Source organism: Peromyscus eremicus, chromosome 6 (genome assembly GCF_949786415.1).
Source record: "Peromyscus eremicus chromosome 6, PerEre_H2_v1, whole genome shotgun sequence".
Classification (NCBI taxonomy): Eukaryota; Metazoa; Chordata; class Mammalia; order Rodentia; family Cricetidae; genus Peromyscus; species Peromyscus eremicus.
Genome location: NC_081421.1, coordinates 62,144,013 through 62,204,960, shown reverse-complemented (window position 1 = coordinate 62,204,960; position 60,948 = coordinate 62,144,013). Strand labels below are relative to the sequence as shown.

Genomic DNA, 60,948 nt, shown 5'->3' with positions numbered 1-60,948 from the left:
ACTAGCAGCTGGCTCAGAGCCAGAGATGTCCTAGGGCCAGGGTTCACAGGGACACCTTGATACCTACTCTGCCAGCTAGCCTGGTACAGGGCAGCCAGGCTGGATTCTCTGGGTGTGGGCTCCAGTTCCCCGCCCCAGCAGCCAGATCATGGCATTCCTGCCTTCTGCCTCTTTTGAGTTACGATCTGGTGCCTCTATTTACAAATAAGTAACCAACTGTCCAGGCTAATTTTATGGCAACTTGACACAGGCTGGAGTCATCCGAGAGGAGAGAGCCCCAATTGAGAAAATGCCTCTATAAGACTGAGCTGTAGGCTAGCCCTTAGAGCATTTTCTTAATTAGTGATTGATAGGGGAGGGCCCAGCCCATTGTTAGTGGGGCCAGGTCTGGGCTGGTGGCCCTGGGTTCTATTAAAAAGCAGGCTGTGGCCAGGCAGTGGTGGCGAATGCCTTTGATCCAAGCACTTGGAAGGCAGAAGCAGGCAGATTTCCAAGTTCAAGGCCAGTATAGTCTACAGAGGGAGTTTCAGGACAGTCAGGGCTACAGAGAAATCCTGTCTTGAAAAACAGAACAAAACAAAATAAGCAGCCTGAGCAAGCCATGGAGAGAGCAAGCCAGTAAGCAGCACCCCTCCATGGCCTCTGCATCAGCTCCTGTTTCCAGGTTCCTGTCCTGTTTGAGTTCCTGTCCTGACTTCCTTCGGTGACGGACTATGGACATAGAAGTGTAAGCCAAATAAACCCTTTTCTCCCCAATTTGATTTTGGCCATGGAGTTTCATCATAGCAGTAATAAACTGAGACACCAACTGAGCAGAATTCTGTTGTGGAATATTTGTTTAACTAGGCAAAGACGTGCTATATTTGTTTATGCTGCATTTGTTTAACTATGTAAAGATGTGTTGCACTGCGTTAATTACATAAAATTAACCTGGGCTCAGAGAGGCAGGGTTAACTAGTTGACAGGAAGTAGCAGAGAAGAACACAGGTGAGTTTATTAGTTGGGGTGGTTTTGAAGGAGGGGCTTCCGGGGACAGCAGCAGCAGAGAGAGAAAGTTAGCCAGGTGCTACTCCAACTCTCTGAGCTCACAGGTTTACCCAGTCTTTGAATCTCGAGTTTTATTAGAACCATAGAGATTTAGGTAAAGCTACCATTGGTGGCAGCAACAGAGCCATTGTCTGGGGGAACAGAGTTCCCTCTAGACTACGGCCACGGTAGTTTAAAGTGCATCACTGAGATGAAGGTAAAACAGCATTTTGGTGCTCCAACGTTGGCACAACCACACAGATGGAGGGGTCAAGCCCAGCTGGCTCTGGCAGGCACAGGCAGTCTGGGCCTGTCTGTAAGAGCATTCACAGCAGGTGGCTACCACTTGCCAGGACTCTGAGGGATATCAGCAGATTTGGTGAGATACCTGGGAAATCCTTTAGGACAGATCTTTCCCAAGTTAAGAATGGGGAACATTCATAATAATAATAATAATAAAAAAGGGCTGGAGAGATGGCTCAGAGGTTAAGAGCAGTGACTGCTCTTCCAGAGGTCCTGAGTTCAATCCCAGCACCCACATGGTGGCTCACAACCATCTATGGTGCCCTCTTCTGGCCTGTAGACATACATGCAGGCAGAACACTGTATACATAAAAAAAAAAAAAAAAAAGAATGGGGAACATCACAATGCAGGGTGCTAGGACCCTGTATAGTGCTACTATGGATGGTGTGGTGGAAAGTGTGAACAAGGGGATAAATGACTTAGCTGGGATTGACATGTCTACTGTAATTACTATCAGTTTGGTAATTAATATTTTCTCCTTAAAAAAGTAGTTTGATAACTGCCAAATATGATAATTTGATAAGAAACAAGCCTTAGGGCTGCAGAGGTGGCTCAGCAGCTAAGAGCACTGGCTGTTCTTGCAGAGGACCTGTGTTTGATTCCCAGCATCCACATGACAACTCACAACTATCTGTAAACCCAGTTCCAGAGGATCTGATACACTCTAATGGCCTCCATGGGCACCAGGCACATAAGTAGTGCACAAACATACATGTAGGCAAAACACACATACACATAAACAACTAACCAAAAACCCCCATCCAGCTTAAGAGTGACATGGTGTACCTCAAGGGCTCAGTATAGTCCATGGCACAGTGAAGCTCTCATTGAAAACTACAGTCTTGGGCTGGAGAGCTGGCTCAGAGGTTAAGAGCACTGACTGCTCTTCCAGAGGTCCTGAGTTCAGTTCCCAGCAACCACATGGCTCACAACCATCTGTAATGAGATCTGGTGCCCTCTTCTGGCCTGTAGGCATACATGCAGGCAGAACACTGTAATAAATAAATAAATCTTTAAAAAAAGATACAAGCCTTAGAAAGACCTACTAATGAAAATCAGAAAAATATCCACACACAGACAGAGGAATTTAGAATAGAACCTACTGCAACATTACATTATGAAATTGAAGAGTAGTGGCCTAAGGTTATTAGAACACCAACCTTGGAGGGCTGGAGAGATGGCTCAGAGGTTAGAACACCAACCTTAATATATCCAGTTATCATACAAGAACCACCACCAGATGATAGGAACCCTCAAGATTATGTAAAAGTTAATTGGAATCCTGTAAAAATGTTAGATTTGAGGAGATTTAAGGAAGCAGTTGTTTCATATGGAATGCAAAATGAAATTCAGAAAATGTATTGCATTGGGGGAGAGATTACTTTTTTTTGTTTCCACAGGAAATGAAAGGCTGTCTTTCTTCAAGGTTAGAGATCAGGTCTGACTGATGGGGGAGACCTCCTGAAAATCTTGGCTACAGACATGAAGAAATAAAGCAAGAAAAACTACAGGACAGGTGACGTATACTGATCCCTCTGCATGGGAACAGCTCTGAGACTGGATGGGGTTGACAATGTCTCTAATAAGACGGGATGTCATATATAAAAAGAAAAAGAGAAAACCGGGAAGGCCCAGCATGGCTAAGCGATAGGAGGGTAAGAGGTGGGGTTACCCTAACCCGTGCAGTTCTTCAGGCCTGGGTCACTATGACAGTGAGTCTGGATCCGCAGCACCCATGTAAATGCTCAGCTTTTCCTAGCAGTGCCACTAGATCTCACTAGCCCATTTGTTCTCTGCCCTGATGACTGCCCAGAGTGTCTGTAGTCAGCCTCTAACCTTGACCATACCTGCTTGGGTCCACCACTCTCTGGGCAGAGGCACTCAGTGTTCACTGGCAGAACAGGAACAGGGGCCTGAAGAGGGTTGAAAAGCCAGAGATGTAAGCCTCGAATTCAACAGTTGCTCACCATCCAGCACACTGAAGTTCAACACTTGCCTGAAGTTGAACTTACCCAAATTTGGTCACCTCTCAGCAACTCCACTGCCATGGGACCAGATGTCTCTCCTAGTTATAGCAAAAGCTTCTACACCGGTTCTGTTCTCACCCTCTCCCTCACAGCAGCTACGGTAATACTACACTAATTTGTATCCTTCTTCTGCTCTAGATCCTACCATGGTTTCCCATTTGATGCGGTGTAAAACTTCAAATCCTTCTAATGTATAGCAAGGCCCTGCTATCTGCTTATGACCTCCCCCCTTCGGACCACCTATCCTTTCCTTCCTAGCCGATTCTGCTCCAGGATGCAAGTTCCCTAGACTGCTCCTTAAACACTCAAGCACTCATCTGCTCCAAGGCCTCCACACCTATCACTTACCTGGCAGTCTTCCTTTGGATCTACATAACTGGCTCCCTCTTACTTTTCAGGTCTGAATAAATGCCACCATCTCCAAAAGCTCTTCCTACGACAAGTGCATGTAGCATTGTGTGTGGTGCACACATCCATACCCTCGTCTTCATACCATTTATCCCTTCGACTACAAGTACTTCAGGATCTTCTGACTCACAAACAGGATTCTCACGTGCTCACCTTGGCTGGAGTCTGGATTTCTCTTCCTCTCTCCTCTCTAGCTCATTCTCTGTAGCCAGGCAGACCTTGGAATAGTTGTGACTACAGGTCTGTGTTAAAACGGTACAGTTCAGCATCTGCCATTCTCAGTCTGAATACCAGAGTGCTCAGAACTGAGGTAACCAAAGTGCTACAAATGACAGATGCTTCCCTGCCCCCAGGCGTTTATGTGTGCATCTGTATGTGTACATGCATGTGTGTGCAGGTGCTTAAAGAGGGTGCTGGATTCCCTGCACTAGTTACTGAAGGCTGAGCTGCCAGATATGGGTGCTAGGAACCGAACTTGAATCTTCTGTAAGAGCAGCAAGTACCTGTAACTGCCAAGTCATCTCACACGTCACCCCAAATACACACACACACAGAAATTATATATTTGTTTTTAAAGATGGGGTCTATGTAACCCTGGGCTAGCCTGGAACTATGTAGACCACGCTGGTCTTGAACTCACAGGGACCTGCCTGCATCTGCCTCTCAAGTGCTGAGATTGTATGTGCATGTGTATTATGTACATACAAGTTCTATATAGATCCAAAGGAAGACTGCCAGATAAGTGGTCAGTGCAGAGGCCTTGGAGCTGATGTGTTTGTGCTTAAGAAGCAAGCAAGGCATGTGCCACCACACCTGGCTTTTTGTTTTGTTTTTTTTTGGTTTTTTAGATTTCCTTTTGGGAGGCCAGGAGCCTTTAATCCCAGCAGAGGCATCCTCCTAAGAGTTTTAAGCCAGCTAAGTCTACTGAGTTCCAGTCAAGCCAGGACTACACAGTGAGACCTGTCTCAAAACCTCCAATCTTGCGATCTTCCCATCTCTGCCTCCTGAGTGCTGGGATTACAGATAGGAGCCGCCAAAACAGTTTTGCAAAGTTGGCTCCAAACTTTAGTTTTTAGCTGCAGCTCTCTAATCTCCTGAACCTCTGTCTGATCTAACCACCTGCCTCTTTAAGCCGCTCAGGGAGCCAGGGAATGCGCACCTCATTTCCCTCAAGCCTACTTCCTCACATCCTCCACTGGTCACGGCACCTTGGTTCATCTGTCCCCCTCCTGGCCCAGTCGCCTGGCCCTGTTGCTGTCACCTACTGTGGCATTCCCATGCTCCTCCCTCCAGACACTCCCCTCTTGGCCCTTCCCCAACCCGGCTTCCATACACAGCCAGTGCTGTCATCCAGAACCACAGACCTTTCTTATTACCAACCTGCACTCAGTCTTGGCTCTGGACAGCAAGTGTGTGGTGCACTGAGACTTCCTGGCTCTTTTCAGCCAAAGACAATACCATTTCCAGTGTCTAGCACACTGCCTGGGACAGAACAGACCCTGGGCAAGGATCTGAGTGGTAGAACTTATGTCCTGCCAGATACCACTCAGATGCTAATGCAGGGCAGAGCCTTAAGGCCTAGTCAGCAAATCTGGGTGCCAATGCTGCCAACCTTTAACACTTGGCCAAAGAAAGATTTCTTACCTTCTTGGTTAACCTCATTCTCCTCAACTGTTAGAATACCACCTTGAAGGGCTGGAGCAATGACCCAGCAGTTAAGAGCACTGGCTGTTCTTGCAGAGGACCTGTGTTTGATTCCCAGCATCCACATGACAACTCACAACTATCTGTAAACCCAGTTCCAGAGGATCTGATACACTCTAATGGCCTCCATGGGCACCAGGCACACAAGTAGTGCACAAACATACATGTAGGCAAAACACACATACACATAAACAACTAACCAAAAACCCCCATCCAGCTTAAGAGTGACATGGTGTACCTCAAGGGCTCAGTATAGTCCATGGCACAGTGAAGCTCTCATTGAAAACTACAGTCTTGGGCTGGAGAGCTGGCTCAGAGGTTAAGAGCACTGACTGCTCTTCCAGAGGTCCTGAGTTCAGTTCCCAGCAACCACATGGCTCACAACCATCTGTAATGAGATCTGGTGCCCTCTTCTGGCCTGCAGTCATACATGCTGTATACATAATAAATAAATCTTTAAAAAGAAAAGAAAACTACAGTCTTACTGTATCTACAAATACCACCCCTTTAAAAAAAAAAAATCAAGATTAGAACTCAAGATTTGGGGCAAAAACTGTTAAAACTCTAAGAATCAAAGTAATTTCACTGCCACAAATAATTCAATGGCAAAATGAACTGACGGCTCTGCAGAGTGGGGACAGTGAAGGACAGACCCACGACTCACCTTTTGGAGAAGAGGGTGTGTACCACTAAGAGCTGTCGGCAGCTGCCAGGGCAGCGTCACCGAGCACCTTCCTCCCCAACTCTGTCCCTCCCTTATGCCCACAGACTCACTCCACCTCACTCCCCTGGTCACACACCTTCTATCTGAGGGTGCACGCATGGCTGAGGGTGTCACTTCAGATGTGATTGTTGAACTGTGATAGGAAAGACAAAATGCTGTTTGTGTCACAAAGGCTTACCAAAGCTTCAGATCATCCAACAAATAAGGTCTCCAGTGAGAGCCATCCAGAGAGCCTGGAAATCCTCTACAGCCCTTGTGCAGTTAACACCCTATGATGTTATTTAATATAAAGCCAAAAAGAATCCGAGCTGGAAAGATGGCTCTTTCTACAGGATCCCAGCTTGATTTCCAGCAGCCATTTTCCAGAAACTTACAATGCTTATAACTTCAGTTCCAGAGGATCTGTTTGTTTGTTTTTGAGACAGGTCTCACTATGTAGCTCTGACACCCTCTCCCAGCCCCAGAAAGCAGGAACATACATCTTGTGGAATAGAGTATTTGTTTAGCTAAGTAAAGATGTGTTACATTTGTTAGTGTTGCAGAGTAATTAACTATGTAAAGATGTGTTACATTTGTTTATGCTGCAATTGTTTAACTATGTAAAGATGTGTTGTTGTTTTACCTTGCCTGCCCTAGGCACCTGATTGGTCTAATAAAAAGCTAAATGGCCAATAGCTAGGCAGAGGAGGAAAGGCATGGCTGGTGGGCAGAGAGAGAAAGAGAGAATGAGGGAGAAAGAGAGGGTGATGTCCAGGCCAGCCAGGCAGCCACCAGCAAGCCAGACATGGAGGAAGCAGGAAAGCAGGACATACAGAATGAAAGGTTAAAAAAAAGCCCTGAGGCACCAGGCAGTGGTGGCATATGCCTTTAATCCCAGAACTCAGGAGGCAGAGACAGGCGGATCTCTGTGAGTTCGAGGCCAGCCTGGGCTACAGAGCGAGATCCAGGACAGGCACCAAAACTACACAGAGAAACACTGTCTCAAAAAAAAAAAAAGCAAAACAAAGACAAATAGAAACAGGTTAAATTAAGTTATAAGAGCTACTGGGACAAGCACAAACTAAGGCTGACCATTGATAATCTAATAAGTCTCTGTGTCTTGATTTGGGAGCTGGTTGGCAGTCCAAGAAAGCCTGTAACACATATACATAAATAAAATAAAAATAATCTTTATGGAAAAAAAACACTAGTTTTCAATTATAAAAATTCATAAAAAGAATCATTTGAATTTTTAAAAGGCTTCATTTGCAAGGTAAAAGATTGAAAGACTATTAAAACAATGTAAATTCTTTGTAAACTAAACAGAACGTAAATGAAGTAAACTCTTATTCTGTGCTATATAATGTGGCTATACAATTCAGCAACCAGCCACACAATCCGTCCCTTCTCTTTTCTACTTCTATGAGCCAGAGACTCACTATATATTCAGACTGGCCTTGAACTTTTGATTTCCCTGCCCTGAACTCCAGAGTCCTGGATTTACAGTTCACCATGCCTACCTCCAATCAGGACACTTCTGAAAGTGAAAGGATACTATTAATTACTTTATAATAAAGAACATAAAATTCAAAGAACCAGGCACAGTGGTGAACACACACCGGTAGTCCCAGTTACTCATGGGGCTGAGGAAGAAGTCATTTGAGCACAAGTGTTTTGAGGCCAACCTTGGCAATACAACAACTCCTTTACCCCAAGCCCCACCAAAGGGAGACACATCTATGTTATGTGTCCCACTGATAAGGTAATGTGGGACTCTGTATTTCCTGGTGTGCCTTGCTTCCTCAAAGTCTAGAAAGCTGACTGGCACAAGCACCCTGGGACATGTGGTTAGCACTATTAAAAAGTAAACAGTCTCTAATTCATGTTGTGTTCCATTCTTTCCATCCCCCCCCACCCCACTTCTGGACACTGAACCTAAGGGCTTGTGCATGCTAGGTAAGTGCTTTAGCACTGAGCTCTACTCCTGGCCCTCTTTTTATGTTAGGACAGGGTCTCACTGGCCTTGAACTAATTCTGTAGCCCAGGCCAACCTTAAATTTGTAACCTGTCTCAACCTCCCAAGTATGTGGGAGTACAGACCTGGGCCACCTGCCTGGCCTAGAGGTGGGGTTTTAACATAAGGCTTTCTTCCCCTTCCATGGGACACTTAACCACACAGCGACCACAAGAGCTGAGATGAAAATTCAATGGGTATTGAGTCTCTGGTCAAGCCCCTCTCCAACAATGCCAGCCTCTACAGGTGTGCAGCTGGCAGAGTTGTGCAATGGTCTACTGCAGTGTCTCCCTGGGACAGCTAATTTTCTGGAGGATTCTGGGCCAGGTGCTGTTCCCATTCAACTTCAACCAACTTGTACAGCTCCATGGTGGCCTGGGCATCTTCCACCGAGGAATGTCCACTTTGTCCAGCCTAAAGGGGAAAAGAACATGAAGAAAACAAGAACTATTTCTTCTTTTCCCAGCCAACTCCGGAACCCCATAACCTGCTGGCTACCCCATATTTTCTTCTATAGTTTGAGCTGTAGTTAGAACTCTGCTGGGCCCTACTGCTTATCACATCTGAGGTCCAACTCTCAGCCAGCCTGCTACTGTCCAATACACTCATTTCTTTCTTTTTGTTCTGTTTTGTTTTGTTGAGACAGGGTTTCTCTGTGTAACAGTCCTGGCTGTCCTGGAACTCACTTTGGAGACCAGGCTGGCTTCGAACAGAGATCCGCCTGCCTCTGCCTCCATAACGCTGGGATCAAATGTGTGCGCCACCACCACCCTGCTAATACACTCACTTCTGAGGCAATGTATATGTATCATATATTAAGTTCTGCAGAGGCAGGAATTTCAGGTCAAAGACAGGCCTTTTGAGTCTTGGTTCTTAAATGTTCTCTATGTGACATGTATTCTGTATTCTGCGGCCACTGTCCTTGACTGCTGAAATGTGAAATGCTTGAGTGGTCTTTCTTTTCCCACTGTACCATCTGGTACAGTCTATGAAGTACACAGGAATTATTTCTCCTTACAGACAGACTATTGGGTCCTGAACTGTGTGTGTGGTGGGGGCGCTTGGAGAGAAGTTACCTGGATGTCCCGACTCAGCAGCTTCTTGGTGAGATGCTTCAGTGACAGAGTGACATTCTCTGGGCAGTCAGCCTTCCGGTTGAGGAGCGGTATTTGGGAAGTGTCTCGGGTGAGAGACTTGGGATGAAAGTACTGTAGGGCTTTGTAGTCATTGTGGATGGCATGCCCTACCACTATCTTCCCTGAGAGTATCTTCAAGATCTGGAATGAGCACAGAAGGGGGTGACAAGAGGGACATTTAAAGGTGGAGCTCCTTATACCCTGAAGGCCCAACATGGCCATCATCAACATACCACCCCACCCCCACCCCAGCCCCATTCTTGAAATGCCCTCTTCCGCAAGTGCTCCTCCTTCAGAAATCTACCTCCTTTCCCTAGAGAACTGCTCTGTGTAATCATGTTTGGATCTACATCACCAGAGGTTCCTTACATGTTTATTAATTTCCATCCCAACAGTGGTCTTTAGTATCCCCCCCCCAACCTGAGGATTTGTATACGCCAGGCAAATGCTCTACCACTGACTTATATCCCTAGTTGCTTCCTTCAGCCTTCGATGGCACACACATTAAAGATGCTGTCATAGGCTGAAGAGATGACCAAGCAGGTAAAAGTGTGTACTGGTCCAAAAGGACCAGTGTTTGGTTCCTGGTACCCATGTAGGGTGACTCACAGCGGCCTGTGATCCCAGTTTCAGAAGACTTGACACCCTCTTCTGGTCTCTGAAGGCACTGCACTCACGTATAAAATCATATACACATAATTACAAATAAAAAATTAATCACTAGGCAAGGTTGCATAAACCTACAATCCCAACACACAGAAAGCTGAGGCAGGTGAACTACAAGTTACAAAGTCACAGCATAGCCTGAGCTACGTGAGATCCCTTCTCAAAAAAAAGGGTTGGATCTGGGGATGTGGCTCAGAGTGCTTGCCTAGCATATGTGCAAGCCTGGGTTGGAACCCCAGCACTACGTTAACTGGGCATGTTGGCACAGGCCTGTAATCCCTATACTTAGAAGGTGAAGGTAGGAAGAACTGAAGCTTAAAGGTCATCCTTGGCTCTGTAGTGAGCTTGAGGCTAGCCTGGGACATATGAGACCCTGCCTCAAGGGGGGAGAAAGGCCAATGAGATGGCTCAGAGGGTAAAGGTTCTTGTCACCGAGCTTGATCTGAGTTTGATCCCTGAAACCTACATGGGAGTGAGAACCCAACTTCCACAAGTTACCCTCTGACCCCTACATGCACGTCATGACACACCTCTATCTTCACAGCCTGGCCTACAAAGCAAGTTCCAGGACAGCCAAGGTTATTATAAAGAGAAATCCTGTCTCAAAAAACCCACAAAAACAAAGTAACAAAAACCTCAAAAGTATGAGGGCATGGGTTCTGAAGGCCACACTCAAAATGAGATCGTGAAAACAGCGACAGTCCTGCTGTGGTTTGCAGGGGAACCCACTCAGTGATCCATCTAGACTCATCCTGGACTCCGATAGTCCTGTGGTTTGCAAGGGGAACCCACTCAGCGATCCATCTAGACTCATCCTGGACTCCGATAGTCCTGTGGTTTGCAAGGGGAACCCACTCAGCGATCCATCTAGACTCATCCTGGACTCCGACAGTCCTGCTGTGGTTTGCAAGGGGAACCCACTCAGAGATCCATCTAGACTCATCTTAGATTCCTAACCCCAGCTTAGGCAAGTGAAATGCTTTATGATGAAAACCATAGTATGTCTTCACCCTGGTGCTGTTTGTGACTATACCCACAGCCTACTACCCTTCATCCTGTCCACTCCTCATCTGCCCTTAGTGAAACTGGGACCATTTGCAGTCAGACCCACCCAAACATCTCCCACATGTCTGCCCAACTGTAGACAGGATGTGTATCAGCTTTTCTTATTTTCTTTCATTTTTGAGAAAGGTTCTCAACTGTGTAGACCAGGCTGGCCTCAAGTTTAGAGATCTACCTGCCCTTGCCTTCTGAGTGCTGGGATTTGCCTGGCACTTCCTGCCTTTTTAAAAACACCTAGCTACTTCATCTTTGATAAACTTCCTTCAGTGCACTGTCTGGCATTATAAAGAATCACTGGAGGGGTTGGGGATAGGGTTCAGCTGGTAGAGTGCTTGCCTAGCATGTATATAGCCTTGCGTTCTATTCCCAACACTGTGTAAACCAGGTGTGGTAGCACGTGCCCATCATCATAGCACTCAAGAGGTAGACGCAGGAGGATCAGAAGATCAAGGTTATCCTTGACTATAAAGCCAGTTTGAGGCCAGCCTGGGCTACATGAAACCCTGTCCAAAAAAGAATCATTAGAACTGTGTCTAGAGAAAGGAAAGAAGAGTAAAGCTTTCAAATTGCAAAGCGGATCAAGAGTGCCCTCTGGTGGCCGCCCAGGACCAGCTGGCTCCTCTCACTTTCTCCATTTATTTCTGACACCCTACCCTCCACTCCTGTTCATTATTGGTTGTGCTCTAGCTCAAGCTAGAGAGAGAGGTCTGCTAAGGGAGGGATGGGACCCGGGACCCCCTCTTACAAGTCTTTTATGTCTTTTACTGCAGGCCACCTGGATGCCCCTCAACCAATACAATTATGCTCTAGTTCAGCTTTTAAAAAGTTTTTTTTTTTTTTTTTTTTTTTTGGTTTTTCGAGACAGGGTTTCTCTGTGTAGCTTTGTGCCTTTCCTGGAACTCACTTGGTAGCCCAGGCTGGCCTCGAACTCACAGAGATCCGCCTGGATCTGCCTCCCCAGTGCTGGGATTAAAGGCGTGCGCCACCACCACCCGGCTTGTTTTTGTTTTTAATTTGTATGTATGTGCACCATGTGTGTGCTTGATGCCCAAGGAGGCCAGAAGAGCATCCCTGGAACTGGAGGTACACTTAAAGATGAATGGCCACAGAGGTACTGGAAATGGAACCCAGGTCCTCTGCAAGAGCAGCAAGTGCTCTGAACTTCAGAGCCAGCTCTCCAGCCCATTTTTATTTTGTTTTTGTAAAAGTTCTGCTCCTGCTACCTACACTTTGAGCACTTGCTCCAAGCAACTCTCACACCTGCTGTCTGCCCACTTCTATTACCCGGTGGCTGTTCATTCTTGAGGTCAACTCCACCACACACTTAAAGTGGATCTCAACTAGTAAAATGACTTCTACCACCTACTTGTAACTTCCTGACTTCAGCATTCCTATGACGGTTAATCTAGACAAGATCTAGAATCATGGAGAGACACACTTCTGGGCGTGTCTGTGAGGGAGGGGGTTTCTAGACTGAGTTAATGGAGGTAGAACCCACCCGAAAGGTAGTAACTAGCTGCCTCACACTCCTCTGCCATGATGTACTGAACCTTCAAACTATTAGCCAGAATAAACCCTTTCTTCCTTAAACTGATTGTCACAGCAATAAGTAACTACTATAGAAGAATCGCTGTGGGCTGTCTTTCTGGACACTGTGAATATATGTTGTTCCCAATGGTTAATAAATAAGCTGTTTGGTCTATGGCAAGGAAGCTCAGAGGCAGGCAGGAAATCCGAGAGACAGGAAAAAGAAAGGCGGAGTCTGGTGAACTCTTCTGGCTAGTACTTCCCCAAGGTCCGCACACAGAAGCTGTGTTCCAGAGTGGGCCAAGGCTGCATCTCATGTGGGCAGTCAAACCTGCTAGTAAGAGTCACCCATGTGGCACTGCTTCTGAAGTCACGATGGGATCAGGGAGAGGCACTGTCGAAGGTGCAGCCTGAGCTGCAGTACAAGGCCCAAGATTGAAGGGATCATGGGCAGAAGTTGTGGCCTGGCATCACCATGTGGCAGGTCACAGTCTCTGAAGAAAGCCCACAAGAGGTTATTGGTGAAGGTGCTCAGTTGAAGTGGAGACTCCGGCATTTTGGAGATGCTAGTACCATGGGATGACCACCAAGGAGAGCAGCAATGATGGAGTACCAGCCTGAGCTAGGAGAAAAGCTGTGTGTGTGCTGTGGCAAACCTTTTTGCTGTGAATTATGCTCATTGTTAAAAAAAACAAAAAAATAAAAAAAAAAAAAAACTGATTGGCCAATACCAGGGCAAGAAGAGGTTGGGTGAGAGAACCTGACACAGGATGATGGGAAGAAGGGTGGAGTCAGTAGAGTCAAAAGAGATGCCAGCCAGCCAGCTGCGCAGGAAGCTAGAGGACAGGTAAAGCCACAAGTCACATGGCAATACATAGGTTAATAGAAATGGGTCAATTTTAATGTAACAGTTAGCTAGTAACAAACCTGAGCTATCAGCCGAGCATTTATAATCCATATTCAGCCTCTGAGTCGGTTATTTGGGACCAGGTGGTCAGGACAGGAAACGTCTGTTTACACCTTTTGGAGCCTAGAAGACTGTGAGTCTCACAATAGACACTTAAGCTTTATATCACTGGATTTCAGCTTTGTTTTCCTTTGATTGTGACTGTCATGGCTCTCTCCTCTTGAAATAAAGTAAACTTGTTTTTTATTTTTCAGGAACCCATAGTTATGAGACCTTAGAGAAACTTCGAAATTCTAAAGAGACTTTAAATATTTTAAAGAGACTGAAGTTTGTTTTTTTAGTTTTTGGAGACAGGGTTTCTCTGTATAGCTTTGGAGCCTGTCCTGGATCTCACTCTGTAGACCAGGCTGGCCTCGAACTCAGAGATCCACCTGCCTCTGCCTCCCAAGTGCTGGGATTAAAGGCATGCGCCGGGGCTGGAGAGATGGCTCAGAGGTTAAGAGCACTGGCTGCTCTTCCAGAGGTCCTGAGTTCAATTCCCAGCACTCACATGGTGGCTCATAACCATCTGTAATGAGATCTGGCGCCCTCTTCTGTATACATAATAAATAAATAAATCTAAAAAAAAAAAAAAAAAAAAAAGGCATGCGCCACCACTGCCCAGCAAGAGATTGAACTTTTAAAGTTTGCGGCTTTTAAAGTTTGAGATATGTTTTATATTGTGACGTTGATATTAATATGACATCTTGGGGACAACAATAAAGGAAAGGTTTTGATTTAACAATGATGTGTTTGTGTGTCAAGTTGACAAGGTCGATTGTGCCAACTAGTTTTATGTCAACTTGTATCTGGGAAGAGGGAATCTTTTTTTTTTTTTTTTCTAAAGATTTATTTATTTATCATGTATACAGTGTTCTGCCTGCATGTATGCCTGCAGGAAGAGGGTGCCAGATCTCATTACAGATCGTTGTGAGCTACCATGTGGGCGCTGGGAATTGAACTCAGGACCTCTGGAAGAACAGCCAGTGCTCTTAACCTGAGCCATCTCTCCAGCCCGGAAGAGGGAATCTTATTTGAGAAAATGCCTCCACAAGATGTAGGCAAGTCTGTGGTGCGTTTCCTTTATGGTGACTGCTGGGGGTGGTGCTACCCCAGGCAGGTGACCCTGGATGTTATAAGAAAGCAGGCTGAGCAAACCAGGCGGGGGTAAGCTAGTAAGTAGCATTCCTCTACGGAATCTGCTTCAGTTCCTGCCTTGAGTTCCAGCTCTAACTTTCCTCATGACAGACTCTAACTTTAAGATGAAATCTTCAAGTTCCTTTGGTCATGGTGTTTTATCACAAGAAACCCTAAGATGGGTAGGTTCTAGGAAATCTACACTCAGTCCTTATGCCTGTGCAGCAAGCACTGTACACAACAAGCTGTCTCTCCAGCTCTAAATTTGTTTTTGAGACAGGGTCTCACCATGTAACTAGCTGGTCCGGCGGAACATACTAAGATCCACCTATCTCTGTCTCCTAAGTGTTGGGAATAAAGGTGTGCTCCGTCATGCTCAGCCTTTGTTTTTGGATGTGATGGGGCTCACAGTTAAGAGCCTGCCTAAGTTTCAGAGAGACTCTGTCCTTCTATTTTTGAATAGTGTTTGGACAGTTACAAACTATCTAGACTTTGAAGTTGAACTAAATCCATTTTGTATTATGAGATGGCTATGAGCCTATGAGGCCTGAGGATGGGAGGTTATGGCTAATAAGGGTCATGTTTGGACACCAAATTGACAAGGGGTGAACTCATGATAGAACTGTCTACTTGAAAGGACCTAGAATTATCTAGAAGACAGCTTTTCTGAGTGTGTCTGTGAGCTTTTAGGTTGGGTTAACTGACATGGGAAGACCCATAGTAAAGCAAAACAAAACAAAAATAACCTATTCATTCCTTTAGCCAGAGTCCTAGGCTGAATAAAAAAAATCGGAGAACTAGCATTCATTTCTCTCTACTTCCTGACTGCTCAGTAGCCACATCCCGCTCTTGCTGCCTCGATTTCTGTACATGATGGAATATATCCTTAAACTGGCAAACACATCTACCTGTTAAATTCCTCTGGTCACAACAACCAGAAAAACAATTCCTTACTCCAGTAGGTACCCTTCTTACTCATGTGACATTATTCTCCCTCCCTTCACAATCCTTGACACCTCCCCAGAATATCCCTTGCTGAAAGTCCTCTCCCGACCCCTCTCTACCGTCTTGTACCATGCTCTCACCTGACTCCGAGCAATCTTAAAGGGTGTAGCATTCACCATGTGGCTCTTTCGGATGCCACTCCATCTGGTCCGGTAGTCCACGATATGGCAGGGGGGGCGGACATACTCATCGTAAAGCACATCTCCATTGTAGTTCACAATGCTGCATCGAGCCAAGGAACTAACACGCCCCTTGGGTCCTGTGCCCACCATTTCACAGTCCAGGGCCACCATCTTCCCCGGCAAGTTCTGGGAGACTTTAAGGCACTTGTCCTCTGAACGAGCTTGGGTGGAGCTTTGTGCAGCATTTTTCTTCAAGGACTTCTTGGAGCCTTTATTCTCGGAATGAGCTTGAGTGGCGTTCTGCACAGCACTCTTCTGTGAGGGCTTCTTGGAGTCCTTACTCTCCGAATGAGCTTGGGTGGAGTTCTCTGTAGCATCTTTCTTCAAGGGCTTCTTCTTGGAGCTCTTGTTCTGGGTGTAAGATGGGTGGCTCTTAATCTTTGGAAGGGCACTCTGAAACTCCCCTAGCAAATCTATTTTAGCCACAACAGAATCAGTCTTCTTTGAAGGAGCAGGGGTCAGCCAAGACAACGATGCTTTCTTGTCTGTGGACTGCTCTGACTCCCTCTTGGAGGCAGCTGCTTCCTTCTTCTTTGGGCATGGAAGGATCTTCAAAATGCCATCTACTCTTGAAGAAGTTTCCCCTTTCTTTGGAGGTTCTGAGTGCAACTTAGACACCTTGCTAGGAGGTTGGTTCTTTTTATTCAGAAATCCTCTCTGCTCTAAGAACCGTCGCTTCTTGACAAAACGTTGGTGCTTGGCATTTCCTCCAAATGCCTTTTTTGGAGGTTCCCCAAAATCCAAATTCAGGAGTATGGTGGACATGAGGACAGTGGATGGTGGGAGAGCAGCTGGGAAGACTGGCTTACTAATGGAAGAAGGATGAGAAGCTCATTCTCTGTGGAATCCCATAGTCCAACATGTGGAGGTCTGCAATTAGCCCTGGGGACAAAAGTAATCCTGATACCTGTACCATAGGCCTGGTGGGGGTTGGGGGAGGGAATAAGATAAGGCCAATTCTGGAAAGCGTAAGTTATATACTGCAAGCACCAAGCCCAGATACTAATGAAGCCCTACAATTCAACTTAAGAGGGATATTTCCACTCTCCAGAGGCCCAGGGTTCAGTTCCCAGCATGCTCACAACATCCGTAACTCCAGCTTCAGGGGGATCAGGTGCCTTCTGATCTCTGCAGATCCCAGGCCCTTACATGGTGCATATATACACATGCAGGCAAAGCACTCACACAAATAATAAATCTAGTAACATAAAGTGAAGATGCTGAGGCTGGGGTAAAAAGGGGTTGTGGAGCCCACGGAGTTCGAACTCTGCCAAGTCTATGAAGTCAAAACAAGGGTGTTGTGAAAACAGCAGAGAAGTAAAACTAAGCATGTTGGCCATCGGTGACAGGATTACCCAGGCATCCTCAGAAATGAAGAGCAAATCCAGGCACTGCCCTTCTTCGGCTCCACGTGGGGGCGATCTTCTCACGCACCTCATTTGTGTCGTCCCCTTCCCGCCTCCCCGCGACCCCCATAGCAAGGACCTGTGACACCACACATCACCCAAGGATCTGAGGGGAGGAGACTCAAGAATCTAGGCGGACCACCTTGTCCCGCACACTCTGACGGTGCAGGCCATCCCCGAACACCCCACACACCTACCTCCAGGTTGGGTCCCACTAGGATCGCAAGCGTCCGGAGCCGGATGCGGACGCAGGCGCGCGCCGACGTACACCGGGACGGCAGGAGCGCGGGTGGCAGCGCGAAGGCGGCCGGCGCACACGCGCCCGCAGCGCCCCCGCCTCAGGCAGCGAGGCCAGCGACTCGGAGTGCGTGAGCAGCGGCAGCGGCGGCGGCGGCGGCGGCGGCGGCGTGGGTGGGGGCGGGGGCGGGATGCGCTCCCCGGCCCCTCGGGCCCCGTGGAGGAACAACTCGAAGGTGGTGGGCCGCGGAAAGCGGAACAGCGCGCGCCGGCACCGTGGCCCCACTTCCGGGGAGGAGGGCGGGACCTGCCGCCGGGCGCCCGGCAGGAAGCGCGTGCTGGGCGCGCCTCTGTGACGTCACCGGGACGCCTGGCGTCTCCAGCGCGAATGGCCTTACCCCGTGGAGGCCGTGACATTTGACAAGTGAGCCTTACGCTTTCAGCCTGGACGCGAGTGCGGGAAGAGGTGTTGTCGGGCGAGCTCGGAGTACTTGCTTCGCGTTGGGCCTGCCCAGTCCAGCCCGGGTCTCACGCCCTCGTGGTACCGGCCGTGGACCTTCTCACCTCCTCCCTCCTTGCACCGCCAATCGGCCCCCAAGATGCCGGGCGTTTCGGCCCGTGGCCTCTCGCATGAGGAGAGAAGGCAACTGGCTGTGAACCTCACCCGCGTCCTAGCGCTCTACCGTTCCATCCTGGACGCCTACATCATTGTGAGGCCACTGGGCTGAGGACCGGGTGCTTCTGGTGGTGGGGGTGGTTAGAAGGCTACTACAGAGGAAAGCTGAAGACTAGATAATTCCTCCCCCAGCCTTCTCTCTAATAATCAAGTTGTTGGGCCGTGCTGCAATTGCATGGACCTTAACTAGAAACATACGAGATGTTCCAGAGCATACATGTTCTGGCTTTGAGTACATTTCTGGTTTTGTGGTATAGCGAGCAATTGAGCTTTGATATTAGACGGAGTTGAACTAGAGTGTTGTCTGTACTGTTAACATTGAATTTTTTCTTTCCCCTTTCATTCCTATCCCGGTTTTCTAGACTATAAAATTGATCTCTATCTGGAGGATATTGTGGGGGGAAATGAGATAATATGTCCATGTCACCATCTTCAGATTAGAATTTCTCAAGCTACCATTCATTCATTGATTCCTAGTCTTGCCTCTACCTTCCCAGTGCATCCGAAATTCATCCCCTTTTTCCTCCCTCTCTTTTATTTTGGAGACAGGGTTTCGCTCTATTTCAGGCTAGCCTGAACCTCTAAGTGATCCTCCTGCTTCAGCCTCCTAACTACTGAGATTACAAGAATGAGGCACCACACCTGGCCAAAGAGAACTTCTCATTATGAAACTTGTTTTTTTGGGGGGATCGGGTGGAGTTTGAGCTGTGTGTGTGTGTGTGTGTTTATTTAACTGTATTTTATGAGCATTGGTATGAAGGTGTCAGATCCCCTGGAACTGGAGTTACAGACAGTTGTGAGCTGTCATGTGGATGCTGGGAATTGAACCTGGGTCCTGTGGAATAGCAGCCAGTGTGTGCCACCACCGCAAGTCACAACCTTGCTTTTTAAATTTATTTTTTGTTTTGTTTGTTTGTTTGTTTGTTTCGAGACAGGGTTTCTCAGTGTGGCTTTGGTGCCTTTCCTGGATCTCACTCTGTAGACCAGGCTGGCCTCAAACTCACAGAGATCCACCTGGCTTTGCCTTCCGAGTGCCAGGATTACAGGCGTGCGCCACCACTGCCTGGCGCTTTTTAAATTTTTTTAATTTTATTTTTATTGATGTGCACATATGTGTGGGTGCCCAGTGAGGCCAGAATAGGATGTTGGGTCTGGAGCTTGGGTTATAAGCCCTGGTCCTCAGCAAGAGCAGCAAGTGCTCTTAATTCCTAAGCTATTTCTCCAGCCCCTCTTGAACTAACTATTAGCTACATGGTCTAGTGTCTGCTGCCCTTCTGTCTCCATCGGATTTTGTTGTCGTCCCACTTCGATTACTCTGCAGTCATTGGGCTGTCTGGAATGTCCCTCCACTAAATGACAATAAGTAGTGTATTGATGAAAAGAAGTGCTTGGCCAGATGTGGTACCCACTTGTAATCCTAGCATCTGAGAACTAGATTCAGGAGAATCAGGAGTCCAGGTTCACTTGGGCTACAAAACTGTTGTTCGAATCTTAGATGGTCTTTTAATAAAAAACCTAGAGCCAGATATCAGGGTGAAAGCTGAAAGATCAGAGAAGCAGAACAGCCAGCCACTAGTTCTTACCCCTACAAAATCCCCAGCCTAAAGAGAGTGAGTTCCTGTTTCCTCATGCCTTATATACCTTTCTCTCCCCTGGGATTAAAGGCATGTGTGCTTCCCAAGGAAAGGCATGAGATCTCAAGTGCTGGGATTAAAGGTGTGTGCCACCACTGCCTGGCTCTGTTTCTCTTCAATACTGGATCAATCTCATGAAGCCCAGTGTGGCCTTGAATTCACAGTGATCCAGATGGATCTCTGCCTCGGGAGTAATAGGATTAAAGGTGTGTGCCACCACTGCCTGACTTCTATGTCTAATCTAGTGGCTGGCTCTTTTCCTCTGGCAAGTTTATTAGGGTACACAATATATCACCACACAAAAGAAGTACCAGACCAGCCTGGACTGGACTATATTACTTTAAAAAAAAAAAAAAAAAGGCAGGCCAGGCCTTCGTGATGGTACCTGCCTGTAATCCTACCCCTCAAAAGACAGAGGCAGGTGAATTGCCTTGATTTGCAGCCAGCTGAAACTAGTGTTAAGACTCCTCTCATTCCGCCCCACACTTACGTCCATACATACACACAGAGAAAAACACCTACAAGGCTTGTTGGTGGGGAGCTGTAACTTTAGAACAGCGGTTCTCAGCCTTCCTAATGCTGCGACCCTTTCATACAGTTCCTCATGGTGTGGTGACCCCCAACCATGAAATTATTTTATTGCTACTTTATAACTAATTTTGCTACTGTTAGGAATCGTAATGTAAACACCTGATATGCAAGATATCTAATATGCCACCCCCAAAGAGGTCTCAGCCCACAGGTTGAGAACCGATGCTTTTGAGTAAATGCTTGTCTAGGGCTAGAGAAATGGCAGTGTGGTTAAAATCATGTACTGTGCTGATCCGCGAGCCTTTAATCCCAGCACTTGGGAGGCAGAGGTCAGCCTGGTCTACAAAGTGAGTTCCAGGACAGCCAGGACTGCTACACAGAGAAGCTCTGTCTTGAAACTCCCCACCCAAAAAAAAAAAGAAAAAGAAAAAAAGACATGTACTGCTTTTTCAGAGGACCAGTTCTATACCCAGCACCCACACAAACTGGTGGCTCACAGGCATCTTTAACCCCACTTCTAGGGGATTTGATAACTCTGGTTTCCATGGACACCTGCATTTATCAATAAAAATTGAGAGTCAAATATTGGGGTAAGAACCTGAAAGATCAGAGACACAAGAAGCGGCTGCCAGTCCCCTCCTGCCTCTTCCGTCCAAGATCCTCTGGGCCCTGCCTTACCACTTACTGTCTCCTGTCTGCAGTCCTCCAAACCTCTATGACCAGCTAGTGGCTAGCTCTGCCCTCTTACTCCAAGCAAGCTTTATTAGTCAGAACACAATGAAAATATCACACAAAACACATAATTAATAATAAAAGTACTTTTGAAATTGAAGAGGGTTGTGGTGGTGCATCACTTTGAGCCCCAGGCTAGTGAGGTCTACGTAGTAAAACCTGTTTCAAAAAATCCTCTGAACTAAATAAAGTAAATAAATACTTGCTTAAGTGTTTTCAGAATAGTGAAAATACATGTGTGAGTGTTTACTTTTGCTTGTATTTTCTTTACTTGACAACTCTGAACTGAAGTGTTAGCGCACACATTTATTTTTTCTCTATGGCGTTTACAGTAGTTGTCCATTAAGCTCTCTGTTAAAGTTTACATGAATGTTTTGTCGAATGTAGTATTTATGCTAGCTGAAATCATCATTTGCATTAGTTTGCAATTCTGGAGATGGAACCCAAGATCCCATGCATGCTCATCAAGCACTCTTTGTTGTTGTTTGGTTTATTTTTTGTTCGTTCGTTCGTCTTTTCTCTCTTTTTTTGGTTTGGTTTGGTTTTTCAAGACAGGATTTCTCTCTTTAACAGCCCTAGCTGTCCTGGAACTAACCTTGTAGATCAGGCTGGCCTGATCTGGCTGTCCCAGAACACTATATAGACTAGGCTGAGCTTGAGCTCACAGAGATCTTCTGCCTCCTGCGTGCTGGGAAAAGGTGTGTGCCATTATGCCAGGCTGCAGACCATTTTCTGGAGGCTGTTTGCCAGAAGACAGGGTAGGTGTTCTTGCCATCAGGTTGTGGAGACCAGAGTCTGATTCACTGGCAGGTAACTTCTCTAACAACTAAGGCTTTTTAAATTGTTTTTTAATTAGTTGATTATTTTCAGAAGGAGTCTCGCTATGTAGAACAGGATGACCTTAAACTCACAGAGGTATTCCTGCCTCAGCCACCTGGGTGCTGGGGTTCTTTGGTGTTCACTACTACGCCTGGTCCCCAAAGCCCCAGAGTTTAAAAAGAACAAATGAATGAGTTAAAATACACAGCTGTCTGTATCATAAAATAGCAGGTTACTTAATGGTTATTTGTTAATGCTGTGTTGTCAGTCACTGATCATGCTAGGGATACAGATGTGAAAAAAATTGGTCAAGCCAGGCATTGTGGTATATGCCTTGGGGCAGAGGCAGATGTTGGATTCTAGGCCAGCCTTCTACACAGTTCAGTTTCAGGACAGCCAGGGCTACATAGAAAGACCCTGTCAAAAAAAAAAAAAGTTAGGTATGGTGGCATACACCTTTAATCCCAAGGAGGCAGAGGCGTAGGCCAACCTGGTCTATAGAACAAGTTCCAGGACACCCATGGCTACACAGAGAAACCCTGTCTCAAAAAAAAAGAACCAACAAACCAAAAAAGAAACTGAATGGAGAAAGCAGACACAAATAAATGGGGACATTAAGAGAATGAGAAGTGTGTTCAGAATGCAGTCTCTCTACCACAGGGGCACTAGTGGAGGCTGGGGGCAGATGTAGATGAACAGGACAGACCTGGTGGCATCTGGCTGTCTTGGGCACTAGTGCCAGAGAAAGAAGGTGATGGGGCGGAGAGTTGAGATGGGCTGAGAAAATGTGAACGATAGTAGAATTGTTCTGACTGCTTGGCTCCTCCTGCAGGAATTTTTCACCAACAGCCTGTGGAACACACTCCCCAGCTCATGGCAAGAAGCGCTGGATGGACTAAACCCGCCACAGCTGGCCACCCTGCTGCTGGGGATGCCCAGGGAAGGGGAAGAGATCAGGTATGTGCAAGCAGAGGAGCCTTGTGCTGGGGAAGGAGAGCACTGAGCCGTGTATTGAGCCCTGTGTAGACAGTCTCATTGGATCTTCCTGGGCTGCCAGGTCATAAGCTTGTACACTCACAATGTGATTGTGGGCTATTCACCGGCAGCCTGGGCTGGACTATCTCAGGTACAGGTCCGTGTGGCCACTCACCCTGCTGGCCCTGAAGTCCACAGCCTGTGCCCTTGCCTTTACCCGGACACCTGGCTTTCAGACCCCATCAGAGTTCCTGGAGAACCCCAGCCAAAGCTCTCGACTAACAGCGCCTTTTCGGAAACATGTCAAGCCCAAGAAGCAGCATGAGATCCGGAGGCTGGGAGAGGTGAGGAGACTGCTAGAGGCTAGACTGTCTGAGAACCTCTGGGTGAGGAAGGCTTGTGGCTCTTACTGCATGTGCAGGAACCAGCAACTGCAGAAGCCCCCCTCCTTCCAGACATGCTAGGATCCTATCTTGTTGGTGCTGGGAGGCTTTCCTATCTGTTTTCTGAGTTGGTTGGCAGCTGTGGGGGTGGTGGTTTTACCCCGTTCACTGCAGTCAGTTTTCGGTTTCACAGCCCACAGGGTTCTTGCTCTTGAGTCACTGACTTAAGGAGCAAGCAGACTAGGCTAGACACTTACCCTCATCCTCAATTCTGGTTTGACATCTCGTGTCTCTGTGGTACCCTCAGTGTTTCCTTCTGTCACCTTGGCTCATCTACTATCCTTATAGCTTCAGGAGTCAGGAGCCAGTACCAAGAAGAGACTTTTGTTTCCTCTTCTTTCAGTTGGTGAAGAAGCTGAGTGATCTCACTGGCTGCACCCAGGTTGTGGATGTGGGCTCGGGCCAGGTGAGCCAGACTCTGAACATATTGTCTATTTGAGGAGGCAGATTAGCAGGCCGAATGCCCATGGAAGCAGGTGCTGAGAAGTGGTGGGGACAGGAAGCCTTTGGTGGGGCCTGGGACCCAGTTGTCTACACCACTGCTAGGGTGACAGTCCACAGGGCACTGGACAATGCGCTCTCCCTCGTGACTCCAGGGCCATCTCTCCCGTTTCATGTCTCTCGGGCTGGGGCTGATGGTTAAGAGCCTTGAAGGAAATCAGAGGCTGGTCAAGAGAGCCCAGCACCTAGACCAGGAGCTTCTGCAGGCTCTAGACAAAATGGAGAAGCAGCACCCACAGGTAAGCTGCCCTTCTTGCAACCTGCACTCCAGGAGCCCTGTGCTTGGGGGAACGGCACATTAAAACTCATTGTCTGCTTCCAAGTTTCTCAGTTCGAGATGGTCGTTATTTATCTCTGCTACTTTTTGTCCTTCCCCAAAGCATCCACATAGCTCCAAGGCATTTCCAGTTTGTATAAGTGATTTCCACACCAGTATGTTCTCATGGTAAACTATGATGTGGCCAGATGGGTATTGTTAGTTGCTGTGCTGGGGATGGAACCCAGTGCCACTAGCTGTATCACTAACCCACACGTAGGTATTAGACTCATTACCAACAAGGAATAGAAGAGCTGGGATACAGCTCAGTGGTAGGACAGTTGCCTAAGCATTCATCCGGCCCCGAGTTCCATTCTCAGCACCACCAAAAGAAAAAGGGAAGCTGAGCTAGGTATGGTGGTACATGCCTGTAATCCCAGCACTGGGAAGGCAGGGACAGGATCCATGCAGATTTGCTGGCTTGTTCAACATAATGAGCTCCAGGTCAGAAAGAGCTACAAAGACCTTGTATCACCCCTACCCTACCCAAAAGAAAAAGAAAAATGATAGGCGAAATGAAAAGGTCTTCAGTCTGAAATGGTGGTCTCAAGTGGTTCACAGTCTAGCGCTCTAGTGCCCAGCTACTCTCCCATATAACTCAGAAGACAGGCTCACTCCTGTGGCCTAAGGATAGCCACCCAACTTTGCATCTGCCTTTTTTTTCCTCTCCCCACAGGTGGTGCAAAGAGGCCCCCGCCACTCCCCCCGCCACGTGGTTCAGTGGGTCAGCTCCACAGCCCTGTGTGAGGAGCTTCTGCTTCCTCTGGAGACACCAGGCCAGGGTAGTACCCGCCTGCTACTCACGGGCCTCCATGCTTGTGGGGATCTGAGTGTTGCCTTGCTGAGACACTTCTGCTGCTGTTCTGAAGTGGTGGCCCTGGCCTCAGTGGGCTGCTGCTACATGAAACTCAGTGACCCTAGCAGCTACCCGCTGAGTCAGTGGGTGGCTGGGCTGCCTGGCCATGAACTCCCCTACAGGCTCCGGGAGGGGGCCTGCCATGCCCTGGAGGACTATGCGGAGAGGCTACAGAAAGCAGGCCCTGGGCTGCAAACACACTGCTTCCGTGCGGCACTAGAGACGGTCATCCGACATGTCTGCCCTGAGCTTCGGAGGCCTGGCGTGCAAGGAATCCCCAGGGCCCACGAACTCAAGATTGAAGAGTGAGGTCTGGGGAGGCTCCCCACTTATCCCCACTTGTTAGCACAGCCAAAGAAAATGTGTGAGCCCAGAGGAATGGCATGAACTTCTCTAACCAGGGACACTGCTCCAAATTCCTCTGAAAGAAATTGTCCTCCTAGGACTAGGAATGCAACTCAGTTGGTAGAATACTTGTCTAGCATGCATGAGCCTAGGTTCAGTTCCCAGCACTGTATAAATTGAGGGTGATGACGTCCACCTGTAACCCTAGCACTGGGGACATGGCAGGAGAATCAGAAGGTCAAGGTTATCACAAGTTCTTTTCTTTGTTTTGTTTTTTGAGACAGGGTTTCACGGTAACATCCTTGGCTGTCCTGGAAACTAACTCTGTAGCCCAGGCTGGCCTCTAACTGACAGAGATCCACCTGCCTCTGCCTCCCGAGTGCTGGGATTAAAGGTGTGCGCTCTTTTTTTTTTAAGCTCTGGAAATCATCAAATCCAGGACTTTGTACATGCTAGGTAATCAAGTACTTCTACCACTAAGCTAACTATTACATCAGCCCAACAGTTTATAACTACTAAAAATATGGCTAACTTGTAAAAGACTAGATGAAAATAAATTTTGGGACTGTTTGCTATTGAACAGGTAACTCACAGCCTGAGAAACATTATTTAAGTGAGTATAGTGGCATATGTCTGTGACCACAGCACTCTGGCTCTCGAGTCAAGGATGAGGACTGCTTCCATTTTATTTTGAAGGCAGCCTGGACTACAGAGTGAGACTATGTCTAAAAAACACAAAACAGGCAGGCATAGTAGCTCATGCCTTTAATTCCAGCACTTGGGAAGCAGAGGCAGGTTCCAGGACAGCTAGACTACACAGAGAAACCCTGTCTGGAAAAACCAAAAATAAAAATAAATAAAATGCCTATTTAAGCAAATCAAAGTAGGAATCAGCTTCAAGACAAAAGTTTGAGTGGGGGATGGAAGTTTCTAGAGCTAACTGTATTATGGCTGGTCCCACAGATACGTGCAACAAGGGTTACAGCGAGTAGGTCTGGACCCTCAGCTGCCACTGGATCTGGCTGCCCTTCGGGCCCAGCAGGCCCAAGAGAATCGTGTGGTAGCCTTCTTCAGCCTGGCCCTCCTGCTGGCCCCACTAGTGGAGACACTGATTCTACTAGACCGGCTGCTCTATCTCCAAGAGCAAGGTGAGTCCTTATCCAGTTTTCTGGGCCTGGACACCACCTAATGAGGGGGGCATTTGTTAACAAATGAAGATTCCCAGCAGCACCTTCCTCCTAGACTGTCTTGTGTTGTTCGAATCTTAGATGGTCCTTTATTAAAAAACCCAGAGCCAGATATCAGGGTGAGAGCTGAAAGATCAGAGAAGCAGAACAGCCAGCCACTAGTTCTCACCTCTACAGAATCCTCAGCCTAAAGAGAGTGAGTTCCTGTTTCCTCATGCCTTATATACCTTTCTCTGCCCTGCCATATTACTTGCTGGGATTAAAGGCATGTGTGCTTCCCAAGGAAAGGCATGAGATCTCAAGTGCTGGGATTAAAGGTGTGTGCCACCACTGCCTGGCTCTGTTTCTCTCCTATAATGGATCAATCTCATATAGCCCAGTGTGGCCTTGAACTCACAGAGATCCAATCACTTCCTTCCTGAGTGATTGGATTAAAGGTGTGTGCCACCACTGCCTGACTTCTATGTCTAATCTAGTGGCTGGCTCTTTTCCTCTGATCCTCAGGCAAGTGTTTTGGTTTTAAGATTTGTGTGTGTGTACACACACCTCATGCTTTGGGGTGTTCAATCCCCTGGACTGGAGTAGCAAGCAGTTGTGAGCCATCCAATGTGGGTATTAGGAACCAAACTCAAGTATAGTGGAAGAGCAGCAAGCATTCTTAACCACTGAACCCCGTCCAGCACCAGTGAGGTGGACTTTAAGCAAGTGTCCCAGGCATTGAGAAAGCACATGAGCTACCTTTCTTTGGAATAAGGAGCTGTGCTATTGGACAGACAGGAAGGGTCTGGGTTGACTTGTTTCCCTTCTAATTAACTCTCACTTTCTCCTAGGCTTCTATGCTGAGCTCTTGCCCATCTTCAGCCCTGAACTCTCACCCAGAAATCTGGTTCTGGTGGCTACCAAGACACCCCTAGGTCAGGCCTTCTCTGTTCTTGAGACGGAAGACAGCTAGCTGACAGTCCAATACCACAGAGTGCCAATGTGGTCAATACATCTTACTGTTTAGAGTGCCTTCGTCTTGCGGGATTCTGGCTCTCTGCAAACTTCAAGCTTATACCCTTTCTCCCTTAATATGTAATGTACTGTGTAATTTTTATTTATTAAAACTTTTAAAGCCAGGCAGTGGTGGCATATGCCTTTAATTCCAGCACTTGGGAGGCAGAGACAGGCAGATCTCTGAGTTCGAGGCCAGCCTGGTCTACAGAGTGAATTCCAGGACAGCCAGGGCTGTTATACAGAGAAACCTTGTCTCGAAAAACCAAAACAAGGGGCTGGAGAGATGGCTCAGAGGTTAAGAGCACTGGCTGCTCTTCCAGAGGTCCTGAGTTCAATTCCTAGCAACCACATGGTGGCTCACAACCATCTGTAATTAGATCTGGTGCCCTCTTCTGGCCTGCAGGCGTACATGCAGACAGAACACTGTATACATAATAAATAAATAATTAAAAAAAAAAAAACAAAAAAAACCCCACAACTTTTAAGATCTAATTCCTGGCTCTGTAAATATGGAAAAGGACAAGGGGTCTCCCTGTTTCTACCCCCAAACATTGCAGGACCTGTCCTGGGAAGGCTACCGTCTACCCAGTCTGTCCTGACAAGAAAAACTGCACCATGCCTGGGCTCCCCAAAATGCGAGCACTTGGCGAAGGAAGGGGCAGGACAGCAGCTGCACTCAGGGCTCTTTATTGGTGTTGGAGGAGGAGTCCCCACCCTCAAGGTGAAGACTGAGTAGGCAGAAGCAGTACTCTCGGGCTCAATACCAATAAACCTTCTTGTGTCTTCGAGTCTCCTGGATCCCCATTGCCTCCATCACCTCTTCTTCTAATGTCTTTAGCCGGGGCACATAAGTTCTTTCTAGAGCATCTTCCACTGAAGTGTCCTTGGGGCCATCTGTCCAGTCAGAAGGAAATGATGAGTTTGCCAACTGTTTATTTCCTGCAGTGTTGGGGATAGAACCCATGACCTTGCACACTGCTAAGCAAGCGCTCTACCACCAAGCTACATTCCTAGCCCCACCAACTTCCCTTTTCCTCTCACACCTCACATCCCTGTCTTCTTCCTGCCCATCCTCAGCTTACCAGTCCATGTTTCTGGGACAATGCCATCTGCTCTAGGAAATTCAGGTTTGGGGATAATTCTCCCAGATCTTGTAGAGACTCGAACCCGCTCTCCTTCCTCAGTAAATCTCCACTGGATCTCAGTGGGTTTCCTGGTAAGTAGAAAAAATGAGTCTAACTTAGAGCCAGATCCCTGTACCACCCTCCAACCCAAAACTGAAGGCAGTGGCTGAGAACACTGGATTACCACCTTTGTTTCTGTCAGAGTTACTGACAGAATTGTGTGCAAGAAACAGACCTCACTGAGCAGTGCTGGTGCACACTTTAATCCCAGCACTCAGGAGGCAGACAAATCTCTGAGTTCCAGGACAGCCAGACCTACACAGAGAAACCCTGCCTCAAAATCCCCACATACTGCCCAAAAAAGGAAACAGACCCCTGAGCTCCAGCATATCCAACACACCATTCTCATGTGATAAATGGGTCTGCCCAACACCTGTGTGGACTCGAGTTAGAAGCCCCTTGACCAGAGGCCTCTGTGCTTGCCTGTCCACAGGGTCCACTAGCTTGACCTGGTTATGAAGCAAGGGAGCTTCACTGGGGATCATGGTCCCTCGGTGATCCTTGGTTCTGCCAATATAGCGGAAATGCTGTCCAAGAGAAGGCAGTGTCAGAAAACAAAATGTGAGAAGGGAATTTACCTACTACTGCTAAGCATACTCAGCCAGTTTCCTGTCTCTGCATGCTGCTCTTAGGGGGACAGATGGGGAAGACATCTCAGTTCTCCATCATCCTTCCACTCACCGTGTTCAGCCCCTCCAGGACAACACAGTTCTGCTCTCGAATGACCTGAACCACTTTGCCCTGCTTCCCAGCATCCTTGCCTTCTAAGATCTCCACCTGTAGGAAGACGAGAGGACAAGGGCAGGACACTGTTGCCACACACCTTCCTGTCACTCTGTCCTGAGGGTCTCACCATGTCTCCACAGAATAGGTGCCAGTCTTCCTCAGAGATGGGCTCTACCACCATTGGGCGCCGCCTGCTCCTCTTGTCTGATAGGGAGCCTGGTCGGCTCATCCCATAGCGGTGGTTGAGACCGGGAGTGGCTTTGGATGCCAAGGCCAGCAGGGCCGAAAGACGCATGGTTAGATGTAAGAAATCTCAGCAGTGAAAGACTCAAAAACTCCGTCAGCTATGAGTCAAGAGAAACAGAATGAAGATTTTAACTAAGGGAGAAACTTTTATTATTTTTTATTTATTTTTATGTGCATTGGTGTTTTGACTGCATGTATTTCTGTGTGAATATGTCGGGTTCCTTGGAACTGGAGTTACAGTTGTAAGTCACCACGTGGGTGCTGAGGAATGAACCCAGGTCCTCTGGAAGAGCAATCAATGCTCTTAACCACTGAGCCACCTCTTCAGTCCCTCGTTTGTTTTTTGGGAGAGGGTCTCACGAGGTAGCTCTGGCTGACCTAGAACTCACTATGTAGACCAGGCTGGTCTTGAACTCTCAAATCCATCTGCTTCTGTCTCCTTTCCTAGTACCAGGACTAAAAGTATATCCCACCACACACAACCCAGGAATGTTACTAAAGTATCGACTGTCTTGCGCAGTGGACTTCATCTCGTTGACTCTTCTCACAAGTTATCTTTACAAATGAGAAAACAATGAGTTCATGTATTATCCATGGTGACAAAGCTACTATGGGGTGAGGGGTCTATATTCAAACCCCATATATCTGACTTCACTGAGGCCACCGGGCAGTGGTGGTGCACGCCTTTAATCCCAGCACTTGGAAGGCAGAGGCGGATCTCTGAGTTCGAGGCCAGCCTGGTCTACAGAGCGAGTTCCAGGACAGCCAGGGCTATACAGAGAAACTTGTTTTAAAAAAAAAGAAAAACTGCCGGGCAGTGGTGGCGCACGCCTTTAATCCCAGCACTCGGGAGGCAGAGCCAGGCGGATCTCTGTGAGTTCGAGGCCAGCCTGGGCTACCACGTGAGTTCCAGGAAAGGCGCAAAGCTACACAGAGAAACCCTGTCTCGAAAAACCAAAAAAAAAAAAAAAAAAAAAGAAAAAAGAAAAAAAAAAAATCCACTGAGGCCAAGGGCCACACTATCTATCTAGCTCCTTGAATTGCTATCTCAGGAGAGCTTGGCACTTAAGACACTTAAGACAGTTATTAAATGAATGCATGAACAGCAGGGCAGGAGGAAAAATGGGCAATGGAGGAGAGCACCAGGACAGCCTGAAGGCAAGCAGCCACGAGGCAAGGCGAACAGAGTGGTAGCAGGGATAAGAACAGCTTACAGTGGGCCTATGTAACAGGCCCCAGACCTTCACACAATTGACTCCATGATGGAAGTACCATTCAGGCCATAAAACTCAGCACACAGACAGCACCTCCAGCTGTCTGAAATGAAAACCAAGACCTAATCTATCAAAGTCCATAGTTCTGGGAAAGTCTCTAAATGTACTAACCTTGCTTTTTGGTTTTGTAGTTCTGCTTTTGGCTAATTGTTATTATTAACTGAAGAATGTCAACCCAGGATATGTTTTTTGTGCTTAAAAACTAACCTTGAGAAATGCTTGGGGCTACACTGGGATCCCAAACACTCAGTGTAGTCAGCAGCCAGCTAGTAAAGACCATTTGCTTGAACCTGTGTCCAAACAGTCTTTTCTGGTGGTTTCCCCCAACACCTATCCCACTTATACCCTCACACAAGACTCACTCTTCCCTAAGACAGCTTTTTCTCTAAGACTGAAGTCTTTAAAGACCCCAAGGCTATACTCTGAGGTTGTTGATTCCTAAGTTTCCTATCTAAGTAAGTGCTAACGGACTCCCCAATTTGGGCAGTGGACTAAATTAACAGATGACTGAGATAACTGGTAAAAAGTGCTTTAAGCCAAGCCTTCCAGCTACTTGATGTAAAGGATCACAAGCTCAAGACCCCCTTGAATAATTTGGTGAGACCCTGTCTCAAAAAGTAAAAAAGGGAGCTAAAGAGATGGCTCAGCATTTAAGAACACTTGTTCCTGCTGTGGAATAATCCTTCTGTACACTGTGAATATGTATTACTCTCATTGGTTAATAAAGAAGCTGATTGGCCTATAGCAAGGCAGGATAAAGTTAGGACAATCAAACTGAGGATGCTGGGATGAAGGGTGGAGTCAGAGGAGATGCCACTCAGCTGCTGAGGAAGCAGGACATGTAGAAAATGAGGTAACAAGCCATGAGCCACAAGACAAAGCATAGATAAGAAATATGGGTTAATTTAAATGTAAGAGTTGGCTAATAACATGCCTGAGCTATCAGCCACGCATTTATAATGTCTATTAAGCCTCTGAGTGATTATCTGACAGCAGCTGTGGGACAGGAAAATTCCACCTACATGTTCCTCTTCCAGAGGACCTGCATTTGATTCCCAGCAACCCACATGGTGTTTCATGACCACATATGACTCTAGTTCCAGAGGATCCAATGCCCTCTTCAGGCCTTTATAGGCATCAGGCATGCATGTAATGCATATACATACATGTAGGCAAAGCACGCATTTAAAAGAATGAATAAATCCAATTTTAAAAAATGGTAAAACGGGCCTGGAGAGATGGCTCAGAGGTTAAGAGCACTGGCTGCTCTTCTAGAGGTCCTGAGTTCAATTCCCAGCAACCACATGGTGGCTCACAACCATCTGTAATGAGTCCTGGTGCCCTCTTCTGGCCTGCAGACATACATTCAGACAGGACATTGTATACATAATAAATAAATCTTTAAAAAAAAAAAAAAAAAAAAACCAGGTGGTGGTGGTGCATGCCTTTAATCCCAGCACTTGGGAGGCAGACCCAGGCAGATCTCTCTGAGTTCAAGGCCAGCCTGGTCCACAGAGCAAGATCCAGGACAGGCACCAAAACTACATGGAGAAACCCTGTCTCAAAAAAACAAAACAAAAAACAAAACAAAACAAACAAACAAAAAAGGTAAAAAGAGCCAGATGTGGTAGTGCACACCTGTAATGGCAACACGTAGTAAGTAAGAACAAAAAGACCGTAAGTTTGAGGCTTGAGGCTAGGCTGGGCTACATAGAAAAACCTTGACTTTTAAATATTTTTAAAATTTTTTTTAAAGATTTATGTTATGTATCTGCATGTACACCTTTATGCCAGAAGAGGGCATCAAATCCCACTATACATGGTTGTGAGCCACCATGTGGTTGCTGTGAATTGAACTCAGGACCTCTGAAAGAGTAGCCAGTGCTCTTAACCTCTGAGCCATCTCTCCAGCCCCCAACTTTTAAATATTTTATTAGAATGGAGTGTTGTTGTTGTTGTTGTTGTTGTTTTTTAACTCTTCTTTCTTGGGCTGTTTGGGGGCCCCACCACCCGGCTCTCAAATAAATCACACGGAGGCCTATTCTTTCTTATGAATGCCCGGCCTTATCTTGGCTTATTTCTAGCCAGCTTTCCTTAAATTATTTCATCTCCCTTTTGCCTCTGGGATTTTTCCTTTTCTTACTTCTGTAAGTCCTACTTTCACTCCTACTCCACGGCTGGCTGGGTGGCTGTGTGGCTGTGTGGCTGGCCCCTACTCCTCTCCTTCTCTTGCTCCTTCCATTCTCCCAGATTTCTCCTCCTCTTTTATCCTCTACCCTCCAGCCCTGCCTATCCTTTCTCCTGCCTTGCTATTGGCTGTTCAGCTCTGTATTAGACCAATCAGGTGTTTCAGACAGACAAAGGAACACAGCTTCACAGAGTTAAAAGAATGCAACATGCCAGGCAATGGTGGCACACTCCTTTAATGCCAGCACTCGGGAGGCAGAGGCAGGTGGACCTCATGTGAGTTTGAGGCCAGCCTGGGCTACAGAGTGAGTTCCAGGACAGCCAAGGTTATACAAAGAAACCCTGTCTCGAAAAACAAAAAAATAAATTAGTTAAAAATAAAGAATCAATGAGTGCATTAGGACATACCTTTTATCCCAGCACTTGGGTAGCAGATCTTAGTGAGTTCAAGGCCAACCTGGTCTATATAATGAGTTCTGAGCCAGCCAAGACTACATAATGAGACCCTGTCTCAACAAACAAAAATAAAATAAAATGCTAAGTGTGATGACTCATGCGTTGGGAGTCAGAAGCATAAGGATTACTATGCGTTCAAGGCCAGCCTGCCCTATACAGTACCTACAGACTAGTCTGAGCTACAAGGTGAGACCTATCTGAGTCAAAAAAACGAAGTAAAAAGCCTCAATGTAGAATGCTAACCTAGCACGCAGTGAGCTTTATAAATAGCTGCTGCTGCTTGCCTGGTACCATGCTAAGCAGCATCTCACAGAAGCCTAAGGGCAGCGATGAAATTGCTCTTGAGCTTGTCACTGGGTTTTCTGTTTTTGGGTGCTGTGGTGTGTGTGTGTGTGTGTGTGTGTGTGTGTGGTCATCAAACTTGGGGATTCACATATGATGGACAAGTAATTTTTGTGTAAGTGGGCTACTCCCTTCTTTATACATCCCAGGATAGGAGATGGGGGAAACCCTGTGTTATCCATGATGCTAGAGGAGCAGGGGCTTAAGTATTTCTATTCAGATCCAACACACTGAATCTAAGGACCTGACGAGTCCAAAACTGACTGAGAATTTCAACGTATTTGGTCTTCACAAGTACTCAGGAAGTGATACAAGTATCAAGATCCTGTTCACTAACACGAAAAACAGGCCTAAGGCAGCTTCACAGGAGTGTGTGTGTCTCTCAAAAAATCCTTAATAGCCGGGCGGTGGTGGCGCACGCCTTTAATCCCAGCACTCGGGAGGCAGAGCCAGGCGGATTTCTGTGAGTTCGAGGCCAGCCTGGTCTCCAAAGCGAGTTCCAGGAAAGGCGCAAAGCTACACAGAGAGACCCTGTCTCGAAAAACCAAAAAAAAAATAAAAATAAAAAAAAAATAAAAAATAAATAAAAAAAAAAATCCTTAATACTGGTTCAGTCACTCTAGGCCTGAGGCTCTGGGAGGAGAAGGCAGGCCCGGGCACGCCCCCCTCCATATTTCCCTTCGGTTCCCTACACCACCGGATGCTAGTGCCACTTCCGCGGTGGAGCTTTCTTCTCCATGCAAGCACTCGGGGCAGGGCCTCAAGGACTTCCCCTGTCAGACTCACCCAGATCCAGGGATAGCTCCAACCTCCTAGTAAACAGAAACCCAAGGAGGAGGACTGCGCCCCAATTTAAGGCTAGGAAAAGGAAGTCCCTTCGAGTATCCGCCTTCTGAGGACCGCCGGCGCCGAGCGGGCTCACCTTTCCCAATCTTTCTTAGCACGTGGGTGCTGCTCTGGCAGTCTCCGCCCACTGGATTTCTGGGAGATGTAGTCTAATAGCAGAGCGGAAGCTCAATAACGCAGCGAGCCTCTCGGCTTGCTGGGAACTGTATTCCGTCGCTACAAAATGACCTAAAAACAGGAAATTTGGCCCAAACTAGGAAATCTCGAGGGTGAGAGGCATGTCGGGAATTGAAGGCGAAAGATAGGCGGATTCGCTGGGTACTTTCCTTTTAAGTGCTCTGCGTGGTGGCCACTGGGAGTTGTAGTTCACAGAGACCATGACTCCATTTTCTAGGTGGTTAGGGCTTCCTAGTCAAAGCAAAGGGATCCATTTCTAGGTGGGATTACAGCCATTATGTCCTGGCTCTTCTCAGCTTGAGGGACCAGGGCAGATTAAAAAACTGCCCCACCTTTATAGAGGAAGGGATAATCGTGGGTCCTTCCGATACTAGATGAGCGAATCATTTTACGTAAAGTAGAGCATACCGGGAGGTTACCACCGTGTCCACCTCCCACCTACCTGCCCTCCCACCATCAGTGAGCGGACTGAGCAAAGCCTAGCACTGAGACCAGATGTCCTGATCAGCTCGCTCTTTGACCACTCACCTGCCTGCCCTGATCAGATCAAGTATGTTTTTCATTACTGTGAGTCTGATGGTGATTGAGAGCTTTTGGATGGGCTATCCCCCTAACCTGTCCAGTTTGTAATGTCAGGAACTTCGTAGTGAACTAATCAGTGACTAGAAGAGCCTGAAGAAATGGCCTTTGTTCTTAGGATGTGTATAACTAGGAAAGGATTCCTGAGGCCATCAGCATCAGGTGTGTGTCATTAACCTCACACCTCCACCTCATCTCTGAGAAGGCACCCCTACTATCATTTTGTGCCCGAGACTTATGAAGGCAGGCTGGCCTGTCCTATCCATAAAAAAGCCTCTCAGCAAGATGGAGTTGGAGTCTTGTCTTCTCAACTGTTGTTTCTGAGATAGTGTCTCATGTAGCCCAGGCTCACTTCAAACTTGCTAGTTTCTGCCCTCTCTTCTCAGCTGCTGGAGTTAGCATCAAGCCTGGTTTATATGGTGCTCCAGACTAAATCCACCCCTAGGGCTTACTGCATATTCAGTAAGTATTCTTATCAGCTACATCTCCACCCCCACTCCCCAGTTATTCTTTCTTCTAAATATTTGTTTTTTATGCATATGTGCCTTCTTTTTTTTTTTTTTTTTTTTAAGACGGGGTTTTTCTGTGTATCCTTGGAACCCACCAGGCGTTCCCCACCACCAAATGTGTGCTGGTAGTGCGTATGAAGGCCAGAAGATGAAGGTATGGGGAGCCCTGAAACTGGAAATCCAGGTGGTTGTGAGCTGCCTGATGTGAGTGCTGGGAATCCTCTGCAACTGCCATCTGCAGACCTTCAAGTGAACTTTGAAATCAAGTCATGGGCTAGAGAACAGGCTCAGCCGTTAAGAGCACTGGCTGCCCTTCCAGAGGTCCTGAGTTCAATTCCCAGCAACCACATGGTGGCTCACAACCATCTCTAATGGGATCTGATACCCTCTTCTGGCATAAAGTCAATGGAGCACTCTTACACATAAAATAAATATTTTTTAAAGCCATAATTATTGCCTTGTCTTATTATTTATTGCGACAGTCTTACTATGTAGCTCTGGCTGTCCTGGGACTAAATACATAGTGACATGTAGGCTGGCCTTGAGCTCAGAGATCACATGTGCTCCAGTGCTGTGTACTACCATGCCTTGGCTAAAACAAGCTGACATGTGGCTAGCAACCTAACTAGCATTAAATGTTTCACTTCCCCCTAAACTTTGACATGCTCTTTAAGGTCCAAGATATTTCTAGAACCACACCAAACAGTTCTTCCCAGCACTAAATTTAGAGACTAAGGCAAAAGGACCATGAGTTTGAGACCAATAGGGAGACCCTATATCAAAAGCAAAAACAAGGGATGGCTATGCAGACCTAAAATCTCAACACTTGGGAGATCAGTTTAAGGTCATCCTCAGCTGTATAGTTAGTATGTATCCTGGGTTACATGAGACTGTCTCAGACAAGTCACACACCTTCCATGACCACTTGTGAAACGTCCTCACACTCCATCTCTTTTTTTTTTTTTTTTTTTGAAGTACTGGGAAGGTATTGAACCTAGGTCCTCAAGCATCTGTATACATCTGATCTCATGTATTATACCCCAGGCTGGTTTAGAGCTTGCTGCACACCTGCAGGTGACTTTATTGGGCTGGTCAGATAGCTCAATGGGTAAAGGCACCTACCTGCCTAATGATCTGGGCTCAATCCTGGGTCCCACATGGTGGAAAGAAAAACTGATTCCTGCAAATTGTCCCTTGATCTTCACAGAGGCACACAAAGTAAAATGTAATAAAAACTTAGATGTATGTTATGAATATTTTGCCTCCATGTATATGTGCCTGGTACCCAGGGAGGTCAGCAAAGGGTGTAGGATCCCTTGGAGCTCAAGTTATGGATGGTTCTGAGCCAGTGTAGGTGCTGGGAACTGAACCCAGGTCCTCTGCAAGAACCTAAGTGCTCTGTAACTGCTAAACCAGCTCTCCAATTACCATATACTGTGCTTTCTCACAAACTGTCTTTTAAACATTTATTTACTTAGTGGGATTAGGAATTAACTCAGTAAAGGCCCTGGTTTTTAGTCCTCAGCTCTGAAAGAAAAATAATTTGTATAGGCATGAGTGCAGGCACTTCGGCCACCACATACCTACGGAAGTTAGAAGATATCTTCCAGAAATCAGTTCTCTCCTTCCACATTGTCAGGCAGGTGATAGACGAACAGAAGAGTCTACTCTCTGCCCAGGAGTACATCCAGCTTTTTGGGTCTCTGGCAGAAAATTCACATCATCTGGCTTGTGTGGCAAGTATAAACTGATCCTCCTGCCTCCATCTCCAGTGTATTAGGAATTACAGGCATGTATCCATCACACCTTTTTGCTTGGGGACCAAATCCAGGGCTTCTGATTTATGCACATTAAGCAATCAGTCTACCAAATGAGGTGTGTGTGTCTTTAGCCACTTAAACCCCATTTCTTTTTCCTTTGGTTTTTCGAGACAGGGTTCCTCTGTAGCTTTGGAGCCTGTCCTGGAACTCACTCTGTAGACCTGGCTGGTCTGGAACTCAGAGATCTGCCTGCCTCCCCAGTGCTGGGATTAAAGGTGTGTTCCACCACCACCTGGCTTTAAAACCTATTTCTTTCTTCTTCTTTTTTTTTTTAATATTTATTATGTACACAGAAAAGGGCACCATATCTCATTACAGATGGTTGTGAGCCACCATGTGGGTGCTGAGAATTGAACTCAGAACCTCTGGAAGAGCAGTCGGTGCTCTTAACCTCTGAGCCATCTCTCCAGCCCAAAAACCTATTTCTTATGTCAGTTTTTTTTTTTGGTGTGTGTGTACATGGCTGGGGGGCAGGGTGGGGTGGGGTGTCAGACACAGTCTTTTTCATAAAGCCCAGGCTGGCACTGAACGTGTGATCCTCCTGCCTTCCTACTGCTGAGAATACAGATTTGTGCTACCACACCTGGCTCAAAAATAAAATGTTAGACCAGTTGCTGAAGAAAAGGCTCAAGCTGTTGCTGTTCTTGCTCTTGCACAGGACTTGGGTTTGGTTGCCAGAAGAACCCACAGAGTGACTCACAACCACCCTTAACTCCAGCTCCAGAGACCCAATGGCCTTTTCTGACCTCCTCAGGTACCAGGCTTGCAGGTGGTGCACATATATGTGGGCAAAACATTCATAAAATATACCTAACAAAACTAATGAAAATGTTTTGGACCCTCCCAGATGCTTGCAAGGGTAGACTGGATGGTATGGTTTCTGTAGCCTTATGTGGGAATGGAGATGAGGTCCCTCCTTTAACCCAAGGAGGAGAAGATAGAGGTCACTTGTTTCCCTTCCCTCTTCAGTTACCCAGACACTCCAAAGAATCAGTCGGAATCCAGGATAGTAATCAACGGCTTTATTTTCCTAGAACTCAAATTGTCTATGGTTCTCAGAGCTACACTTCCAAAGCTACAGTCAGCAATTTTTCTTCAGAGCCCAAGGGAGGGATAGGAGTAAAGACAAGAGAAGGAGGGGGGCATAAGCCCTGAAGAGGCTGGGAGAGCACTTTTCCCTGTATTCAGTGGGCTACAAACTGGACGTGTGACACCACCAGAGGACCAACTCTGGAAGAACAGCAAGCCCCAGCTCCAAAGAGTCATCAACTCCAACACAAGGGGAACCTCCCAGTGCACCTCGGAACCGGGTCAGTAGTGGGGGGCACACAAAGGGTTGGGATTAACAGGTTGTTTGTTTTGTTTTTTTTTTCCTTTTTTGTAATTTTCTTTTATTAAAAACATTTCCTAAAAAATGTGTCTTTTCCTTTATGTCTGGGTGATATATCTGACTAGAGGCTGGCCTTGAGCATTGTGGGAAGAGGGAAGAAGGCAGCAGGGTCTCCCCACGTTACCCCATCCTCTGACCTGAGATCTAAAGAGAGACATTTACTCAATGCAAATGATGAGTCAACCCTTCAGATTATCAGCTCTCTCCAGGTCCTTGGCCCTAACAACTTAGAAACTCCAAAGTCTTGATGTTAAACTACAATTCCTTGAACCCTGGGGTCAGGGGGAAAAAATGCTCTCAAAATCACCAAGGATTTATGGATGGGAGCCTCTCCCACACAGTGTCCCCTTAGCTTGAATTTAGGCAGATGGGAAAATAGGTGTGGGAGCAAGAGACAGGATCTCAGGAGACACCCCCCAGGAACCCACACTCAAGTTCATAGTCCATCAGCCCACTCCTGCCCCAACCCAGCCCAAAGGTCTAGAATGCCTGCAGGAGGGCAGAGGCGTCAAGAGGTGGAAGTAGCAGCCCAGGCCCCAACACAAGCCCGAGGAGACAAGTCTAAGGAGATAGAATGGCCCCATCTCATCCCAGGGCCCAGACTCAGGTCCTAGGGTACAGGGACCTGGAGGAGAGGGCCAAGCCAATCTCCAGAGGTGGGCTTAAAAACGAGAAAGTGAGTGAAGGAGGAGAGTGGGGTGGGTGGGAAAAGTGTTCCCAGTTTGCAGGCCATGGCCAGTTTCCCCAGTAGCACCCAGACAGCAGCAGGAACGGGGCAGGGGCTCCTCTTGAAACATTGGTGGCTACAGGCTGCAGGGGAGGGTTGGAGGGAGAAGGGTTAATGGTGTGGCCTTGGCCTGGTCTTACCCCAGCCAGTGCAGGTCTTCAGGGAGAGCCCACCCAGCCTCCAGAAAGGCTGACTACTGCAGGCCCTTCTCTGCATCCTCCTCCTCTCCATCAGTGGCTGAGCCCTCCCAGCCCACTGCCAAGGCAGCTCACTCACCTCTCATCATCTCTGACGCCCTGGGCTTCGGCCTCTTCCTTGGCAGCCTCCTCCTCCTCCTCCTCCTCTTCCTCCTCCTCCTCCTCTTCCTCTGGAGGAGGCCCCCGGCCAGAGTCTGGCTCAGAGGGGGTGCTGTTCTTCTCCATCTCTACTGGTAGGGGCCTCTCACCCTCCAAGGTAGCCATCTCCTTCTCCTCCTCTTCATGGTCTCCTGACTCCTTGGGACGTTTAGGGGAGTCCTGGGCAGATGATCAGAGGATATCACTGAGGCTAGTAACAGGAGGTCAACAGCTAACCTCCCTGTGCCTACATGCCTCTCTCCAGGGTGATACTGTCCCGCTACTCTCTGCTACCCAGAAGGCCTGTGTCCCATTCTCAGTTGGATTCCCAGAAACTGCGGACTGGATTTATACCTCAGACTCAGGGAAATGCCGCGGGCACGTGCTGCTGGCAGTTACCTCGAGCATGTCCCCCGCTCTCCGCTTCAGCATCCCCTTCTCATTCTTCTCCTTGGTTGGCTCGTCGATGACCAGTTTCCCCTCCTCGTCACTGCTACCCTCGGCATTGCCCTTCTTATCACCATCGCCCTCGGGGACTTCCGGCTCCAACTCAGGCTCTTCCACACAACTCTTTTTCTGGGAGGACTGTGGCGGAGACATCAGAGGCTGAGTGGCACCAGAGACTAGTCCCCCCCAACCACCCCCTTAGACACTCGCTCCTTCTTTGCCCGCCTCTCCCCCACCCCCACCCAGGTGCCCAGTCTCACAGGTGTTTTGAGACCCACCTCTGTTGGATTAGCCCTGGGGTTAACCCACAGGCCGGGCAGGCAGGGCTCTGTGCAGGAGGGGGGAGGGCTGGAGCAGGAGGCAAAACCTCGGGTCAGCTTCTCCCAAGGGATCTGGGACCCGTTCCCACGACCCCCGCTCCCCTGCCCTCCCGCCTTGTCCTGCCCGGCTCACGAGCACCTCCTCTGGGAAGGAAGGAAGGAAGGCTATGTCCTCTTACTGACGAGGGCCCAACAAAGGCTCACCCTACTTACCGCCTCCATCCTACTCTTGCCCCAGTCACCCCGCACCCCCAGGTCCCTCTGGCAAGAAGTCCCGTCTCCACCACCCCAAAGGCCCTGAGATTCTCAAGACTAGGCGTTGCCTGTGGGCAAGGCTCCTGAAGCCCACAAGACACCTGCTTTCCAGGGCTTGGAGGGGCAACTAACTGCTCACCTGGTAGCCAGAGGCCTTGACTGTAGGGTTGTTCTCGATCTCCCACAGTCCCTCGCTGAACCCTTTCCTCTTGTTGGGCTTGCCAAACTTCTCCTTGGACTCCTCGTAAGGGAAGAGGTCTTTGGGGCCCAGGAATGCCCTGGTGAGAGATAGGAGACTGTGCTCTCAAGCCCCAAGCTGTTCCCAAGCTAAACGCCAGACACGGACAAGTACCCCCCTTCCCCAAAATGGTGTTCCCAGTGTTCCACCTGCCCCCACTGGCCCCTCACTCACGTCTCGTGGGTCCCAAAGAAAAAGACTTGGTATTTGTTGGCTGTTGATTTCACGGCAGCCTCAGGCATCTCATCAATCTAGGGCAAGGAAGGGAGAGAAAATGTGAACTGGAGTCCCAAGGCCTTCATTCTGGGGCAAGGTGACATCTGTATAAAGTCAAGCACACCAGGACTCCAGAGATTACCCAATTTGCAAAACATTCTTAGTAGTACAACTTGTCCAAATGAAATTAGACAGGAAAGCCTAACCCAGGACGACTTCACTCCCCTTCACCAAAGAACATCTTCTCCAGTGTCCAATCCTGGCCAAAGTGCCATTACCTCTGCCACCCTCAAGCCCAATACTGTCACTTTTTATATTTTGACACAGTGCCTTGCTATGTAGCCCAGGCTGGCCTCCAACTCAAGATCCTCCTACCTCGCCTCCTAACATGCCAGCATACCCACCTCCAACTATGAAACATCAATCAAAGCATCTCAGCTCTTCCAATGCTTTCTCATGATCACAGCCCACCTCTCTCAAGGACAGAGTCGGAACCCCACCCTCCTCCAGGGCCGTTACATAACTGACTCTGTAGACCAGGCTGGCCTTGAAAGCCAGCTAAAATAAGTCTGAAAACTTTGAAAGCTAGTAAAATAAGTCAAACCTTTTTCACAGATAAGGAGACTGAGTGCAGAAAAGAATGCCCTTCCCAAGAAAAACATGGCACATTATAATAAGGACCAGAATTCAAGCCCAATTACTTTCCTTTTTTTGGTTTTTTTTTTTTGTTTTTGAGACAGTTTCTTTGTGTAGCCAGGCTGTCCTGGAACTAGCTCTGTAGATCAGGCTGGCCTCGAACTAACAGAGATCCACCTGCCTCTGCCTCCAGAGTGCTGGGATTAAAAGTCTGGGCCACCACCATTCAGCTCTAATTTTCTTAAAAAAAAAAAAAAAATCATTTATTGCCTAGCAGTGGTGGCACATGCCTTTAATGCCAGCACTTGGGAGATGGAGGCAGGCAGATCTCAGTGAGTTTGAGGCCAACCTGGTCCACAAAGTTGAGTTCCAGGACAGAAAAACCCGTCTCAAAAAACCAATATGTGTGTGTGTGTATGTATATCATATATATGTATTTATTTTTTTGTGTATAGATGTTTTCTCCAAATGTTATTTCTGTGTACCTCCTGAATGCCAAGGATGCCAGAAGAGGGTGTCAGATCCCCTGAGACTGGAGCACAGGTTTTTGTGAGCTGCCATGTGGATGGGAATAGAAGCCCGGGTCCTTATAGAAGAGCAGCCAGTGCTCTTAATCAGCAAGACATCTTTTCAATCTCGGCCTAATTTCTTGAGGAGATCCCTTGCCCTATGACCCTGGAGGCATTCTGCAGTAAAGGCAGTAAGTGCTGAGGTCTAAGGTCAAGTCTGAAATCAAGCGAGGACAGTTGGCCACTCTCAGGTTAAGTCTTGGAAGCCCAAGCCAAGCCAAGCTGTTGGCACAGGGGACTACAACTCCCAGCAATCCTTGCAACAACCCCAGATGCCCGCCCTCCTCCCAGAGGCCAGGTGGCCATGTTGACTGGGGCTGCAGACCCAAACCCAAGAGACAGGACAAGGCAGTGATTAGAGAAGAGGGTGCAACTCGGAGACTAGGGAGACAGGGAGGCTGAGTGACTAGAATGAGCTAAGTGGGCATGACTCGGAAGAGCGTCTTGCCCCAGACTTGGAAGTCTTTAGGCCGGTAGGCCCCTCCCCCTTGCCCCGTGGCCTCTGGGGACTTCGGTCCAGCCCCTCCCCCTAGGAAGGCACAACTCAAACTAGGCCCAGCCCAACAATCAGGAGATGCTGGGGTGTGGGAACCTGGTGGAAAGGCATGCAGTTCCCCCACAACCGTGATCCTCATCACTATGACAACTCAACCCCTCCCCCCGGGGCCACTCAGCAACCAGGAATGTGACCACCCCTCCCCCCAGGCCTTCCATCCAGGACTGGGGAGGAGGGGATACTAAACACGCACCCCACCCCCCAGGCCCGTAATCTGGCACGCAGGTTTTAGGCTGTATGTGAAACCAAACTAGGACTGGGGGGATGGAGGGGAAGGCAGGGCGGGGCGCATGCTCTAAGGGGTGGGGACAGGGGAGGAGCTGGACAGGATACCTGCCTCTGGATATCAGTCCCCCTCCCTCTTCTCAGAGGGGGTTAGCAACAACAAAAAAGAGAGACAGAGAGACAGGGAGACAGAGACAGAGACTGCCTCCAGGGCTTAAGAGATCCCAGGAGACTAGCAAAGGATGACGGTAGCAAAGGCTCTCTCAAAGGCCTGACACCTATGCCCGGAAGAGGGCCGGGTGTCCAAGCTCAAGTGCGGGAAAAGCGCCTATACCCAAGCCAGGGCATTACTGTGCTTCCAGTCTGGTAACTCACGTTTAGTGAAAGGGAAGGGAGGAGACTCCAAAAGAAAGAGGGGTAGAGGAAGGGTTAGGAGCCTCGGGGCTCTCTCCAAGAACGGACTGAAACTGGACACCCCAGCTTCCCAAGGAGAGCAAACAACAGGCAGAATCTAAACCGTGTGGCAGGGGACCCAGCCTCTAGCTGCCCAGTCCCAGAAACAAGACTGGATGGAATGAGACATACCAGCTCCACCAGTCCTGCCAACTCCCAGCTACATAAAGGTTGGGTGTGGAAGAATAAGAACAGATGGGCCTCTTCCTTAAGAGGTTCATTCCCCAACCTTAACCCTAACCATTTTATGTAGGTCTAACAGGTAGGGTTGGGGGATGGGAGTGCTTTCTGCTCAACAGCATTTCCAGCCCCTCCCCCCACAAAAGAGGAGGAATCACTTGAGTGGCAGCACCCCCACCCCTCCAGCTACAAAGGAACTCTTTCCTGGAACTTGGATGTGATGGGCGGTTCTTCCACAGTGAGTGAGGCTATTGAGTCTGTCCTGAATCTGTCTCCCAGGTGGTGACTTTATATCCACACTGTGACTAAAGTCAGTGAGTCAAAGGAAAGTCAGTCAGGGTGGGGCCAGACATGTTGGGGACCCTACCACACTTCCTCCTCTAGCCAACGGGAAGGATTCTGAAACTTCTGAATCATTCCGGCCCACTCCTCTGCATTTGCCCGCCTCCATCAGACAGGCCCTAAGCATCAGAAATCCCCTTCAGTCCAGGCCAGAGGCCTTTGAAGCCATTTGCAGGGTTCAGAGGAGCAGAGAGAACTGAACACCGTGCCCACGGCACTCAGAGCACAAGCAGGTCCAAGATCCTCGGGCATTTAGGAAGGCTGAGCATAGCTAAGAACATACTAGCTGACCACCACACACCACACCCAGGACCTGGCTGACTTGACCTAGGGGAACCAGAATGTCCACGACAGCAGGCATCTCAGACAACTGGGTTGGGAAGTGAGGCAAGCCCAAGTCAGAAAAGGGAAAAGAGACAGGAGAAATGGAGGGAGACTCTAGGCTACTCAGGAGCTTCTTCTCCAGGACTGGGAGAGAGGAGAAAGGCACCCAGGGTGAGGGTGGGGGATCTCAGGACTTGGGTGGTTCCTTGTTAAGTGCCTGCAGATCCTCCAGGAAGTTAGGCAGGAAGAGGGAAGAAGGGAAGATGGGATCATAACACATTCTTCCAGCCAGGCCCTGCTACCATGTGGCCCCTATGACTTCAACCTCAAACTCGGGGCCCTTTCAGTCTTTTCTCAGTCACCCATGTCCCCAGAAGCAGCAACTGAGGGAGCAAGGTGCACGTGGTGGCCTGCATCGTGACCGAAGATTCTGGTTACACCCTGGAGCAGACAGCCATCAGGCTTCAGACTCCATCTCAGGAAAAGCTAAGACAGGTTCTATGGGGTTGGGGGTGGGGAGGACAAAGACTCAGTTCTGTCCTTTGGGAGCCAAGGGGAATGTCTTGGAGAGGTGATAGCCCTGGGTGTACCCCTCCCCTAAGTGTCACAACCAAGCCAGGCCAAGTGTTGGGGTGCATATCTCTTTGAGACCCATTCACAACTGTATCTCAAAGATCCAGGCCTCAATAGAGAAAGAAAATGCCCCTCTGTGCTCCCCTTCTGTCCTGGAAGTTCATAATGAAAAGAAATGGATGGTATCCCTGCTCCAAGGTGTCTTCTATCCAAAGGCCACCAGAAATCAGAGGGGCTCTCTCATGGGGCAATAGGTCTCAGGGAATAAGATACCAGAAGATCCCAAAATCCCCGTTTCATAACTATTTCTCCTTCTTCAGACATAGCTTACCATTGAACTTTGTCTCATCCCCACCAAGGAGAAGCAGTAGAGATCTGGGTTCAATACTTGCCCTGACCACTAATGCCTCGGCATCTGGGCCAAGAACCCAGTGGATCCGAGGGTGCAGGGTAAAGTACATGAGCGTTCACATGACACACACACTGCCTAGCTTCAGTCAGGCCCTTGAGGCCCTTCTAAGGCTCTGGAGAGTCTGGCTTCTCTCTGCACTCCACTCCCAAGCCAGAGGCCAGGCCTCATTTGACCCAATTGAAAGCTTCAGAGAGCAAGGAGCTGGGGCAAGTGGGATTGGACACACTCCTTGGGAGGGGGAGACAGTATGGAGGGCTACTCGGGTTTTCTCAATGATCCATTTGGCCCGAAACCCTGAATAGCAACCAAGAGAGCATGGAGGAACTTCCCAGGCTCAGAGTAGTACTGAGCCAGATGAACAGTCAGCCATACTGGAAAAGCCAAAGCCTTAAGGCAATCCTGCTCGGGACCCCTCCTTCAGGTCTTTCTGCCCTAGATTTCACTTTACACAAGTCCCACACCCTAAGGGGCTGAGTCATGCCCTCACCCAGTACCAAGGGCCCCTCTACACTCACTGTGTAAAGTTGCCAGAAGCACCCACACACTCACTTAACCTTTTCCTTGGAGGAAAGATGATCAACACATCAGGCTTTCGGCCCCACCCTCCCACCTGGCCAGGTGCTGGAATGGGAAGGCCCTTCTGTTGGCGGGTTAAAACAACCACGTGGCTGACACGGGCCCTCTTAGCCGAAGAGGCTCACTGGTGGGGTGCCGAGGCAACTCCGTCTCCCAACAATCCCCCGCCTCACTAAGGTGATCTGTACTGCATTTCCCAAGCACACGGGGCCCTGCTGCCTACAGTTCCAAATCTGAGCTGGCGGCATATGGAGGGATGTCCTCGTAGAGCTGGGGGCTAACGGGTTGTGACAGAGTTACCCCAGCCAGGCAGACCATCTTAAGTCTCCCTCCCCCCCCCCCAATCCCTCCACGACCCTCCCAACTTCAGACTTCCTACAAAATACTCTCCCAAGAAAGTTTGCTAGACGCCAGCTCTACCCCCCACTTAACCCTCTGTGGACTGAGACCCTTCACAACCGTTTGTCCAGCCAGAGGAGTCTGAACTGGAGGCAACTATCAATGGAGACTCGGTGCTCAAACGGGGCTCCCGGAAGGGGTTGGGAGTCGCGGCAGCAGCAGCGACCCATCACCGGGCCGCTCCCCGACCGTGCGCCCAAAGCCTCGGCCGGTAGGGAGGGTTGCGGGCCGACTGAGCACGCGGCGCCGCCCGCCGGGTGCCGGCCCCCGCCGCCTCCGTTATGTAAGCGGCGGTGGGCTCCGACAAGGCGAGCAGGCCCGATGCCCCGGCCGCTGCGCCCGCTCCGCGCTCGGCGACCGTGCTCTCCCGAGCGTTATGCAACCGCACCAGGGCCCGCGATGGCCCGACTGCTCACCCGGGCCGGCCAGTGTGGGTACCCCTTCATCTTCGCGAACACCAGGTCCCCGCATTTGTACTCCTTCTGCCGGTTGGATCGCGACATGGCGGGGCCGCGGGCGCCCCGGGCTCCGCGCCGAGCCGGGAAGCGCGAGCCCAAGTTTGCGCGTGCGGCGGTTGTGGCGCCGCTGCGCTCCGGCCCTCGCGCGGCCCCCGCCTCGATGGTGGCCCCCGGCGCGAGCTCCGGAGCCGCCACGGCGTCTGCGCCCGCTCGCCGCTCGGACGGGGCGGGCGCGGTGGGCAACGCTCGGCTCGGGGCGCGCTCGTGCGGTTGTTTGTGTTTGAAATTCAATTGCTCCCTCCTCGGCGCGAGGCCGCTTCCTCCACCCCCCGCGGCCCACTCCTCCCCTTGCGCTCCCGCCCGCGGCGGTTCGATGCGCTCCGCCGCTCGACGCCTGCTGCCTGCCCCGGCCCGGCGCCCAACCTGGAAGCCGCGGGCGGAGCGCAGCCGCACAGGCCTGAGGAGCCGAGCGCCGAGCTCGCCAAGCGGGCTTTGTGTGCGGGCGGGTGGTGAGTGCCAGGCGGCGAGGAGCGGGCGCCTGCTGGACAAGCTGCACGTGCCCCTCCCCTGGCTCCGCGGGGTGCTTCCAGCCGGGGCCGGGCGGGGCCTACTGTAGCCCTGGTTGCGCAGTGTCCCCCCACCCAGTGCCGTGTCCCAACCCACGTATCTGCTCAGTGCCGTTGGCTTCTAGACGGCCAAGGCGAGAGGCGTGGGTACCGCTCAGCGGTGTAGGGTCCATCCTGGGCTTCCACGTGCTTCTGTTGGCGGGGGTGTAAGAGTTCGAATCCTACTAGGTCAGCCTACGCAGTAGAGGAGAGGTTTGAAATTGGCAGTCCCATGGTGTGCAAGAGATTGTGGCCATTTTCGGGGTGCAGTAAATGCTAATAATCAATGCGGCTGCCTAGTAAAAGATCTGGACTTCACCAGTTAAACTCACCAAAATGAGGAGGTCCTAAAGGGTAAAGAGAGTGGAATACCGCTAAATCCAGTTTGGAAATGTATAATCCTGGTAATCTGAGAGGTCTTTGCCAAAGCAGTGTGTTTGGGAATATGACTTTGTCAAATTCTGGGATACTGTCCTGGATTATATTCTTTTTTTGGGGGGGGGGCGAGGGAGGGAATGCTCGAGGCAGGGTTTCTCCGAGTAGCCCTGGCTGCCCTGGAACTCACTCTGCAGACCAGGCTGGCCTTGAACTCAGACCCGCCTGCCTCCCGAGTGCTAAAGGCCTGAGCCACCACTGCTTGGCCTGGGTTGTCTTCTTAGATTGTGATGGGAACGATGGGCCCAAAATGTGTTCTCAGATCTCAACCCAAACAAGATTTTTGTTGTAATTACATTTCTATTTGTGGAATGGCTTCTTTGTTGTTGTTTGGTTTTGGTTTTTCTGAGACAGTCTTACTATGTAGCCCTGGTTTGCCTGGAACTCACAGAGATCAGCTTTCCTCTGCTTCCTGAGTGCTGGAATTAAAGATACACATCCTATTGTTCATTTTAAAGAGATTTTAAGTTTTTATTTGTGTTTGTGAATATATGCCACGTGTGTGCAGAGGAGGGCTTCAGATCTCCTGGAGCTGGAGTTGCAGGCTATTGTGATCCCATTAACAAGGGTGCTGGGAACTGAACTTGTATCTCCTGGAAGAGCAGCAAGCGTTCTTCGCCATCTATCTAGCCCTAATCACAAATTCTTAAAGAAGTTTCATGAGCTTGGCGGTGTGGTGCATACCTTTAATCCCAGCACTCAGGAGGCAGAGGCAGGAGGATATCTGTGAGTCCAAGACCAGCCTAGTCTACAGAGTGAGTTCCAGAACAGGCTCTAACACTACACAGAGAAACCCTGAGTTGGAAAAAAAAAAAAAATTTCATGAATGAGTCCAGTGTCAACAGGTTTCTGTACCAGGCTTTATCTTTTGGGCCACCAACGAGCTCCCAAATCACGACACAGAGACTTATTACTAGTTTTCAATGCTCGGCCTTGCCTAGGCACATTTCTGGCTAGCCCTTTTAACTTAAATTAACCCGTTTCTCTTCATCTACCTTTTGCATCAAGGCTTTTTACCTTTTCTTACTTTCTTGCTGTCTCTATGTCTGGTGGCTGACAGCTGCTGACTCCTTGCCCTGGGCCTGTTCTTCTTTCTCCTGCTTCTCCTGTAGCCTAGATTTCTCTTCCTATTTATTCTCTGCCTAGCTATTGGCTGTTCAGCTATTTCTTAGCCCAAGCAGGTGCCTTCGGCAGACAAGGTGAAACAGCAACACATCTTTACATTGTTAAACAAATGCAGCATAAACAAAAGTAACACGCCTTTACACAGTTAAAGTAATAGTCTGCAGCATAAACAAATGTAACACATCTTTTTTTTTTTTTTTTTGGTTTTTTCGAGACAGGGTTTCTCTGTGTAGCTTTGCGCCTTTCCTGGGACTCACTTGGTAGCCCAGGCTGGCCTCAAACTCACAGAAATCCGCCTGCCTCTGCCTCCCGAGTGCTGGGATTAAAGGTGTGCGCCACCACCGCCCGGCATGTAACACATCTTTACCCAGTTAAAATAATATTCCATGGAGGCTGGAGAAATGATGCAGTGGTTAAGAGCATTGGCTGCTCTTCCAGAGGACCTGGGTTCAATTCCCGGCACCCACATGGCAGCTCGCTGCTGTCTGTAATCCTCTTGCAGGGCATCTGACACCCTCACACAGACAAATGTACACACACAAGTAAATATAAAATAAAATAAATAATATTCCACAATTTCCTGCGTGTCTACTAGTACGATGTTCTACATGTTCTTAAACTTTCCAAATCATGCACGTTCCAACTGAGTTAAAACTCAGGGTCCTGCCCTTTCCTCCACTTTGTTGAAAGGTGTCAAGAACACTTCTAAATTCTTGGTGGGTCTGAGACTAGAGCTCAGTGGTAGAACGAGAAAGACGTCTTGGGCATGATCCCCAGCACCACACATGGAAACAAAGAAAAAATTGTCATGGCGTCAGCCCCTTGGCCTCTCCCTCGCGGAGACAGCAGGCCCCAAGCAATGTCCCCTTTGTTGCAGTAACCTTCCCTGCTTTGGCTGCAATTTAATATCCAAGTTCTGAGATCAACCCCTCCCGCTGCCCAACCTACCGCAAGCCATGAACCTCAGCTCGGTTACAACACGAGCAGAAGCCTGGACCCTTGGGGATTCAGGCTTTCTGTTGTTCTTTGAGACTGGGAATTTTCTTAAAGAGCAGCTTTGAACTTGTCAGGTTTGGGATGTGTGTGCATTTCTAACAAGCTCTAATACACAGCCACACCTGCATTCTGCCACCATTGGAGCACTGAGGCCCTGAGACGGGGTATCCAGCCTTTTGGTTTCTCCGGCCTTCAGTTAAGACCTCATCTATAAATAAACAAACCTGTGACAAAGACCATCACAGGTTAGAAAAAAGTCCTCACATACTAATTCTAACTGTACAGATCCTGTTCACAGCCTCCTTAAAGTGACAGCATGTCCAAAGTTTATGACCACTAATAAGGAAAATGAACATATCTAAGTAATAAAACTTCCTTTATTTCTTGGGGTTTTTTTATTTTAATTTTTTAGTATTAAAGTAAAAGAGGCCTGGGGATGTAGTCCGGCTGGTAGAGTGTGTGCATAGCATACCTGAGGCCCTGGGTTTGATCCCCAGAACCTCATAAACCTGGAATGGTATAGAATACCCATGGTAGAGGTCAGAGGATCAGAAGTTCCAGGCCATCCTCAAAGACTTTTTGAGGCCAGCCTGAGAGGCATGAGACCCTGACTTGAAGAAACAAAAGGGGCTGGAAAAAACGGGTCAGCAATCAAAAACTGGTTTTGCTCTTGCCGAAGAGTTCAGTTCCCAGTACCTGTGCTCTCTTCTGACTTCTGCAGGCACGGTATGTACATGTGCACACACACATACACAACCACATAAATAAAAGATTATTCCTAAAAACGGCTGGAGAGATGGCTCGGTGGTTAAGAGCACTGGCTGCTCTTCCAGAGGACCCCGGTTCAATTGCCAGCACCCACATGGTGGCTCACAACTGTCTGTAACTCAGGTTCCAGGGGACTTGACACCCTCACAAAAATGTACTTGCAGGCAAAATAAAATATGTGCAAAATGCACATAAAATAAAAATAAATGAATAAAATAAAATCACAAAAACAAAACAAAAAAAGGTATCAGAAAAGATGGCAATATAAACCAGGGAGATGTTTGAGCTTTGGGAAACAAACACATCAACATCTGCTTCCAAACTCAACTTCTCAGTGAGTTCTCAGGGAGAGTCTAAGGTATTTTGTGTCTCTAAGAAGATAGACCCGCCAGGCAGTGGTGGCGCATGCCTTTAATCCCAGCACTAGGGAGGCAGAGCCAGGTGGATCTCTGTGAGTTCGAGGCCAGCCTGGTCTACAGAGTGAGATCCAGGACAGGCACCAAAACTACACTGAGAAAACCTGTCTCGAAAAACCAAAAAAAAAGGAAAAAAAAAAAGAAGAAGAAGATAGACCTTATAAAAGTCTAACAAAGGGCTGGAGAGATAGTTCAGCGGTTAAGAGCATTGTCTGCTCTTTCAGAGGACCCGAGTTCAGTTCCCAGCACCCACATGGTAGCTCATGACCATCTGTAACTCTAGTTCCAGGAAATCTGAAGCCCTCTTCTAGACTCCTGGGGCACTACACATATATATGTGGTGCACAGACAAAACACGTGTACACATTTTAAAAAAAAATCTTAGCCAGGCAGTGGTGGTGTATGTCTTTAATCCCAGCCCTTGGGAGGCAGAGGCAGGAGGATCTCTGTGAGTTCCAGGACAGCCAAGACTACAGACAGAAACCCTGTCTTGAAAAACAAAATAACAACAAAAAAAACAAATAACAACAACAACAAAAACAAACAACAAAGATAACAAAATTTTTAAATGTCTAATAAAGAAATATGAGGCCAGGCAGTGGTGGCACATGCCTTTATTCCCAGCACTTGGGAGGCACAGGCAGGCAGATCCGTGAGTTCGAGGCCAGCCTGGGCTATAGAGTGAGTTCCAGGATAGGCTTCAACTACACAGAGAAACCTTGTCTCAAAAAACAAAAACAAAAAAATAAATAAAATGAATGATATCACCATAGTCAGCACCAATAGTTTCAAGGAATCCTTGGATTAGGTGATGACTTCATTCTTGGCCCAAACCAGGCATGGTGGTCGTACCTTTAATCCCAGCACTGGGGCGGCAAAGACAAGTGGATTTCTGTACATTTAAGGCTATTCTGGTTTATAGAGCAAGTTCCAGGCCAGCCAGAGCTATACAGCTTTGGTCATGGTAGAATCTACTGTCTTGATGTCAGTTTGTATGATGTTATCCATTCGTAACACCCTTTTTTGTTGTTGTTGTTGTTGTTTGTTTTTCAAGACAGGGTTTGTCTGTGTAGTTTTGGTGCCTGTCCTGGAACTCACTTTGTAGACCAGACTGGCCTTGAACTCACAGAGATTCACCCGGCTCTGCCTCCCGAGTGCTGGAATTAAAGGCATGCGCCACCACTGCCAGCCCATTCATAACACTCTTGCACATACATTTTCGTGTGTGTGTGTGTGTGTTATACATGTATGTGTGTTACTGAGGACCTGAGATCAATCCCCAGAACCTACGTGGTGGCATATCCCTGTAATCCCAGGGCTAGGCAGGCAGAGACAGGCAGACCCCTGGGGCACACTGTCCAGTTGGTTTAGGCTACTTTGTAAGCTCCAAACCAGTGAGAGACCCTGCCTCAAGGGAGGTGGATGGTACTTCTGAAAATGATACCCAAGTTCCATCTGAACTCTACATTGTGCACACACATACACATGCACCAGAACAGGCACAGAGAGAGACAGATTAAAAAACAACAATGCTTATTTGTCTTCTAACTAACATTACTTGCCTCATGTTACTATGGTAGATTAAAACAGTATTGATATCCCTGACTCACTAAGTCACCACAAGCACTAATACTGCCCGATGGTGCCAGTTCAACCCTCTGCACTTTGAACATGGTAAGCAAGCACTCTACCAACTGAGCTATAACCACAGGCATGTGATGCTCACTGATTCCAACATGTGTATCCTTTTGTGGTAACTTTGCTACTTAATTCTCAAGAAAATAAATACATATATATATATATATATATATATATATATATATCTACATATATATATATTTCTTTTTTATTTTATTTTATTTTATTATATATATATATATATATATATTTCTTTTTTATTTTGTTTTTTTGTTTTTGTTTTTTGGAGACATGGTTTCTCATTGTAGATTTGGAGCCTGTCCTGGATCTTGCTCTGTAGACCAGGCTGGCCTCGAACTCACAGAGATCCGCTTGCCTCTGCCTCCTGAGTGCTGAGATTAAAGGTGTGCAATACCACCGCCAGCGTGCGTGAGTGTGTGTGTGTGTGTGTGTGTGTGTGTGTTTCTTTTGCAAATTTGTTCTTGTTTGTTTGTGTTTTTTTGCTTTTGTTTTCGAGACAAGGTTTCTCTGTGTAGCTCTGGCTGTCCTGGAACTTGCTCTGTAGACCAGGCTGGCCTCGAACTCTTTTGCACAATTTTTACTACAGCACATTCATTGCATTCCCTCTTTTCTTCTTAGCAGTGCGTATGAGATTCCTTCCCTTGATGACATGAAGGCCATCCGTTCACTTGGTAGCAGTGGTTCACATCATGTCTCTGTTGTAGGTAATTCCTCAGCCCCACTCGACTGGGACTCAATGGTTTACTTTCTTTAGATAACATCAGATCTGTAGATGTGAATATTACCATCCATCTTCTCCCCCTCAGGAGTGAGACTTCCTGCCACTTTTCTTTCTACTTTTAAGCTAGAAAAGGTTTGAGGTCATTCCTATAGGCAGGCAGAGAGAATAAATAGGAGGAGGAATCTAGGCTCTTGAGGAAAGAGATCTAGAAGAGGAGCGAGGCGGGAGGAGAGGGAGATAGATGCCTGTTGGTGGCCAGGCAACCACCAACCAGCTAGACACTGCGTAGGACATAGAGAGAGAAAGAAAGGTAAAAAGCCCTGAGGCAGATGTAGATGAAGAAAAACAAGTTAATTTAAGTTGTAAGAGCTAGTGGGACAAGCATAAGTTAAGGCTGAGCATTCATAACTAGTAATAAGTCTCCATGTCACAACTTGGGAGCTGGTTGGTGGCCCGAAAGAAAGCTTGCTACAGGGTGTTGCTGCAGAGATCCTGGGGACGGGAAGTGAGAGGCACAGGGTGATAAAGTGAGCCCCAGTGGGTTCTCCTCCTCCCTCTCCAGAATGATAACCTCTTCGGACACCAGGCCTAAAGTCTGGTGTTGCTGTGGAAGGCTGATAAGTAGTTTCTGTTGAAGACAGGTGGAGTGCTGGGTACTGAAAGGCCATTTCCGTTACCACATTTTGCCCGTGGGCTCAAGGGCTTTATTCATTCACTTGGTCATTCATTCATTCTTCCCACAATTATTCTTGGCCTGCTGGATGGCAGGCCCTGGGTCAGTGCTCGAGCATGGTATCCCATGGAAGGGGAAAGCAGGGTGTGGTAGCGCACACCTTTAATACCAGCACCTGAGAGGCAGAAGCAGGTAGATCTTCCTGAGTTCGAGGCCAGCCTGGTCTACAATGTGAGTTTCAGGCCAGCCAGGGCATCATAGTGAGAACTTTGTCTCAAACAAACAAACAAAGGATGAAAGGGATAGTTGGCTTCCAGAACTATAAAGAGCACGAATAGAATGCTCTCTTCAGTTCCATTCTGCTAGTCATCTGGGCACACTCTGTCCTTACCCTGATCTCAGTGGGCCGGTTTGGAAGCTCCTGATTTTCTCCAAATATCATCTTTTACCCATGACTGTAGCTCGAATCCTAATTGGTGTCAATAAAAACCCAGAGACAGATACCAGGGTAAATGCTGAAAGATCAGAGAGACAAAGGAACAAGCCACAGCCACCTCTCACCTCACCAACTCCTTAGCCGAAAAGGACTGAGCTCCTGTCCCCTCCCACCTTATATTCCTTTCTCCACCCAGCCATATCACTTCCTGTCTCAACCTCCTAGTGCTGGGATTAAAGGTGTGTGCCTCCCAAGTACTGGGAGCAAAGGCATGAGATCCTAAGTACGGGAATTAAAGGTGTGTGCCATCACCACCTGGCCTCTATGGTTGACAAGTGGCTGGCTTTGCCCTCTGATCTTCAGGCAAGCTTTATTTGTTAGAGCATACATAAAATATGACCACACATGACAGTTGCCTACACACACACACACACACACACACACACACACACACACACACACACGTTGTTTGTTTTTGTTTTTTGGAGACAGGGTTTCTCTGTGGAGCCTGTCCTGGAACTCACTCTGTAGACCAGGCTGGTCTCAAACTCACAGAGATCCACCTGCCTCTGCCTCCCGAGTGCTGAGATTAAAGGCATGTGCCACCACTGCCTGGCATTTTTAAAAGTTTATATTACTTGTTCTTGCATTATTTTATTTATTTATGTCACTAGAGATGAAACCCATGACCTTTAATTTAAAAAGAGAAAGAAATAGGAAACTGGCAGTATACAAGGACAAAGAAGGTAGTTATAGACATGAAGATATTATTTGTTTGTTTGTTTGTATTTTGAGGCAGGGTTTCTCTGTGTAGCCTTGGCTAGCCTGGTCTTGAATTCATGATTCTCCTGTCTCAGTCTCCTGAGTGCACAGCCATGCCTGGTCCTTTATATACATTTTGTTTTTCCAGAGCCTTTTTGTCTCCTTTTGCTCACTTTTCCAGGCTCTGATCCATTTCAATCCAGAAACGCTTAGACAGACCAGATACCCGGCCTGCTTTAGCTCTTGCAGATATCCTTTCTGAAGCCACTGACCTATTCGAACCTACTTAAACTGCGTTTGAACTAGCTGTGCTCCAGCCTCCCTCCCCATTGCCCTGGGGGTTCCCTTCGACTTCTTTATAGCACATTGTATCAGGCTTTCTTGGACTGCCAGCCCCCAAATCATGACATGGAGACTTATTAGTTATGAATGCTCGGCCTTATCTTATGCTTGTCCCACTGGCTCTTATAACTTAAATTAACCTGTTTCTCTTCCTCTATGTTTTGCCTCAGGGCCTTTTACTTTTCTTTCATTCTGTATGTCCTACTCCTTGTCTGTCTGTCTGGCCCCAGGTGTCTGCCTCTTTTTCTCTCTCATCTTTTCTCTCTCTTCCTCATTCTCTCCTCTTGAGCCTACTAGTTTCCTCCTTTTTATTCTCTCTGTCCACCAGTCCCGCCTATCCCTCTACTCCTAGCTATTGGCTGTTCAGCTTTTTATTAGCCCAATCAGGTGCTTTAGGCAGGCAAAGCAATACATCTTTACATTATTATTATTTTTTTTTTTGAGCTGAGGATCGAACCCAGGGCCTTGTGCTTGCTAGGCAAGCACTCTACCACTGAGCTAAATCCCCAACCCACATCTTTACATTATTAAACAAATGCAGCATAAACAAATGTAATACATCTTTGCCCAGTTAATATAATATTCCCCAACAGCATGTGGACTGTATTCTCTACATTCTGGGTCTTTCTCTTTCATGGTTCAATTTTTTTTTGGGGGGGGGGGCTGGAACCCAGGATTTCCCATAGATTAGGTACTGTCTCTTATGCTAAGCTCCAGCCCAGCACTTAATCCTTTTCTAAGCGTATCTGTTAGTTGCTTCTTTAAAAATGATGCTTAGTAGGCCCTTTGCATAGGCAAGACAGTTGTGTAGTTTGATCTGCTTAAGAGGCCCCTGACAGTGGGATCAGGATCCATCCCTGGTGCATGATTGGGCTTTTTAGAGCCCACTACCTATGGTGAGACACCTTACATAGTCTTGGTGCAGGGGGAGAGGATTGGACCTGCCTCAACTGAGTGCATCAGGCTCTGCTGACTCTCCATGGGAGGCCTTGCCTTGGAGAAGGTGGGAATGGGGGGGTGTTGGGGAGAGAAGGCTAAGGGGTGGGAGGAGGGAAGGGAGGGGGATCTGTGAAAATATTAAATAAACAAAATCTATTTTCTGTTGGTATAACTGAATATTTCAGGCTGGAAAGTTTATAAAGAATTTAAGGCATTTTTAGGTCATGGTCCTAAGCCGTGGTCAAGGGGCATGGGCTGGTGAAGGCCTTCCTGGTGATTCCAAAGCTCCTAAGATAAGGCATATCATCCTGCTTAAAAACAAGTATTCAAGGCCAGGTGGTGAGGGCACATTGCCTTTAATACGAGCATTCAGGAGACAGAGGCGGGCGGATCTCTGTGAGTTCAAGGCCAGCTTGGTCCACAGAGCAAATTCCAGGACATCCAGAGCTTTTACACAGAGAAACCTTGTCTTGAAAAACCAAAAAAATTGCCAACACAGGTTCCTGTCCCATCTGAAAGGATTTCCAGTCCCTAGGATCTGCATAGTAAATGTCCAGTGGTGAATCGTCTTTATTTGTGTTTTTTTTTTTTTTTTTTTTTTTTTTTTTGGTTTTTCAAGACAGGATTTCTCTGTGTAGCTTTGCGCCTTCCTGGAACTCACTTGGTAGTTCAGGCTGGCCTCGAACTAACAAAGATCCACCTGCCTCTGCCTCCCGAGTGCTGGGATTAAAGGCGTGCGCCACCACCGCCCTGTCTTTATTTGTTTTTTGTTTTTTTTTTTTTTAAATTTATTTATTATGTATACAGTGTTCTGCCTGCATGTATGCCTGCAGGCCAGAAGAGGGCACCAGATCTCATTATAGATGGTTGTAAGCCACCATGTGGTTGCTGGGAATTGAACTCAGGACCTCTGGAAGAGCAGTCAGTGCTCTTAACCTCTGAGCCATCTCTCCAGCCCTGTCTTTATTTGTTAATGAGTCTGGAGAGCCTAGACGTTGTGTTTCCTTGTGTCTGTATAATCAGGTAGCAATTAAGAAGTTTGTGTCAAAAAAAAAAAGAAAAGAAAAGAAAAGAAAAACCAAAACAAACAGAAAACCCAAACAAGTATTCAAGAGTTAGTATTAAAATGGTGTGTGTGTGCCCACACGCGCATACATGAGGGACAAAAGAGGACATTGGGTGACTCCATCTATTGCTCTCTCCTTAGTTCGTTGGTGGTGGTGATAGTTTTCATTATTAGATTTATTCATTTTATTTTATATGTGAAGGCTTTGCCAGCATGTATGTGCCACATGTATGTGCAGCATATGCATGTTTGGTGCTCATGGAGGTCAGGAGAGGTTATCAGGTCCCCTAAAACTGAAATTACAGATGGTTGTGAACCATTATGTGGGTGCTGGGAATCTAACCCGGATCCTCTTGCAGAGCAAGTACTGTTACCCTCTGAGCCGTCCGTCTCTCTGGTCCCCTCCACCCTGGTTTGTTAATGTTCACTCTTCTTTTGAATGCTTCTGTCTTGCATGCATGCATGTATGTGCCTGGATCTCCTGGAGGCAGAGTTAGAGACAATGGATGGTGAGAGCTGGACCCTCTCTCCAGGCCTTACCTTAAGTTTTCCAGACAGGGATTTACACTGAACCTGAAGCTTGCCATTTCCGCTAACTAGGCTGGTTGGCTCTAGGGATCTCGGACCTGCCTGTCTCCACCCACGACACTGGGGTAGCGGTAGCAGGCATCTGCAGCCATGCCTGGCTCTTTCTGTGGGTAGGGACGCAGGTTTCAGGTCCTCTTACTGTCACAGTGGGCACTTTTACCTGCTGAGGCACTTCCCCAGATGTTAAACTGGCTTTTCTGACAAACTCACTCTCAAGATAACCCACTCATCAGTCTGTGAAGAGGCAGTGCCCTTCCCCCAATCACATCTTAGAAGGTCTCACTGGTCCTACCTACCACTCCACAATGGAGACGTTAAACTGTAGAGGCCTAATGTGATATTTTAGGCTGCACTTTTTTTTTTTCTTTTTTCCAACACAAGGATTTTCTGCATAGTCCTGCCCATCCTAGAACTCTCCATGTAGACCAGGCTAGCCTCGAATTCAGAGATCCACCTGTCTCGGCCTCCCGAGTGCTGGGATTAAAGGCGCGCAGCACTATGCCCAGCTCGATTTTATTTTTAAAGCAGTGTGTCCTGTATCCCAAGCTGGCCTGGATTTCGTGCCAAGAAGAGGATGACTCTGCACTTCTGATCCTGTCTCCCCACCTTCCTCCTGAGAGTTGGGATTACAGGTATATAGCACCATGCTTGGTTTGTCTGGTGCTGGGGGTGGAACCTAAGGTTATGTGTATGTTAGGTAAGCACTCTTTCAAACTAGTGCATCCCTGCCCCTTAGTTTTACTTAATTTTTTTGAGATAGGGTCTCATAGAGCCCAGGCTGGCCTGGAGCTCACTATGCAGCACCTAGGGTGGCCTCTAAGTTCTAGCAATCCTCCTGTCTCTCAGTCTCCTGAGGTGGGATGACTGGGATGATGTAGCATGAATTCTAATTGGTCTTATTAATAAAAACCCAGAATCAGATACCAGGGTTAAAGCTGAAAGATCAGAGAAGCAGAGCAGCCAGCCACTCCAGAATCCTCAGCCTGAGAGATGAGCTCCTGTCTCCTCCCACCTTATATTCCTCTCTCTACCCAGCCATGTCACTTCCTGTCTCCACCTCCCTAGTGTTAACATTAAAGGTATGAGATCTCAAGTGCTGGGATCAAAGGTTTGTGATACCACTGCCTGGCTTTGTTTCTCTTTCAGACTAGATCAATCTTGTGTAGTCCAGGGTGGCCTTGAACTCACAGGGATCCGTCTACCTCTGCCTACCTAGAACTGGGGGCTTATCTCTGCACTCTGATCTTCAGGCAAGCTTTATTTGTTAGATCCCAGACAAAATATCACCATGGGATGAACCTGCTTGGACAACTGAAAAATTTATGTCAAGGTAATCTGGTTGGGAAGCTTCTAGGGGAATTTTGAATGGCCAAGCTCTTTCTCTTAGGTTGACTAGACTTTCCAGAGATTTTTCGTTTTCTTCTTTTTGGTTTTTCGAGACAGGGTTTCTCTGTGTAGCTCTGCGCCTTTCCTGGATCTCTCTCTGTAGACCAGGCTGGCCTCGAACTCACAGATATCCACCTGGACTGGCTCTGCCTCCCCGGTGCTGAGATTAAAGGCATGCACCACCACCATCAATTTGTTCCCCTCTCTCCGATTCCTTTTTAGAGCCACTTGAGGGCACCACTCCTGAACACATATGGACGTTTCTGCAGTGTTGAGTGGCTCACTTCTTAGTATTCCCTGTGACCAGCATGGCTTTCTTTAAATGTATCACTCGGTCACCTTCAACACATTCCTGATGTTTCACTGTCCACTTTTCAGAGTGTCTCCTCTTCTGAAAGCCTCTTTGAAGTTTCAAATCTTTTCTTAAATCTTCTCAAAATTATCATTTTTTAGAGTGTTACGGGAGTTCCTGCAGATTTCTGCAGCTGGTTTGATTCTGGAGTGTTAACACCTACCTTTGATCTGCCTTTTGTGACTGCTACATTTTTGTCTC

At 47.9% G+C, this 60,948-nt stretch overlaps 4 protein-coding genes across 7 annotated transcripts; 1 reads left to right on the top strand and 3 right to left on the bottom strand.

The window, feature by feature from the left end:
- Positions 1 to 8,364: 8,364 nt before the first annotated feature.
- On the bottom strand, positions 8,365 to 17,781 carry Isg20l2 (interferon stimulated exonuclease gene 20 like 2). The gene is made up of 4 exons (XM_059265587.1): positions 17,451 to 17,781; positions 15,746 to 16,729; positions 9,263 to 9,463; positions 8,365 to 8,600 (listed from the first exon to the last, which is right to left on the bottom strand). The coding sequence occupies exons 2-4, from the start codon at positions 16,610 to 16,612 to the stop codon at positions 8,487 to 8,489; spliced, it is 1,182 nt and encodes a 393-aa protein (XP_059121570.1). The 5' UTR covers positions 16,613 to 16,729; positions 17,451 to 17,781; the 3' UTR covers positions 8,365 to 8,486.
- On the top strand, positions 17,744 to 27,623 carry Mettl25b (methyltransferase like 25B). 2 transcript variants are annotated; one of them, XM_059265585.1, is made up of 8 exons: positions 17,744 to 18,200; positions 22,715 to 22,839; positions 23,009 to 23,201; positions 23,644 to 23,706; positions 23,897 to 24,040; positions 24,794 to 25,278; positions 26,282 to 26,466; positions 27,336 to 27,623. In XM_059265585.1, exons 1-8 carry the CDS (start codon positions 18,090 to 18,092, stop codon positions 27,455 to 27,457), a joined length of 1,428 nt encoding a protein of 475 aa, XP_059121568.1. In that variant the 5' UTR covers positions 17,744 to 18,089; the 3' UTR covers positions 27,458 to 27,623. The 2 variants fall into 2 exon arrangements, with proteins under 2 accessions (XP_059121568.1, XP_059121569.1); XM_059265586.1 differs by having other exon boundaries at positions 18,087 to 18,200; positions 23,094 to 23,201.
- A 549-nt stretch (positions 27,624 to 28,172) lies between these two features.
- Positions 28,173 to 34,957, bottom strand: Mrpl24 (mitochondrial ribosomal protein L24). Of its 3 annotated transcripts, XM_059265583.1 has the most exons (7): positions 34,703 to 34,897; positions 33,527 to 33,624; positions 29,539 to 29,755; positions 29,367 to 29,462; positions 29,109 to 29,212; positions 28,584 to 28,714; positions 28,173 to 28,395 (listed from the first exon to the last, which is right to left on the bottom strand). In XM_059265583.1, the coding sequence occupies exons 3-7, from the start codon at positions 29,704 to 29,706 to the stop codon at positions 28,259 to 28,261; spliced, it is 636 nt and encodes a 211-aa protein (XP_059121566.1). In that variant the 5' UTR covers positions 29,707 to 29,755; positions 33,527 to 33,624; positions 34,703 to 34,897; the 3' UTR covers positions 28,173 to 28,258. The 3 variants fall into 3 exon arrangements, with proteins under 3 accessions (XP_059121566.1, XP_059121567.1, XP_059121565.1); XM_059265584.1 differs by lacking the exon at positions 33,527 to 33,624 and having other exon boundaries at positions 34,839 to 34,957; XM_059265582.1 differs by lacking the exon at positions 33,527 to 33,624 and having other exon boundaries at positions 34,703 to 34,896.
- Positions 34,958 to 38,854: 3,897 nt separating this feature from the next.
- Hdgf (heparin binding growth factor) lies at positions 38,855 to 47,616 on the bottom strand. Its single transcript, XM_059265581.1, has 6 exons — positions 47,437 to 47,616; positions 41,734 to 41,810; positions 41,461 to 41,599; positions 40,699 to 40,884; positions 40,241 to 40,479; positions 38,855 to 40,047 (listed from the first exon to the last, which is right to left on the bottom strand). The coding sequence occupies exons 1-6, from the start codon at positions 47,521 to 47,523 to the stop codon at positions 40,041 to 40,043; spliced, it is 735 nt and encodes a 244-aa protein (XP_059121564.1). The 5' UTR covers positions 47,524 to 47,616; the 3' UTR covers positions 38,855 to 40,040.
- Positions 47,617 to 60,948: the final 13,332 nt, after the last annotated feature.

Bases quoted from the DNA above. Each gene is read 5' to 3' on its own strand.
- Mrpl24 (XM_059265584.1), bottom strand. From the start codon at position 29,706: ATGCGTCTTTCGGCCCTGCTGGCCTTGGCATCCAAAGCCACTCCCGGT. The intron at 28,715-29,108 runs GCAAGCACAGAG...TCTACTTACCAG, and splicing joins CTAGTGGACCCTGTGGACAG to GAAACCCACTGAGATCCAGT. The intron at 28,396-28,583 runs GTAAGCTGAGGA...CTGACTGGACAG, and splicing joins TGTCCCAGAAACATGGACTG to ATGGCCCCAAGGACACTTCA.
- Mettl25b (XM_059265585.1), top strand. From the start codon at position 18,090: ATGCCGGGCGTTTCGGCCCGTGGCCTCTCGCATGAGGAGAGAAGGCAA. The intron at 22,840-23,008 runs GTATGTGCAAGC...GGACTATCTCAG, and splicing joins AGGGAAGGGGAAGAGATCAG to GTACAGGTCCGTGTGGCCAC. The intron at 23,202-23,643 runs GTGAGGAGACTG...CTCTTCTTTCAG, and splicing joins AGATCCGGAGGCTGGGAGAG to TTGGTGAAGAAGCTGAGTGA.
- Isg20l2 (XM_059265587.1), bottom strand. From the start codon at position 16,612: ATGTCCACCATACTCCTGAATTTGGATTTTGGGGAACCTCCAAAAAAG. The intron at 9,464-15,745 runs GTGAGAGCATGG...TGCTCATTCCAG, and splicing joins TTAAGATTGCTCGGAGTCAG to ATCTTGAAGATACTCTCAGG. The intron at 8,601-9,262 runs GTAACTTCTCTC...TTTCCCCTTTAG, and splicing joins TGCTGAGTCGGGACATCCAG to GCTGGACAAAGTGGACATTC.
- Hdgf (XM_059265581.1), bottom strand. From the start codon at position 47,523: ATGTCGCGATCCAACCGGCAGAAGGAGTACAAATGCGGGGACCTGGTG. The intron at 41,811-47,436 runs GTGAGCAGTCGG...TCCTTGCCCTAG, and splicing joins ACCCACACTGGCCGGCCCGG to ATTGATGAGATGCCTGAGGC. The intron at 40,480-40,698 runs GTAACTGCCAGC...TCATCTGCCCAG, and splicing joins GAGCGGGGGACATGCTCGAG to GACTCCCCTAAACGTCCCAA.